This window comes from Pseudophryne corroboree, chromosome 10 (assembly GCF_028390025.1).
Source record: "Pseudophryne corroboree isolate aPseCor3 chromosome 10, aPseCor3.hap2, whole genome shotgun sequence".
NCBI lineage: Eukaryota > Metazoa > Chordata > Amphibia > Anura > Myobatrachidae > Pseudophryne > Pseudophryne corroboree.
The window spans coordinates 48,821,807-48,893,895 of record NC_086453.1 but is presented as its reverse complement, the minus strand read 5'-3'; the positions used below and the strand labels follow the sequence as shown (position 1 = coordinate 48,893,895).

At 46.2% G+C, this 72,089-nt stretch overlaps 1 protein-coding gene across 2 annotated transcripts; it reads right to left on the bottom strand.

The window, feature by feature from the left end:
• Positions 1–12,734: 12,734 nt before the first annotated feature.
• Positions 12,735–60,890, bottom strand: ERF (ETS2 repressor factor). Of its 2 annotated transcripts, none has more exons than XM_063942350.1 (4): positions 60,679–60,890; positions 16,199–16,433; positions 14,608–14,723; positions 12,735–14,158 (listed from the first exon to the last, which is right to left on the bottom strand). In XM_063942350.1, the coding sequence occupies exons 1-4, from the start codon at positions 60,698–60,700 to the stop codon at positions 13,017–13,019; spliced, it is 1,515 nt and encodes a 504-aa protein (XP_063798420.1). In that variant the 5' UTR covers positions 60,701–60,890; the 3' UTR covers positions 12,735–13,016. The 2 variants fall into 2 exon arrangements, with proteins under 2 accessions (XP_063798420.1, XP_063798421.1); XM_063942351.1 differs by having other exon boundaries at positions 14,617–14,723; positions 60,679–60,889.
• Positions 60,891–72,089: the final 11,199 nt, after the last annotated feature.

Genomic DNA, 72,089 nt, shown 5'->3' with positions numbered 1-72,089 from the left:
GTCTGGAGGAGGGGCATAGAGAGGAGCCAGTGCACACCAGATAGTACTAAATCTTTCTTTAGAGTGCCCAGTCTCCTGCGGAGCCCGCTATTCCCATGGTCCTTACGGAGTCCCCAGCATCCACTAGGACGTTAGAGGAAAAAATGAACTGGTTTGTTGCTCAGTGGTCCAAAGTCCTCTTTCATGATGAGAGCAAATTTTGCATCTCATTTGGAAATCAAGGTTCCAGAGTATGGAGGAAGAATGGAGAGGCACACAATCCAAGATGCGTGAAGTCCAATGTGAAGTTTCCACAGTCTGTGTTGATTTAGGGAGCCATGTCATCTGCTGGTGTTTGTACACTGTGCTTTATTAAGTCCAGAGTCAATGCAGCCGTCTACCAGGACATTTTAGAGCACTACATGCTTCCTTTAGCAGACAAGCTTTATGGAGATGTTGACTTCATTTTCCAGCAGGACTTGGCACCTGCCCACACTACCAAAAGAACCAAAACCTGGTTCAATGACCGTAGGGGATTACTGTGCTGGATTGGCCACCTAACTCGCCTGACCTGAACCCCATAGAGCAGGCATGTCCAAACTGTGGCCCTCCAGCTGCTGTGAAACTACATATCCCAGCATGCCCTGACAGTTTTGCTGTCAGAGAATGCTAAAGCTGTGTCAGGGCATGCTGGGATGTGTAGTTTCACAACAGCTGGAGGGCCGCAGTTTGGACATGCCTGTCATTGAGAAAGATGAGAGACATGAGACCGAACAATGCAGAAGAGCTGAAGGCCGCTATTGAAGCATCCGGGTCTTCCATCACACCTCAGCAGTGCCACAGGCTGATAGAATACATGCTACGCCGCATTGAGGCAGTAATTCATGCAAAAGGGGCCCAAACCAAGCACTGAGTACATATGCATGATTATAATTTTCAGAGGGCCGACATGTCTATTTAAAACCCGTTATTATTGATTTTATGTAATATTCTAATTTTCTGAGATTTTGGATTTGGGGTTATCTTAAACTGTAAACCACAATCATCAAAATTATAACAATTAAAGGCTTGAAATATCTCACTTTCCATGTAATAAATCTATATATTGGTTTCACCTTAGAAGTTGAATTACTGAAATACATGAACTTTTGCATGATATTCTAATTTTCTGAGTTTTACCTGTACATGTGGTAGGGAAAATAGATTGTAAGCTCCGCTGGGGCAGGGACTGACGTGAATGGGCGAATATTCTCTGTAAAGCACCTGCGGAATGTGTGTGCACTATATAAATAAATGGTAATAAAAAATATATTTATATATTTTCAAGCCACATCACTATTCCAAGGAGTACTCATTGACAGTACAATAAAGAGAATGAGAAGCCAGTGGTCAGACTTCTGCCGGACGTTACGGTACGGATTGTGTATCAGGACAAATTACAGCTAGACCAATCAAAAGACACATAGGACAGTTCAGATGTGCTCATCATTTGACTGAAGTTGATGGAACCTCACTAAGAATTAGGAGCAAATCTTTGCACCTTGGCAAGCCCATACATCAATCTGTAAAACCCAGCATAAAAATAAAGCTACACAGTACACATGCAGCCAATATTTTCCCGGCATGCAAAAATAAGATTTTACTTACCGGTAAAACTATTTCTCGTAGTCCGTAGTGGATGCTGGGGACTCCGTAAGGACCATGGGGAATAGACTGGCTCCGCAGGAGACAGGGCACTTTAAGAAAGAAATTGGATACTGGTGTACTCTGGCTCCTCCCTCTATATCCCTCCTCCAGACCTCAGTTAGAGAAACTGTGCCCGGAAGAGCTGACAGTACAAGAAAAGGATTTTGGAATCCAGGGCAAGACTCATACCAGCCACACCAATCACACTGTATAACTCGTGATAAACTTACCCAGTTAACAGTATGAACAACAATAGCGCATCAGATCAACCCGATGCAACTATAACATAACCCTTATGTAAGCATTAACTATATACAAACATTGCAGAAAAAAGTCCGCACTTGGGACGGGCGCCCAGCATCCACTACGGACTACGAGAAATAGATTTACCGGTAAGTAAAATCTTATTTTCTCTAACGTCCTAGTGGATGCTGGGGACTCCGTAAGGACCATGGGGATTATACCAAAGCTCCCAAACGGGCGGGAGAGTGCGGATGACTCTGCAGCACCGAATGAGAGAACTCAAGGTCCTCCTCAGCCAGGGTATCAAACTTGTAGAACTTTGCAAAAGTGTTTGAACCCGACCAAGTAGCTGCTCGGCAAAGCTGTAATGCCGAGACCCCTCGGGCAGCCGCCCAAGAAGAGCCCACCTTCCTTGTGGAATGGGCTTTTACAGATTTTGGCTGCGGCAATCCTGCCGCAGAATGAGCCTGCTGAATCGTGTTACAGATCCAGCGAGCAATAGTTTGCTTTGAAGCAGGAGCACCCAGCTTGTTGGGTGCATACAGGATAAACATTGACTCAGTTTTCCCGACTCTAGCCGTTCTGGCTACATAAACCTTCAAAGCCCTGACCACATCTAGTAACTTGGAATCCTCCAAGTCACGAGTAGCCACAGGCACCACGATAGGTTGGTTCATATGAAAAGATGACACCACTTTTGGCAGAAATTGCGGACGGGTCCGTAATTCCGCTCTGTCCATATGGAAAACCAGATAAAAACCCCTATGTGACAAAGCCGATAATTCTGACACACGCCTAGCTGAAGCTAAGGCTAATAGCATGACCACTTTTCACGTGAGAAATTTTAACTCCACGTTTTTTAGTGGCTCAAACCAGTGTGACTTCAGGAAACAACACCACGTTAAGATCCCAAGGTGCCACTGGAGGCACAAAAGGGGGCTGAATATGCAGCACTCCCTTCACAAACGTCTGGATTTCAGGAAGAGAAGCCAGTTCTTTTTGAAAGAAAATGAATAGGGCCGAAATCTGGACCTTAATGGAACCCAATTTTAGGCCCAAAGTCACTCCCGACTGTAGGAAGTGAAGGAAACGGCCCAGCTGGAATTCCTCCGTAGGGGCATTCCTGGCGCCTCACCAAGCAACATATTTTCGCCATATACGGTGATGTTTAGCCGTCACGTCCTTCCTAGCCTTTATCAGCGTATGAATGACCTCATCCAGAATGCCTTTTTCTGCTAGGATCCGGCGTTCAACCGCCATGCCGTCAAACGCAGCAGCGTTAAGTCTTGGAACAGACAGGGCCCCTGTTGCAACAAGTCCTGTCTTAGAGGCAGAGGCCATGGGTCCTCTGTGAGCAGTTCTTGCAACTCTGGATACCAAGTCCTGCTTGGCCAATCCGGAACAATGAGTATTGTTCTCACTCCTCTTCTTCTTATGATTCTCAGCACCTTGGGTATGAGAGGAAGAGGAGGAAATACATAGACCGACTGGAACACCCACGGTGTCACTAGAGCGTCTACAGCTATCGCCTGAGGGTCTCTAGACCTGGCGCAATATCTCTGTAGCTTTTTGTTGAGGCGGGATGCCATCATGTCTACTTGTGGCAGTTCCCACCGACTTGCAATCTGCGTGAAGACTTCTTGATGAAGTCCCCACTCTCCCGGGTGGAGGTCGTGCCTGCTGAGTAAGTCTGCTTCCCAGTTGTCCACTCCCGGAATGAACACTGCTGACAGTGCGCTTACGTGATTCTCCGCCCAGCGAAGAATTCTGGTAGCTTCCGCCATCGCCACCCTGCGCCTTGGCGGTTTACATGAGCCACTGCGGTGATGTTGTCCGACTGAATCAGCACCGGTCGGTCGCGAAGCAGGGTCTCCGCTTGTCGTAGGGAGTTGTATATTGCCCTTAATTCCAGGATGTTGATGTGAAGACAAGTCTCCTGACTTGACCACAGACCTTGGAAATTTCTTCCCTGTGTGACTGCTCACGACCCTCGGAGGCTTGCGTCCGTGGTCACCAGGACCCAGTCCTGAATGCCGAATCTGCGGCCCTCGAGTAGGTGAGCACTCTGCAGCCACCACAGGAGAGACACCCTGGCCCTGGGGGACAGGGTGATCAGCCGATGCATCAGTAGATGTGATCCGGACCACTTGTCCAACAGATCCCACTGAAAGGTCCTCGCATGGAACCTGTTGAAGGGAATGGCCTCGTATGAGGCCACCATCTTTCCCAGGACTCGCGTACAGTGATGCACCGACACCTGTTTTGGTTTTAATAGGTCTCTGACCAATGTCATGAGCTCCTGAGCCTTCTCCATCGGGAGATAAACCCTCTTCTGGTCTGTGTCCAGAATCATGCCCAGGAAGGGCAGACGAGTCGTAGGAATCAACTGCGACTTCGGAATATTCAGAATCCAGCCGTGCTGTTGTAATACTTCCCGAGAGCGTGCTACGCTGATCAGCAACTGCTCTCTGGACCTCGCCTTTATGAGGAGATCGTCCAAATATGGGATAATTGTGACTCCTTGCCGTCGCAGGAGCACCATCATTTCCGCCATTACCTTGGTAAATATTCTCGGTGCCGTGGAGAGACCAAACGGCAACGTCTGGAATTGGTAATGACAATCCTGTACCACAAATCTGAGGTACTCCTGATGAGGTGGATAAATGGGGACATGAAGGTAAGCATCCTTTATGTCCAGAGACACCATAAAATCCCCCTCCTCCAGGCTTGCGATGACCGCTCTGAGCGATTCCATCTTGAACTTGAACCCTTTCAGGTATATGTTCAGGGCTTTTAAATTCAATATGGGTCTGACCGAACCGTCCGGTTTCGGTACCACAAACATGGTCAAATAGTAACCCCTTCCCTGTTGAAGGAGGGGAACCTTTACCACCACCTGCTGAAGATACAATTTGTGAATTGCAGCTAACACTATTTCCCTCTCTAAGGGGGAAGCTGGCAGGGCCGATTTGAGGTAACGGTGAGGGGGCATCTCTTCGAATTCCAGCTTGTATCCCTGAGACACAATCTCTATAGCCCAGGGATCCACCTGGGAGTGAACCCACTTGTGGCTGAAATTTTGGAGACGCGCCCCCACCGGGCCTAGCTCCGCCTGTGGAGCCCCAGCGTCATGCGGTGGATTTAGTGGAGGCCGGGGAGGACTGCTGTTCCTGGGAACTAGCTGTATTATGCAGCTTTTTCCCTCTACCCCTGCCTCTGGCAAGAAAGGACGCACCTCGTACTTTCTTGCCTCTTTGTGATCGAAAGGACTGCATTTGGTAATATGGTGCTCTCTTAGGTTGTGAGGGAATATATGGCAAAAAATTTGACTTTCCAGCAGTAGCTGTGGAGACCAGGTCCGAGAGACCGTCCCCAAACAATTCCTCACCCTTGTAAGGAAAACCTCCATGTGCCTTTTTGAGTCGGCATCACCTGTCCATTGCCGAGTCCACAGGACCCTTCTGGCAGAAATCGACATTGCATTTATTCTAGAGCCCAGTAGGCTAATGTCTCTTTGGGCATCTCTCATATATAGGACAGCGTCTTTTATATGCCCCAGGGTCAGTACTATAGTATCCTTGTCCAAGGTATCAAGTTCCTCAGATAAGGTATCTGTCCATGCTGCTACAGCACTACAAATCCAGGCCGACGCAATCGCCGGCCTTAGTAGGGTACCTGAAGGTGTATAAATGGACTTCAGTATACCCTCCTGCTTTCTATCAGCAGCATCTTTTAGGGTGGCCGTATCCTGTGACGGCAGGGCTACCCTCTTGGATAAGCGTGTTAAAGCTTTGTCTACCCTAGGGGAGGATTCCCAGCGTAACCTGTCCGTTGGCGGGAAAGGAAATCTGCAGTTTTCTATCTGGAGATTCCCAAGCCTTTTCACATAACTCATTTAACTCATGTGATGGGGGAAAGGTCACCTCTTGCCTTTTTTCCCCATACATATAAACCCTAGTCAGGGACTGGGGTTTCCTCTGTGATGTGCAACACACCCTTCATTGCTAAAATCATGTAACGGATGGCTTTAGCCATTTTAGGCTGTAACTTTGCATCATCGCCATCGACACTGGAGTCAGAATCAGTGTCGACATCTGTGTCAACAATTTGGGATAGTGGGCGCTTCTGAGACCCTGACGGCCTCTGCGACATAGGATCAGGCATGGGCTGAGACCCCGGCTGTCCCAAGGCTTCAGCTTTATCCAACCTTTTATGCAAGGAAGTAACATTATCATCATTTAAAACCTTCCACATATCCATCCAATCGGGTGTCGGCGCCGACCCCACATTCATTTGCTCCCGCTCTGTTTCCACATAGCCTTTCTCGTCAAACATGCCGACACAAACGTACCGACACCACTCACACAGGGGAAGCTCTTTTTGAAGACAGTTCCCCCACAAGGCCCTTTGGAGAGACAGAGAGAGTATGCCAGCACACACCCCAGCGCTATATATCCCAGGAGTCACACAGTAACTTAGTGTTAACCCAGTAGCTGCTGTATATAGTTTTTGCGCCAAATTTATGTGCCCCCCCCTCTCTTTTTACCCTCTTCTACCGTGATTCTGCAGGGGAGAGCCTGGGGAGCTTCCGCTCAGCGGAGCGGTGGAGAGAAAATGGCGCTGGTGAGTGCTGAGTAAGAAGCCCCGCCCCCTCAGCGGCGGGCTTCTGTCCCGCGTTTGTGTAAAAAATATGGTGGGGGCCCATGCATATATACAGTGCCCAACTGTATATATGCCCACTTTTGCCAAGAGGTCTCTAATTGCTGCCCAGGGCGCCCCCCCCTGCGCCCTACAGTGACCGGAGTGTGTGGGTTTAGTGTGGGAGCAATGGCGCACAGCTGCAGTGCGCTACCTCATATGAAGACTGGAGTCTTCTGCCGCTGATTTCGAAGTCTTCTTGCTTCTGACGCCGGCTTCTGTCTTCTGGCTCTGCGAGGGGGACGGCGGCGCGGATCCGGGATCGGACGACCAAGGGTGCGATCCTGTGTACGATCCCTCTGGAGCTAATGGTGTCCAGTAGCCTAAGAAGCAGGACCTATCTTCAGTGAGTAGGGCTGCTTCTCTCCCCTCAGTCCCACGTAGCAGAGAGTCTGTTGCCAGCAGATCTCTCTGAAAATAAAAAAACCTAACAAAATACTCAGGAGAGCTCACTAAGTAGCACCCAGCTCGTCCGGGCACAGATTCAAACGGAGGTCTGGAGGAGGGACATAGAGGGAGGAGCCAGAGCACACCAGTATCCAAATTCTTTCTTAAAGTGGCCTGTCTCCTGCGGAGCCCGTCTATTCCCCATGGTCCTTACGGAGTCACCAGCATCCACTAGGACGTTAGAGAAACCATACTGCATTTCCACCCCTAACACTGCAGCATAGTTCGGCCGTAGTTCTGCACCCTGGGGCTGTAAAGTCCATCAATTCTATGCACATATATTCAGAGATACATTACTATACAACAGGGAAACCGTAACACAGCAATACTTTTATTTATAAATAATATTTCAGTTACTCCACTTAACTAGACTAGAGATGTAGCGCTGGGTGCAGGGATATTACTAGTTTAAAAAAAAAAAAAAAAAAAAGTAATTGGAGGAATCAGTTCTGTTATGTTACACAGTTATACTATTAAGTATTAATGCTTTGTTTTTACATTGCTCCATGGGAGAGAGGTGAACTTTCACATAAATATGGCAACACAACATTTCAATTAAATAAAAAAATAAAAAAATAAAAAACACAAAAAACAACTCACAGGTGTTCTGACATGCCAGGAGACATTATCTACAATGCTTGACAATTATTGATAAATATGTTTTATATGAAACGTATTACTTAAAGGTGGCATCCTGTAAGATGTATTGTACAATGCATGCTATAGGTCATCATGCAGGCCGTTATTAAAACAGGATTGCTTAGAGCCCTTCTGACCATAAATACAGCAGGCACTGAACAATTTTCCCCATACGAGGGATCAGATTGCACAGAGGGACAGTTCTGTAAAACACCAGTTACTCATCCATTTGCAGACTCAGCCAGTGAACAGGTTAATGGAGGCTGGCACCGTACTTGCTGCCCCCTACCTCCTTTGTTGTGATAGTAAGAACTTAGTCTTGCCCCCCAGAGACACTGCTGATAGCAGTACATGCTGTAATTGTTGCATAAGCCCCTTGGCTCATGGGAAAGGCAGTTGTGGGATTTGGAGCAGTCTCTGCGGGGAGAGGGCTGGGTTACGAGAGGTCGGTGGGGATCGAATCCATGCTGCAAATACACACAGTAAAGTGGATTCAGTCAGGGCTGGGCTTTTATATAACGGGAGGTGACCTCCTCTCAGTGTACGGTGACCCAATTCCAGCCCAGCTCAGACAGTACACTGGGATACAAGCTGCTAGATCCTGACTTGTCTGCAAAGAGAGCTTACCCTCAAGTAGCTGGAGCCCAGAATAAAAACCTACAGAGCTTCGGTAGAACTTAAAATCCCAGCATTACATAACTCCACCGCAGCGAGAGTTAGGTGGTCCATCATGCTGGGATATAAAATCATGCTTTCAGAGGACTTTACAGAGCACTCAGCTGTATTCCTTAACCTTTATGTTCCATTATGGATTTTTAAATGACAGATTTCCTTTGGGATTTGTAAAGAAGAGACAAGTCAGTTAAGACAGCAGATAATAGTGCACAGCCCCCAGTAAAATAAGTTCTATTCAAATGCATCAAACCTGCTGTAGGTTTGCAAATGCACCTGCACTGACTAGCTCCACTGCAGCTAGAAAGTCACAAAAGTTTGTCCGCACCGTGACATTTGTTAGCTAAACTGTGTTCCCTATTGGCTTTATTAGCACCCAATCAGAAGCATGTTTTCGTTGTGTTAAAAGAACTAGAAAATAGTGATTGCTGCGATGTTTTAATTTTTTCACTTTACATATGGACAATTATTTTTGTTTTTTTTTCTAAAAAATGCACCACAATCACCGCAATGTTAGAATCATTGCTTGCCTTTAGCAATATATTTTATACATGTTCCTATACTGGAGTGTCATTTCTGTTTAACACAGGCTTTAATGGTATTTTATTAACCAAACATTTAACTCAAGAATTGACTATCGGGGTTATTCAGAGTGGTTAGCAAACAAAAACAAAACACACTAATGGGCAAAACCATGTGCAGTGCAGGGGGGGCAGATGTAACATGTGCAGAGAGAGTTGGATTTGGGTGGGGTGTGTTCACACTGAAATCTAAATTGCAGTGTAAAAATAAAGCAGCCAGTATTTACCCTGCACAGAAACAATATAACCCACCCAAATCTAACTCTCTCTGCACATGTTACATCTGCGCCGCCTGCAGTGCAGCACGATTTTGCCCAATTGCTAAAACGGAATAATCCCCTCTTTCCGTCACATGTGAAAAATTAAAATTCTGAAATAAAAACCTCAACTCACAAGAAGGGCACTTACACGCCAGTGAGTAAACTCTTAAAGACCCCATATCCACAAGCACCTGCGGAGGATTGTTTGCACTGTCCTGCATTAAACTCCTCCATCCCACCTTGCAATGTCTCGTTACACTAAGGGGGTATGTACTAAGCAGTGATAAAAGTGGAGAAGTGGGCCAGTGGAAAAATTTCCCATGACAACCAATCAGCTGCTCCGTACAATTGTATAATGTGCAAATTAGAAATGTTAAGTCAATGCTGATTGGTTGCCATGGGCAACTTCTCCACTGTTACCACTGCTTAGTACATGTCCCCCCTAAAACAAAACTGCATTTGTCATGAGACGTCACTGCCATTTAACGCAACACCAGTTCCTAAATGTGTGTTACCGATTCCCACAACTTTTTAATGTCTAAACCACAAAAAAAAAAAAAACAACACATCAATGTCTGAAATGCAAGACCACCACCAGACAGTATGGCGGACCATACGATTATTGTGACGTTATGGTGAAGGTGTTTCAATGAAAAGAAAAACTTGCGGCTCACAGATTAAATTTCAACTTTTTTATTCTTTTAAGATATACATTCTTAAGTGTGAACAGACTTCTGCTAAATATATTTACAATCTGTGTATACAGGGGAACCATTTTATTTTTTATTTTATTTGTTTTCTTTAACATACATATTGAGGTTAAACCTGACAAGGCTACCTGTCCCAGAGCAAGTCCTACACCACCCTGCTCGTGTGCCACCCACACTGCCGATTGGTTAAGAACTGCACCTTTACCCCTCCAGTCAGCCACTGGACAGCTCAACACCGGGGGGTATTGCTAGATATAAACCTAGCAGTGAAAGTGTTAAAGCCCCTCCCCACACACACAAAAAAGGCTAATGAAGGGGGCATAGTCCTGAGGATTACCGGAGCTGGTGTAAGAGGCTCTTGGCAGGAATAGAGTTAATCAAGTCTTTGCTGCATCAAGAATACAAATATCATGAAATGTTCTTTACGTGTGAAAGGATTCCTGTAAGAGGATCAATTGTATTAATGGCAAACCAACTGAATGCGTGTAATATATCCATAATATATATATATATATACATACACATATATATATATATATAATATATATATATATATATATATATATATATATATATATATATATATTTATTACACACACACACACACACACACACACACACACAGGTTGAGTATCCCTTATCCAAAATGCTTGGGACCAGAAGTATTTTGAATATCGGATTTTTCCGTATTTTGGAATAATTGCATACCATAATGAGATATCCTGGCGATGGGACCTAAGTCTAAGCACAGAATGTATTTATGTTTCATATACACACACAACCTGAAGGTCATTTAGCTAATATTTTTAATAACTTTGTGCATTAAACAAAGTGTGTGTACATTCACACAATTCATTTATGTTTCATATACACCCAGCCTAAAGGTCATTTAAAACAATATTTTTAATAACTGTTTAATACACAAAGTTATTAAAAATATTGTTTTAAATGACCTTCAGGCTGGGTGTATAAGGTGTATATGAAACATAAATGAATTGTGTGAATGTACACACACTTTGTTTAATGCACAAAAAGTTTGTGTACATTGAGCCACCAGAAAACAAAGGTTTCACTATCTCACTCAAAAAAATTCTGTATTTTGGAATATTTGGATACTCAACACATGTATGTATGTATGTATGTATGTATGTATGTATGTATGTATGTATGTATGTATGTATGTATGCACACATATATACATACACAGACAGATAGATATATAACGTTTCCCAACTGAACATGAACTATGGGCCCTTTAAAGTTTTAATAAGTTGAGTCATGTGACAGCAACAGCCCACAAGATGAGCAACCGTCACATAACAAAACTTTGATATTTAAAAGTGTTTTGGAGGAAATGGTACATTGCCTGTATTTTATTTTACCCTTGCAAATCAAATTTCATTTATAAAGTTGATGAGGTTACATTAAGTCTTATAAAAACATGGACCTGAACCATTCACACAGACTCTATATTATCCTGTGCACTCCTAGAACTAGTGGGCAAAAAAGGGGAGGAGCTACCCATGACAACCAATCCAATTCGAGTTCTAACTTATCTAGGACACTGTAGAAAATAGTAGCTAGAATATGATGGGTTGCTAGGGAAGATTTAGTAAATTTACTCCCAGATAGATGAAAAATAAGGAAGTTGGTTAACCCCTCACTGCCAGAAGCTTCATAACCTCCTCAGAAGGCTCAGTTGACCGGAAAAAAAAATACATCAGAGACTGTCCCTACCAACTGGAAAAAAAAACAAAAAAAAAAGGAAACAAAAAACAAAACCACAATCCATGGTAAGTGGTATAGTCTCTAATATTTCTGCATAGGGCTATGATTTGGGGCAGATGTGTAATTAAGACTATTAGTGATGCAGCCCACAGGTCATCTCAATAAGGCACATTTGTGTAGATTTGATTGTAACTCCAAGGCGTACAAACATTACAGAAGCTAGAGTACCACACCTTAAATGCCAAAAGTCCCCCCCACCACAAAAAAAAAAAAAAAAAAAAAAAAAGATGGAGGAGAGAATCCAAATTATAAACATACATTGTTCGTGGATGCAGTACATGACTCTTACAGCAAAAGAGTAGGGGGCTGCAATAGGCCACATCTTATTTATAAAGGCCAACATTCTGCAGAAGCAGCCATGGAAAAGACATGTATATTATATGTGTACATATATTCTTTTTACTTTAAAGGGAGAAGATACATAAACTTGAAAAAAAAATAAAAAAAAATTGAAAGTCTCTATCTTTAAAAAAAAAAAAACTGAACTAGGATACACCACCAGAATTCAGCCCAACACAAGCATAAGAATAGAGAGAGAGAGAGAGAGAGAGAGAGAGAGAGAGAGAGAGAGGAGGGAGGAGAAGAAGGTAATATTATTTATTTTTACATTTCATCATATAAGCCCCAAAACTGGTAAGGCAGCAACAAATGGATATTAGATTTCCCATTAATGGTCTCGCAACGGGACAGGACATTTCAAGGCAGTAAAGGTCCTACGTGAAATGGTTAAATTCAATCATCCAAGTAGAAAGGTGCGAAAGCGAATATTCTGGTTAGCACATATGCCCAGGGTAAGATGAGGGGGTGTTCATCCCCTAAACCTGAGAATGCACCAGTCTTAGGCTGGCAAGGGTATGGCCTGGGCAAGAGGGGGATGATAAAATGGTTTCCTTTGGACTCTCACTTGCCAAAATAAAATAATTTGGATATTCTCGATGGCATGTACAAATGTCCCAACTACATGCCAAGAGGAGCAGGAAGTCAATATTTACATAGGTATGAAACAGAGAAAGGTTAAAATGGCCACCTAATAAGTGAAATCATTTAAAGCAATTTAATTCTGTTACAGATAAAAGCCTTTCTACAGCAAACCAGGTAATTTGTTTTGTTTTTTTTCCTTTTAAAGTCTCCCCGAAGAAATGATAAAATTAAGGAAAATACGGGATTGAAAAAATGTTTTTCATTTTAAGGAATCTAAAATGATCTTTTTTGGGTTGTGGAGGAATAAATTCCGCTGGAACATGATCCCACAAAGGGAATCGATCTGCATATTGTGGACTCGGCCGTGATTGGTGGGCCCAGTGAGTCTTCCATTAGGAATCCCTGCTTTCCAGTGAGAGTTCCTCTGTTGCTCTCTGCAGGTCGGTACTCACCCTTCTGCAGGGAGCACCGCCAGGATGTGGGGGAAGCTTTGGCTCCTCCTGGTTACTCCGCACCTTTTTGTCAGCCTCCTCTCCGCCTCCCTCTGCCTCCAGGCGTTGGTCCTCACTCCAGCGGCGCTTGAAGCGCAACTTAAGAGGTATACAGCGGCCGCTTTCGCTGCCCAAGTTGCCAGCTTCTTCTTCCCTGGTAGGTAACACAGGCAGGGGAGCTTTTTGCTCTGGTGCTGTGGGTGCTTTGAACACCTCCTCGTCTTCTTCCTCCTCGTCTTCACTTATATCTGTCACCTCCACCATCAGATCCTCCTCATCATCAGAGATGGGTTCCACTTTAATTTGCGGAACCCCAGAAGAGGATGAGGTAGAGGAACCAGGTGGCAAGGGTCGTTCCCGCTGCTTTTTTCCAAGTGGAGGAGGCTGGAGTTTAAATTTGAAGGAAGGCTCATCAGGAGGCAAATGTAGAGGCTTTTCCGGACGCTGAGGTTGAGGCACCACAATACTGGGGTAGTGCAGGAATGCCCGCGGGCTGAGGTGGTAATTATATACACTCTGCGTGTGTGCCTGAAGGTATCGCTTCATGTCTTCAGGGTTGAATGAAAAATGACTACCACCTGGGTACATGGGGCTCAAAGTGGGTGATGGGGTGTAGTTCATATGATTGGGAGTCATAGGTAAGGCAGGAGAAAGCTGTGGAGGCAGAAGGCCAGTGTGGGCACCCATGGGCGACACTGGGAACGGGCTAAGAGGTTCTGGCACCCGTGGACGTGGGTAGACCCTAAAAATGCCCTCATGGGAGAGTCGTGGTAGGGGCGGCCCCCTGAATGCTGGGATGTCAGGCCCAGGGCCTCTTCTGTGCTGCTCCTCGCTCAAGCTTTCCTCTACTTCAGAGTTGGCTGAAGTTCCATCACTGCAGTCACTGACTGAACCACGTGCTAGACGTCGTGCCACGGATGAGAAGAGAGTTGGAGAACGTAGTTCCTCAGTGGGAGACAAGACATCGGATGGGGTGCAGGGTGGAAAACGGAAGTGTGTACCACCTGATGGGACTGGCGGAGCACTCTGAGGTACAGGCCCCCCTAGAAAAGTGGAAGAGAAGAAGGTGGAGATGGGAGGAAGACGACAAAAAACCTTGTTAGTGACATAAAATTACACTCTGTAAACTGTACATTGCGAGCAAAACATTAGAAGTTAATGTCAGATGGCCTGTAGATCATTATGAAAAAGAAGGGTTTACGGGAATTAATAAGCAACATAACTGCCGGCGTTGATGAGATATATATAAATGCTAGGTTAGGGTCACATTTCTACCAACCCAAATGACTAGCAATTGAGTTTATGGGATCGTCCATTTCCAACTAAATAGGCTTTTGGATTGTTGCTGTTTGGACTCCGTAATCTATTACTACATATTTCCACTTACATTGCCCCCTAAAGGTAAACGAGAAACAGAAGCTGGGAAGAAAAATAAATCTGCACTCTTTCATAAAATGTAAGCCACTCCACCTTTACATAATACACCGTTTACCTGACATACCCATGTCGATGAATGGATAGTTCACCAACACTAGCTTGTTGAAGTTAAACTTGTAGGTAAAGCGTTTGCCTTTGGTTTTGTGAAGAATCCGCTTGTTGTAGTAATACCTGATATGGGGGAGAAGAGAAGGAAATTGAAATAAATACATGTTTAACTGTAGTTCGCTCAAATCCTCCAGAAAAGCATCTGCATAACCATGAATTCTCATCTCATCGGTATACATTCTTGTAGTCTCTAACCGGGAAATAAATATTTGGTGCTGCCTCCCGAAATCTAGCATACATTATTAAGGCCACATACTGTGGCATTTTGGAATGGGTTTGCGGGGTAATTTACTAACGGGAACTCACGTCTGGCCTTCACCTGGTCTTATTTCTGTAACATTATTGAATAGAACCTCCACGTTTTTTTTCTTTTCAAAAGGAAAGCATTAATAAACCATTGTTAAATCCTTTCCAAATTCTTGCTTTCTGGGTAGTAATTGCCTGTTTTAATTTCCATCCACCAAAAGTTTCCTCAGATTTCCAACCCTGTTATTTTGCACGGGGTATACTTTGCTAACTGTAACCCAGTAATTACCCCTCTGCTAAACAACTTGTCTTTTCCAAAACCCCAGGTGCATCGTAGACGCCAGAATCATATAATTAAATTCAGGCTCCCCGCCTCCTTTGTTGCTCCCACCACATGTATGAGAAAAAGATAGATGGAGGTGCCACTGATTAAGGCCAATCGCCTGGTAACTCCTTTTAAGGCAATAGAATGAAACAGGTGCTAAAAAGTCACCTTAATGGGTGTCTTCAGAATGACAGATAACTTTAAAAGTGAACCATGCATAGTCATACTTTTATATGGGTATGTGGCGTTAGGGCGACACTGGCGTTAGGGCGACACTGGCGTTAGGGCGACACTGGCGTTAGGGCGACACTGGCGTTAGGGCGACACTGGCGTTAGGGCGACACTGGCGTTAGGGCGACACTGGCGTTAGGGCGACACGTTTTTTTTTTACTGTTTTGGTGTCATTTTCTCCGTAAAGTGACGGGGAACCCAAATTAGTGCACCGTGCCCCCTTGCATGGCTCGCCATGCTTTGGCCAAGGTGCCTCGCTTCGCTCGCCACAGGTTACCGTTCCAATCATAGTCCACGTGGATTGTTAAGTATGAAAAAAAATCCTAAAAAAATTAAAAAAATTAAACTCATGTCGGCCTAACGGCCATGTCGACCTTCAGTGCTCGACCTTATGAGTGTAGACCTAAGTTGGGTCGACCCAACGATCCATACCCATATAAAAGGTATGACTACGCATGGTTCCGTATCCCTTTCATATATTATAACAATCATTGCAGGGGCATTCAAGTGCCAGCAATGTTTGGCAAATGTCATTACAAGGGCCGTAGTGCCGACACTTAAACAAAAAAACACGCCACAAAGTTTCCTTTGCACCACATAAAGGTGTGCAGGAAGGTTGGTGATGCTAGGGTAACGCCTTCTACCAAAATGTGCCTAGCCGAACATGGCGGATGATAAAATATCCCGTTTGACTGAAATCGCAGAAAAATGGTTTCCAAACATAATGCAGTCTCACCTGAGTGCCCTGCTCAGCTTGTCATAGTTCATTTGGGGCTTGCACTTCCTCACACCCCACAAACGTGCCACCTCATCTGGGTCCTTGATGACAAACTCTCCGTAGTCCCCCTGCCAGGCGATGACATCGTGATATTCCTCTTTTCTCAGCAGCTCTAGAATGAAATGCCAGAGTTGAATCTGTCTGGAGCCCGGGCTGGATTCTGGCTTATAGGCCCAGTCAGGGAAGGCAAACCCTGAAATCAGAGGGGAGACAAAGTATGAGGAGGAATGAATGGAGAGAATGGGAAGGAAACGATCTTACTAATACGAAAGAAGCACAACAGATGGGAAGGCCAGAGAAGGTGGGAACCCTAATGAACTTCGGCAACTGTACGATTGCAAACGTTAAATAATAATTACCATGACAAAAAGATAATACAATACCAGTAACAAAAATAGATAAGTTTTGCAGGTATTGTTCCAAATTGTTAACTCACTATCTGGTCAGCACTGACAGGAAACATTGGTCAGGTGACTACCGCAATGGTAAATGTGGTTATATGAAAACATAGCACATGGGCCTGCTCCATTTTTGGAGGCAGCAGCGTTGTGTAAAGATGCTTATGCCGCAGGAGGTTTCTGTAGGATAAAGATTTGCTGTACAAGTGCAATGTATAGTTTATGATGAAGCAGAATATAGGCAGAATCTCCAACATCTGAAAAGCCAATATACAGTTTTTTGAGCCTGACTGAGATAGTGACACCTTTGCTTTGTGATGGCTCAATGTACAAACTTTATTTCGTGCACAAAAATATTGTATAAAAATGACCTTCAGTCTGTGTGCATAAGCTGTATATGAAAAATGCATTTTGGGTTTAGACTTGGGTCCCATCCCCAAGATCTCTCATTATGGTTACTGCTGGTCCCAGCATTTTGATTATGGAAGACTCAGCCTGAATATGAATGTTATATTTCTGGATGGACATGCCCTGTGATGTGAAGACCTGACTGGGTGGCAGTGAAGACACAGACTGAACTTCCCGTAGAGAACAGGTCACAGCCCGTCCTGTTACGCTGTGATGTAGAGCGCAGCCTGCCAGCTCCCTCCATCCTAAACACACAGCAAATAGCTCCCAACTGAGGTCACGTCATCCCACACAAAGGCCCTTTTCTTATAAGGGCAGGGAGAGCAGCCGTCTCCTGCGCATTCCTTCCAAGAGTACAGGAGTAAGAGGGGTGGGGGGCACTATCCGATCTCCTCCTCCCACAGGGGACCACAAAGCAGCAAGCTCCTACTCCTGGTCCCAACTAGAGAGCAGATGCAAAGTGGAAGTCCAGAGAACAAATCATTGTGACTAAAATATATCTAGAACATTGTAAAGGAAGTACAATTATCCTAAATCCATTTTGGAAGGGGTGGGGGATTCAGTATTTTTTTTTTTTTTTTTTTTTAAGGAGTCCAACAGAACTTGTGCCAAATCCGGTGCGAGTGCATATATATATCTGCTCGCACTCTGAGGAGGATGCGGCCAGGTGCCCAGTGATCAGGCTCCTGGCAGTGGCATCCCAATGAACAGAATCCCGACAGTAAGAAACGGTGTTAGGGTAAGGCTGCGGGAGGGATGGGTTAGGGTTAAAACACTTACCCAGATCAGTGGAGATTCTGAACGTCGGGATGCCGATGTCAGCATTCTGATATAAAACCTTTTAGTTCACCCCCCTAAGGAGGGATTGTAAGTACGGCTTTTGAATGCCCAAACTGCATGTTCAGCAATATTTCCAAGAGTTTAGCCGCTAAATACGGAGGAGTTTGGGTGTTACATGTGCAAAAAATAATGGGCGCCCAGTTACTTACACCCTATCAGCAAAACCACCAAGTATCGTCCTGTCACTTAAGATGGGAGGTCGGGTACGCAAAGACAGCTGAATTCCCCCCTCAGTGCATATACTGTTAAAGATGGAAAGGAGTTACTTGAATTACACAGGTATAAAGGGAACGCAGGAACCTCGGTGCACAGGCTTCCAGGGGCTGCGCGCATACAACCTGTAAGGTGCGGCCCACCTCCCAGGCTTCCATTAGATGGTAGCTATTTCCTAAAACAATGTGGACATTACACACTTGCAGAACACTAGTGCATAACGGCTTCTAGTAAGATGGTACCGTGACAGACAAGTCCACTTTCACGTCCCTCCACCTTGGCACCCACCTCTGATACACACACACACACACTTATTAGAGGACACCAAAGAGTTAGTACAAGTGTTTGAAGGATAATGACGCTTCTAAGGCAGCAGTCGCCTTGTTTCCCTCATCCTTCCTGTTCTCGTCTTCACTGAACGAGATAGATCTATTGACCCGCAGGAAGACGGCACAGAATGTAAAAAAAACAAAACAAAACCCCAGCATCCACCACTTGGCAGATCTCTTTCTCAGAGGAAAATAAACAAAATCCTTCCTGACTCCAGTAAATCGCCTTCCCCCCACCTCCCTCCCAATCAAATCAATAACTATGCACACCAGTAACTTCTAGAGCGGAGAGCCAGCAATCTACCGTACATCATACGGTCACGTACCCTCTGTATCTGGCAGAGTGCAGCACTGGAAACGAGAGGTTGAAATGATGCGGATCAAAGAGTTCACGCAAATTCTAACAGACAATAGTTATGGCTTAACCAAAACAAAAGTTCGCCATAGACCAATACTAGAAGACGCAGCTCCATTGCGGTATTACAGAAAACATTTAATTGGCAAATAACTAAATCACTTTTGTCTCAAGTATTCGTGTGAAGCAGTTTAAGAGCACCTCAGCGACATCGAGAGCACCCTAGTCCACGCAGCGATCATCCAGATATTACAGGACAGCTGTAGGTACAAGGACAAAGTCTATGTACAAAGCCTTGTGTTTAAATTAATTTGGGCACCCTGTGCTTGACTAATTAACGGTTGCTATGATCAGTCGTACATACCGCTGGCGCCCAATATTTCTGATTGCAATCTCCTGAGGGAGTGAGCAAAAATTCTGTTTTTTCATTACCAATACTAAAGACGTGTTTAGCCGCTTTGGGTATGAAAAACAATAGGTGTTCAGCGAGGGAACAAACATTTGCATTCCTGCCTATCTAAAGTGATGGGCAATATGTTGTGATGGGGCACAGTCAAACATCTGAAGGCCAAACCTTCACTTAATACTATGATTGACCTCTTTCCCCAACCCATTGTTCTGAATCTTAGGGGTCAATTCTATTCGGCAACTAAAGAATAGCGCCGGGAATTAGCTCCCGACGCTATTCAATTCTGCTACTAGTTGCCCGCAATTGTCAGGAATTCTTCTCTCATCCCCGGGGGATGAGAGAATAAACCCGACAAAAGTGCTGCCTCGCGGCCGGCGCGAGGCTGATTCTGTCGGGAATCAGCCTCGCGCCGGGTAGTTAAGTCGGAGAATGCCCGTTCTCCCGACAATACTACCTGTTAAGTCGGCGAGAACGGGACATCGCCGACTTAACTTTAGCTGAATTGAATAGCGTCTGGAGCTAATTCCCGGCGCTATTCTTTAGTTGCCGAATAGAATTGACCCCTTAGTGTCTTTACAGCCAAACTCCAAGTGATGCCATCTTTCCAGTCATTCCTATATTATAGCATTTTGCTACTTTTTGCTTAACTATGAATTAAGTTCTATGAGGTTTTTGTTATAGTCTAATATATGACCAACCTTACTTTGGTGCAATTGTACACATTAACTATTCTGTTACCGAAAACTTCCCATAAGTTTCCTTAAAAAAACAACAACCCTGACATTTAAATCAATTAATACAGTGCGTGCACCCCTATAATTGCCACGTTAAGAAACACAAACAATGCATGAACACACAAAGGGGTCGATTCAGTTCAGTGACAGTTGAATAGCGCTGGGAATTAGCTCCCGACGCTATTCAATTCAGCTAAAGTTAAGTCGGAGAATGCCCGTTCTCACGGACTTAACAGGTTGTTTTGTCGGGAGAACGGGCATTCTCCGACTTAAACTACCCATGGCGATGCTGATTCCCGCCAGAATCAGCCATGCGCCGGCCGCCCTTTTGTCGGTTTTCTTCTCTCACCCCCCGAGGGTGAGAGAAGAAATCCCGACAATTGAGGGTAACTAGTCGCTGTATTGAATAGCGCCGGGAGCTAATTCCCAGTGCTATTCAACTGTTGCTGAATTGAATCAACCCCATAGAAGCAGGGAGATGACGGGAAAAAAAAAAAAGCTAAGAGAATAGAAGAATTCACATAAACGCATTTATTAGGTTGTTCGGCCTCCACATGCATCCTGTAGGCACCGTGGCATTTACTTTACCAATACCCGAACTGAGCTGGGAGGGATACAACACTATTCATCAACAAAAGAAAACCAGCCTAGCGACTACTGTCAGACAAGAGTGGAATATGCTGTTTTAGACTTTTTTTCTAGACTATACCAGAGATGCTCAACCGGGTGTAGATCTGGTGACTGAAGTCCATGACATACGGTAACATCCAGGTCAATCTCAACAGCCACTGCGAGGCCACAAGTGCTCTGTGCACAGAGGCTATGCCATCCGGGGGTGAAGAGGATCACTTTGTACCATGAAGCGGCGCTCACCATACATCCAATAAGGAACAGACTGCTAAACTAGACCACAGAAATGTGCCCGATGGATTACAGAACCACCAAAACCTTTCACTGTTGGAAGCAAGCACTCTGAACTGTAGAGTTGTTTTAAGTGTGATCCACTTGTCTTACTACACTCTCTTCTTCCCTTTACTCATAATTGCCTGCACTCTTTACATTACAGATCACATAGACGTGCATGACTAGGTGTGATGAGTGCGGAAAAGATCTGCTGAAACTGGCAATGCGTGCTACGGGTCAGGGGTAACGCGCCTGTTATTCCTTCCACTTCTAAATACAGCACTATTATTGCAATCCTAGTGCATGCACCTCCGCTCACTGTTGCCCTTTGAGGATTCAATTATCCCACAAAGGGGGAGATGTATCAAGCAGAGTAAAGACTGGAGAAACTGCCCATAGCAACCAATCAGCTGCTACCACTTTATAAAATATACTTGAAAAATGCCATCCCAAAGCAGACTAGTCGCTATGGGCAACTTTTAATCATCCTTACCACCAGAAAATAAGCAAATAGGACAGTAGGACAATGTAGTAAGGCTGTTATTGGCTATAAACAAAGAACTGAAAGCGGATCAATGGTGTCAAAGTGGTTGATGCTTGAAATTTTTTTAAATGATAACCAGCAACAGAATTTCAGCAAATAAGTGTCTACAGTATTTCCGGTTACATTAATATGTCTCTATTGTGATTTTTAAGTGTTTATATGAGACTTTGTAAATGGTTTACAAAAAAATAAAATAAAAAGTTGGAAAAAAAACCCTTGTAGCTCCCATCTGCAAGTTCATAAACCCTACGTCCATCAATACTGTACCACAGCAGAGAGGTTCCCTAACTCCGACATTACAGTCCACGTAAGTCACACGTACTCAAGTATAGATATCCATAAAGCATGGACTTCAATGACAGAGTTTGGGAACCTCTGGTCTAGTTGTCCAGATTTCACCATTTAAAAACATCTTAATAAATCATCGTGCATTGGAAGGGGTATATCCGAACTACTGTACTTGCCATATTTGTATAATAAAAGAAGGATTTTCTATCTGCTTTTCACCTTGCCCCGAAGTGTAAAACAAAATCCCATTAACTCCCACTGAAATCCATGTTAACTTATCACAAGGTTCAAACTGAATAGCAAGAAGTTGTGTCCCTGGTTTACAAAGACACGACACCGAGTTCTCCGCTAATTGCATTTAAGCCCAAAGTCTCCAGCTGATGAACTTGGAATTTTTTTTTCTTCCCCCCAATAGATTACAAAAAAAAAAAAAAAAAAAAAGCTATCCATAGCTCATGACTATACAGCAGGGCTTTATATGCACAGATCACGTGAGTGCAGTCACACAACCTAGCACGAGGTGTGCATTGATACAACACACAAAGGAGCCTTTTCTTCTCAAACAGAACTTTTACTTGACGACGTCTGATGGAAGTTCAGCTGATGTATGCAGAAAAGACAGCACTAAGTAACATTATCACTTGTGTGAAAGCTGCACTAACTGTAATAACATTTTACAGATGGAGGGTAAAAAAACAGCAGCTGAAACAGACGAACTGGAAAATGACATCCGTGACTGGAAATCCAAAAGTCCACTTGGCTAAACGCAGACTAGAGGAACCACGCTCCAGTACTGCGCAGATTAAACATCAACCGGACCCTTCAATGCCCTCACTATGAATGGCAAAAAGAAAGCCGACAAATGCACAGTCAGCTTCCATGCTCTTCATCAGTTCCCAGAGCTCAGGAGAGGTGACCAGACAATCTAGATAATTAACAGAGGTACCAGAATAATCAACCAGGGCTAGGCAGACAGTAAAAATCAAATTCTGAAACTAGAAAAGCACATGAGAAATACGTATTAATGTGAGGTTCCATCCGACTGCTGACCAATTTGACAATATTGATATAGGCCTGTCCGCTAACTAGAGCAGCCAGACGAAAATATATTCAAAAAAAATAAAAAAGTTACATTAAATTGCTAAAATATAGAAAATTTTACATGGAATAAAAAATAAATTTAAAAAAAAAAGGAAAAAGAATAATAATAATAATAATAATAATAATACATAGATGCATTGGTACGACTACAATTACTTCAAAGCACTTGCCGTATTTGCGGCAGAAAATTCTTACAGTATTGTTACATTAAAATGGTTTAAACAAATTTATCATTGGAACTTCATAAAAAAAATAAAACATTTAAAAAAAAAAAGAAAAAAAAAAAGAGAAGACAACGTCATCACTGTATCAGCCAATAAATGAGCTGCAGGCGCTGCATTATGGGACCACACACCAGCTACAACAGGTGTAGCTGTAAAGACCTAACACTGCTTATATACATATGAAAGGTGGAAGAACTATTTTTTGTTGCTCAAGTCTTAGTCTGGAAACTGCCATAAAATACACACTGGAGCCGTGTGTACCCGGACCATATGGCGGCCAACATATTATTACCACAGTACACACTATAACGATGTAATGAAGGATGGAACAATCACTTATTTCGCCCTCCAGTACTCAGCACGGCAAGCATGCGATATAGACCGGCTGGCCATGGAGCACGGCCGACCAACGATAACGCATGCGACCGAAGGAGCGCACAGATTGGCTGTACACACGGAGACTCTGGCCAATAGGTCGTATAGATTTGTCCGGAAAAGTCACATCAGGCCGATAATGCTCCGGTGTGTATCTAACTTTAGTTGTATATGTAACAAGCCTTGGCGGGGTTTGAAAAATGACAGCAGCTGACCGGTTGGTACTTTGTCTCTCCAAGGTGGGAGTTGTTGGAGCGACTCTTTCCAAGGTACGTATAAAGACGCTTTTTAGAAAGAAAGATCGCACCAAAAAAAATAGTAAGAATATAAAAATAAAATAAAGCGTATGGCTGATAAAAACCAGCAGCTCACTGATCTTGGTCCAGCTCCTGCCGCACCAAACAAAAAACTGATTTGCCTGTGCCAGGAGGCAGGGATATATGGACGGACCCGTTGCATGCTGGGAGGCCGAAAGCTATGACCGTTTGGTGTAAATTCGCTGTTGCGTCATCCTATCCCAATGTTATCATGTGGATAACCTGTAGACCCTGCCTGAGAAAGGAAAAATAAGATTTTACACACCGGTAATTCTATTTCTCGTAGTCCGTAGTGGATGCTGGGGACTCCGTAAGGAGCATGGGGAATAGACGGGCTCCGCAGGAGACGGGGCACTCTAAAAGAAAGATTAGGTACTATCTGGTGTGCACTGGCTCCTCCCTCTATGTCCCTCCTCCAGACCTCAGTTAGGGAAACTGTGCCCAGAAGAACTGACACTACAAGGAAAGGATTTTGGAATCCAGGGTAAGACTCATACCAGCCACACCAATCACACCGTACAACTTGTGATAACTATACCCAGTTAACAGTATGAATAACAACTGAGCCTCAATCAACAGATGGCTCATAACAATAACCCTTTAGTAAATTCTTATTTTCTCTGACGTCCTAGTGGATGCTGGGGACTCCGTAAGGACCATGGGGATTATACCAAAGCTCCCAAACGAGCGGGAGAGTGCGGATGACTCTGCAGCACCGAATGAGCAAACTCAAGGTCCTCCTCAGCCAGGGTATCAAACTTGTAGAACTTCGCAAATGTGTTTGAACCCGACCAAGTAGCAGCTCGGCAAAGCTGTAAAGCCAAGACCCCTCGGGCAGCCGCCCAAGAAGAGCGCACCTTCCTTGTGGAATGGGCTTTTACCGATTTTGGATGCGGCAATCCAGCCGCAGAGTGAGCCAGCTGAATCGTGCTACAGATCCAGCGAGCAATAGTCTGCTTCGAAGCAGGAGCGCCAAACTTGTTGGCTGCATACAGAATAAACAGCGAGTCAGACTTTCTGACTCCCGCCGTTCTGGAAACATAAATTTTCAAAGCCCGGACTACGTCCAGCAACTTGGAATCCTCCAAGTCCCTAGTAGCCGCAGGCACCACAATAGGTTGGTTCAAATGAAACGATGATACCACCTTAGGGAGAAATTGGGAACGAGTCCTCAATTCTGCCCTGTCCATATGGAAGATCAGATAGGGGCTTTTACATGACAAAGCCGCCAATTCTGACACACGCCTAGCCGAAGCTAAGGCCAATAGCATGACCACTTTCCACGTGAGATATTTTAGCTCCACGGTCTTAAGTGGCTCAAACCAGTGGGATTTCAGGAAATCCAACACAACGTTAAGATAGGCCCGAGATCTGAACCTTTATGGACCCTAATTTGAGGCCCATAGTCACACCTGACTGTAGGAAATGCAGTAAACGACCCAACTGGAAGTCCTCTGTAGGGGCCTTCCTGGCCTCACACCAAGCAACATATTTCCGCCATATGCGGTGATAATGCTTTGCTGTCACATCCTTCCTAGCTCTTATCAGCGTAGGAATAACTTCATCCGGTATACCCTTTTCCGCTAGGATCCGGCGTTCAACCGCCATGCCGTCAAACGCAGCCGCGGTAAGTCTTGGAACAGACAGGGCCCCTGCTGCAACAGGTCCTGTCTGAGAGGCAGAGGCCATGGGTCCTCTGTGACCATCTCTTGAAGTTCTGGGTACCAAGTCCTTCTTGGCCAATCCTGGACAATGAGTATCGTTCTCACTCCTCTTTTTCTTACTATTCTCAGTACCTTGTGTATGAGAGGAAGAGGAGGAAACACATATACCGACTGGAACACCCACGGAGTTACCAGTGTGTCCACAGCTATCGCCTGAGGGTCCCTTGACCTGGCGCAATATTTTTTTAGCTTTTTGTTTAGGCGGGACGCCATCATGTCCACCTGTGGCCGTTCCCACCGATTTGCAATCTGCTCGAAGACTTCTTGATGAAGTCCCCACTCTCCCGGGTGGAGGTCGTGCCTGCTGAGGAAGTCTGCTTCCCAGTTGTCCACTCCCGAAATGAACACTGCTGACAGTGCTTGTACGCGATTCTCCGCCCAACGAAGAATCCTTGTGGCTTCCGCCATCGCCACCCTGCTTCTTGTGCCGCCCTGTCGGTTTACATGGGCGACTGCCGTGATGTTGCCTGACTGAATCAGCACTGGTTGGTCTCGAAGCAGGGGCTCCGCTTGACTCAGGGCGTTGTATATGGCCCTTAATTCCAGTATGTTTATGTGCAGACGAGTCTCCTGACTTGACCACAGCCCCTGGAAGTTCCTTCCCTGACTGACTGCCTGCCCCCCATCCGCGGAGGCTTGCATCCGTGGTCACCAGGACCCAGTCCTGTATGCCGAACCTGCGGCCCTCGAGAAGATGAGCACTCTGCAGCCACCACAGAAGAGACACCCTGGCCCTCGTGGACAGGGCGATCAGCCGATGCATCTGAAGATGCGATCCGGACCACTTGTCCAACAGATCCCACTGAAAGATCCTGGCATGGAACCTGCCGAAAGGAATGGCTTCGTATGACGCTACCATCTTTCCCAGGACTCGCGTGCAGTGATGCACCGACACCTGCTTTGGTTTCAGGAGATCCCTGACCATGGTCACTAACTCCTGAGCCTTCTCCTCCGGGAGAAATACCTTCTTCTGTTCTGTGTCCAAAATCATGCCCAGGAAGGGCAGACGCGTCGTAGGAATCAGCTGCGACTTTGGAATATTCAGAATCCAGCCGTGCCGTAGCAACACTTCCTGAGAGTGCGCTACGCTGACCAACAACTGCTCTCTGGACCTCGCCTTTATGAGGAGATCGTCCAAGTACGGGATAACTGTAACTCCTTGCTTCCGGAGGAGTACCATCATCTCCGCCATTACCTTGGTAAAGACTCTCGGTGCCGTGGATAGACCAAACGGCAACGTCTGGAATTGGTAATGACAGTCCTGTACCACAAACCTGAGGTACTCCTGGTGAGGCGGATAAATGGGGACATGCAAGTACGCATCCTTGATGTCCAGAGATACCATAAAATCCCCCTCTTCCAGGCTGGCAAAGACCGCTCTGAGCGATTCCATTTTGAACTTGAACTTTTTCATGTAAATGTTCAAGGATTTTAAATTTAGAATGGGTCTTACCGAACCGTCCGGTTTCGGTACCACAAACAGTGTGGAATAGTAACCCCTTCCCTGCTGAAGGGGGGGCACCATTATTATCACTTGCTGGAGGTACAGCTTGTGAATAGCCGTCAGGACTATCTCCCTCCCCGTGGGAGAAGCTGGCAAGGCGGATTTTAGGTAACGGTGAGGGGGCGTCACTTCGAATTCCAGCTTGTATCCCTGAGATACAATTTGTATAGCCCAAGGATCCACTTGTGAGCGAATCCACTGGTTGCAGAAATTTCAGAGACGCGCCCCCCACCGCTCCTGGCTCCGCCTGTGGAGCCCCAGCGTCATGCGGTGGACTTAGTGGAAGCAGGGGAGGACTTTTGTTCCTGAGAACTGGCTGCATGGTGCAGCTTCTTTCCTCTACCCCTGCCTCTGGCAAGAAAGGATGCACCTCTGACTCTCTTGCTTTTTTGAGAACGAAAGGACTGCATTTGGTAATACGGTGCTTTCTTAGGCTGTGAGGAAACATGTGGCAAGAAAGTCGACTTTCCAGCTGTCGCTGTGGATACAAGGTCCGAGAGACCGTCCCCAAACAATTCCTCACCCTTATAAGGCAAAACCTCCATGTGTTTTTTAGAGTCGGCATCCCCTGTCCATTGCCGAGTCCATAAGACCCTCCTGGCAGAAATGGACATTGCATTTATTCGAGAGCCCAGCAGGCAAATGTCCGTCTGGGCATCCCGCATATATAAGACGACGTCTTTAATATGGCTAAGTGTTAGCAATACGGTATCCCTGTCCAGGGTATCCAACCCCTCTGACAGAGTAATCTGTCCATGCTGCAACAGCACTGCACATCCAAGCTGAAGCAATAGCCGGTCTCAGTAGAGTACCAGAGTGTGTATACACAGACTTCAAGATACCTTCCTGCTTCCTATCCGCAGGTTCCTTTAGGGCGGCCGTATCCTGAGACGGCAGGGCCACTCTTTTAGATAAGCGCATCAGGGCCTTGTCAACCCTAGGGGAGGATTCCCAGCGTAACCTATCCGTTGGCGGGAAAGGGTACGCCATTAGTATTCTCTTGGGAATCACCACTTTCTTATCAGGGGAAGACCACGCTTCTTCACATAACTCATTTAATTCATGTGACGGGGGAAAAGTCACTGGCTGCTTTTTCTCCCCAAACATATTTACCCTCTTGTCAGGGACAGGGTCAGCCTCTGAAATGTGTAATACATTTTCATTGCAATAATCATGTATCGGATGGCCTTAGTCATTTTGGGCTGTAATAGTGCCTCATCCTCGTCGACGCTGGAGTCGGACTCCGTGTCGACATCTGTGTCAACCAACTGAGATAGTGGGCGTTTTTGAGACGTTGACGGCGCCTGGGCAGGCCCGGGTTGAGAGCCCGGCTGTCCCCCGGCAGCAACATAATCAAATCTCTTATGTAATGAGTTTACATTGTCATTTAAGACCTTCCACATATCCATCCAATCAGGTGTCGGCACCGACACCACATTTATCTGCACTTGCTCCGCCTCCACGTAACCCTCCTCATCAAACATGTCGACACAGCCGTACCGACACACAGCACACACACAGGGAATGCTCTGACTGAGGACAGGACCCCACAAGGTCTATGGGGAGACAGAGAAAGAGTATGCCAGCACACACCACAGCGCTATATACACAGGGATACACACTACCAGAAGTGAATTTTTCCCAATAGCTGCTGTATCAATACACCTTTTGCCTAAATTGATGTGCCCCCCCCTCTCTTTTTACCCTCTTAGTGCCAGGAGACTGCAGGGGAGAGCCTGGGGAGCGTCCTTCCAGCGGAGCTGTGAAGAGAAATGGCGCTGGTGTGCTGAGGAAGAAGGCCCCGCCCCCTCAGCGGCGGGCTTCTGTCCCGCTGTTTGACTAAAAAATGGCGGGGGTTTTACACATATACAGTCACAGACTGTATTATGTGTCTTTTTTATTCCAAAGGTATTCTTATTGCTGCCCATATTTGCCTGCACTTCAATGGAGCCGCGTGACGGGGGGAGTGAAGAAACTTCACTGCCCCACCCCCGCCGCCAGGTCGCCCGTATCCGCCGTCGGGCAGCTCGGCGGCGGATCTTTAAATGTGTAGGGCCCATTACTCTGCAATTGCTCACGCAGCTAGCACACAAAAGCAGAATATACCACATCTGTCAGTGAGACCACCTTTACACAATCAGGGAGAGAGAAAAAAGAAAGTGAGGAAGCACAAGAGCATAAAGTTGCATGACAGCAGTATTAAACAAAGCTGCTTCATAAGTCATCCTGTACGCAGATTAGTGCATCAGTCATATATACAGAACAGGAAATAGAGCACTAACGCAAGCACTTCACATGGAGTGGAGAAGTGACTAAGACACAAAATATGATGTCACATACGATTAAGTCGGGATAAATATGTGGAGATGGCATCTGATGCGGCAGTGCAGAGTCAGGCGACAACATGGGAACCAGTTCTGTGAATGCATCTGCACCCCCAATATGTGTGCTGCCGTATCCAGTAACAATGGCTATGCATGCCAAAGCAACCGTCTTGAAATAACTTCCCAGCCAAAAGGCTGTCAGGGCATGCTGACACTTCTAGTTCCACAACAGGTAGAGAGCTGCAGCTTGTCTATCTGATATAAAGGTATTAAAAGGAGAAAGACAAATACAACCACCAATAAACAGATTTGGGCAACTTGTTGAATATGCATTTCAGTGCACTAGTACAACGCCTGGCACCTAACGTAATCATTCCCTGGAATGCGTCGTTACCACCCCCTCCCATTTCACACATGGACTTCGTACAGCTTTGTGACACAGACAAGACGACGTGCAAGCGAGATTTAGCTGATGGCCTAGAACTTCGATACAGCCCCGGCAGCAGAGCAGCACGCACAGGCAGTTCTAGTCAAGTTATTTTATTAACCTGTGTAAAGGCCAAAAGTTGTTAGGATTTTCTTTTCTTTACTTCCAACACAAACTTGAAATAGTAGAAACCTTTATTAAATGGTCCCGTCATTAAAAAAAAAAAAAAAAGAAAAGAAAAGGAAGCAACCAAAAACACTATAATCTTGTATAGATTATCCCAAACGTGCGTACGGCATGTGTGTAATAAAAAAAAATTATAATATATATATATATATATATATATATATATATATATATATATATATATATATATATATATATATATATATATATATATATATATATATATATATATATATATATATATATATACACACACACACACACACACATACACACAACCTGACCTGTACCGGTAGTTACAGAAAAACACATTAGCGGTGACCCCTTCTCCCCTCGACCGCTGCTTCCATCTGCCGCTGAGACGTGCGGTACTCCGTCCCTGCTGAGCGCCCCGTCGCGGATGGCCTAAGCAAACACCACGGACCCACAAGCTCCCCCCGCCTCCTAACCGGCGGCTCTCTCCCCAGACCGGGACCGGGGCCTAGAGGAAAAGAGGATTCCGCTCTGAAGTCCCGGAGCCGCACACACGGATCCACCTCTCGCGATCAGTGGGATCAGGGAGGGGGGATAGCGGGACCTTGCCTCGGCCCAACAGCAGCCCGTACCGGCGCCCGGGGCTCCATACAGTCATAGACAGCAGCAGCGCGAGTGCGGCCGCCACCTTACCACGGCCTGACCAGGAGAGGAGGACGGAAGGTTCAGATCCCCGCCGGCGCCTCATCACATTATACCCGGCGCCCCCTCAGTGGCAGCTGGGACTGCCGCTTGTCAAGATCTCTACTGGCGGATCACAGGTGAGCTGTGAGAGAGGGGCTGACTGCTTATATCAGGCCCTGCAGAACTTTCATGTGCTGGCATTCATATTGCAGCACTCGGCCACAAAGTAACTCACCCTTATAATATAATACATCAGCGGCACCTGCCTCTCTCCCTACTCCTACTTACTGCAGTGAGGGCGCAGAAGGTAAAGAATACCCTCCCCTCGGCAGGGGGGTAACTTGAGAGAGACGTGACTGGTCCCTATAGCGGCCTGCTGACGGGCCCATTATCTTACAACTGCTGTTGACACAGACCCCGGGGCACTGAAGGGCCTCGCTCCTCCGCACAGTGCAGCTCAACTGACGTCTGCCCGGGCTCTCTAAAGCGCCCCATGGCGTCCATGATGTCGGCCCGACCCTAGCCTATCCGGCGGTCAGCTAGCGCATGAGGGTCAGCTAATACCTTAGCCCAGGTCTTACATAATTACTTTTTACCAACATTGAAGCTCCCACCCGCGAATTGAATACCTTGAATACCTAATTTCCCGACTCACTATGTCGCAAAAAAATCGTAAATCAAACGCTGCTAATAAACCCAGCATCCTGCGCGCATGGGAGAAAGCGGGAGCTACTTCTCGTAACTCATCAAATGCAGAACGCATGTCCGACTCGGAGGATGCTTCATCACCAAGAGCTTCCCTCACCACCCAGGATGTCGTCGCTATTGTGACTAAAACTATTCAAACCGAAATGAGATCGGCGCTGGCTGAATTCAGAAAAGATCTGACCGATTTAGGCACTCGTACGGATGCGTTGGAACGCAAGGTGGACGAAGTATGCCAGTACCAGGCCGTGCTTGAACAGGAGATGCTTGACCTCCGCACCGATGTTGACGTGCATGAAGAACACCTAGAGGATTTAGACAATCGGAACAGGAGAAATAATATCAGAATCCGTAACATCCCTGAGAGCGTTGCATTGGACGCCCTCCCGGGTTTTTTGGAAGGCCTGTTCCTGAATCTACTCCCCGATACTCCGAAAGACCTGTTCCTTCTGGATAGAGCGCACAGAGCGCTCCGCCCACGGCCTCCACCCTCCCAACCACCCCGAGACGTCATCCTCCGATTCCACTATTATAAATCTAAGGAAAAAGTGATGTCGGCCGCGCGGGAACTCCAATCAGTGGATTATTTAGGCACCCAACTTCAAATTTATCAAGACCTGGCTCCTTCTACACTCAAGAAACGCCGAGACCTTGCGGAGATTACTAGAGCCCTTCGTTCTAACTCTATTAAATACAAGTGGGGATTCCCTTTCCAACTCCACGTGACCAAGGACGGGTCCCATCACTCCATTAGAACCCCTGCTCAGGGTTACGACCTCCTCAAGACTCTTGGCATTTTTGACTCTTTACCTAGCGACCTCAGAAATCAACTCGATTCTACATCTTCACCTAGACCTGTGGCACCGACTCCAGATTGGTCTACGAAATAACGTGACACTTTGAGGATTGCAGACACGTAACTATAACTCACTGATTGCGGGACACTTGCCCCTCCCCCCCCTGTACTCATATTACTCTACGGACTGTTAGATTTATCGATCATACGGGTGTTGGTCGTGCCTAAGCCCAGGGGTGACAAAAATGTGCTAACTGTGCCTTGAAGTGATAAGGATAAGGCTAAGATTGATCTCACTAACCCGGGCCTGGCACTGGCTATATACACGTACCTATCATCACCCCCTAAGGTGCTTCCCGTTCTCATCTAACACAGTTATTTACTAAATGTTATCATATGACCCTATTTGCTTCCCACTTTCTCCCTCCTCCCCTCCCCCCCCCCCCCCCCGCTCCGCAATTAGATGTTGCTGCTGTGGTCATTTAGTTATGTGTTTGCATAGATAAGCTGTGAAGTTAATTTGCTCTCTTTAGCTCATGACCTGTTTATTTTACACCCTCGCGCTTGACCGCGGGATGTCTTAGTTTGTTTTGTTCACATTCTTGTTCTCTAATTATTGTTTCTTATAACTGTCATTGCCCCCCACATTGAAGGGGCTGCCTGTATGGCACTACCCCTTCCTCTTGCAGGCCCAACCTGCTCATAAGACATGGGCCTGCACTTAGAGTTTCGTTCTGCTCTTCTTCTCACTCTTTCTTCACTGTCCCTTTCTCTGCTCTGCGGATGGCCGCATCAGTGGTCGCCCACTATGTTCCGCATGGGTGATTACTACCCACCATGACACTGAAACTACTTTCTATGAATGTCAATGGCCTCAATTCTCCGACAAAGCGCTCCATGGCGTTTCATTTTTTTGCCAGGCACAAGCCAGATATAATATTTCTCCAAGAGACACACTTCAAGTCCCCCCATCCTTCCTTAAACAGTAAAAAATACCCCCACTCTTTTCACTCTACTATGTCAGCCAAACGCAGGGGAACTGCTATACTGCTCCACAAAGACCTTCCTATAGTCATACATGACTTATCACGACGATAAGGGTAGATTTGTAATTCTCTCAGGCACCCTCAATCAGCAATCTATTACCCTGGCGTCCATATATGCCCCGGGCATGCAGCATGGTTCCTTTTATGGGTCTCTCTGACCAGCTTGCTAAATTCCCGAACTCCAAAATTATAATTGCAGGGGATTGTAATGCAACCCTTGACCCACGTTTTGATAGGTCCCGCCCGGTGGTAGGGACATCATCACACATGAGATTGTCTAAGCCCCTGCGAAATTGTATCTCCTCTCACAACTTGTATGATAGCTGGAGGACCTTATATCCCTCTGCCAGAGGCTTCACACACTACTCACCTCCACACGACCTTTACACCCGCATAGATTACATCTTTGTAGACCGTGATTCCACTCAGAATCTCCACGGGGCACAAGTAATCCCCACTACTTGGTCAGACCATTACGCCCTTCTTTTGGACGTTACTGTCCCTTATATCTTATCGTCCCCTCGGACATGGTGTCTACAAGAGTCCCTTTTCCTTAAACCCTCTAACATTATTGACATCACCGCCATGATTCAGACTTACTGTGCTGAAAATAGATCTCCGGATATATCTCCTGCAGTGTTATGGGAGGCCCATAAGGCCACGCTTCGTGGCCAACTTATCAATCTGGCTTCAACACATAAGAAGATAGAGACTAAACGTATCCATGATTTGGAAACGGAACTAACTTCTCTAACCCTTCTTCACCAGCGCTTCCCGAAAAAGCGTCTTTACACCAAAATTCTCTCACTTAAGGGACAGCTATCACAAATTCTCACGAAGAAAACGGTTAAATCTCTTCTATGGATCCGCCAGAAATTTTATGAAAAATCTGACAGAGCTGACACTCTACTGGCTCGCCGCCTCCGAGCTAAAAGGACCCAGAACCGCATACTTGCTTTGAAATGCTCTGACGGAACCGTGACCTGTGACCCCAAAATTATGGCCTCGCAATTTCATGATTACTATGAATCACTCTATAACTTACCCCCACCCACTCCCAATGACTCATCTCACACTTCCAATATCCAACATTACCTCACCACATGTCACTTGCCAAAACTTACGACCACAGACTTGGAGACGCTTAACGCCCCTATCTCCAACGAGGAAATACTGGTCACAATATCTCAATTGCGCCGTTCCTCGGCCCCGGGTCCCGATGGCTATACGGCCATCTATTACAAAAAATTTGCGCACTCACTCCTCCCGATGCTTCACTTATTATTCAACTCTTTACTAGAACTAGGCTCCCTGGACGCAGCAACCACCAGGGCTAACATTATTGTTATACCCAAACCTGACCGCGACCCGCTTGAAATGACAAATTATAGGCCCATCTCATTATTAAATACAGACCTTAAACTATTCGCCAAAATTCTTGCGAACAGATTAGCCCCATTCCTACCGACCCTAATACATCCAGACCAAGTCGGCTTTATACCTAACCGACAGGCGGCGGACAATACTCGCCGGCTTATCAACCTTATACATCTCTCACACCGCGAGTCCCTTCCGACCCTGGTGGTGGCTTTGGATGCAGAAAAAGCCTTTGATAGGGTGGCATGGCCCTTTATCCGTCAAACCTTACAGAACATGGGCTTGCACGGAGCCTTTTATAATGCCGTTACCTCACTTTACTATAACCCCTCAGCTTCCATCCTCGTCAACGGCCTGGCTTCCCCATCACTCTCAATTAGAAATGGCACCCGGCAGGGCTGCCCACTCTCTCCATTGCTATTTGCCCTGGTGATGGAACCATTGGCGGCCAAAATCAGATTGAATACCAACATCTCGGGCGTCAAGGTGGGAACTCATGACTTCAAAATAGCATTGTATGCGGATGACGTTATTCTTACCTTGACTGACCCGCACGTGTCTCTGCAACACCTGTTTGAGGAGATTCAATCCTATAGCTTGCTATCTAATTACAAACTTAATGCTAGCAAAACAGAAATTTTAGATATACATGTGACTCCTCGGGACCTACGCCTCCTTCAATCTTCCTACCCATTTAAGTGGCAACACACCAAAATTAAGTATCTAGGAATTTATCTAACAAAGTCTCACACATCATTATACACGGCAAACTTTCCGCGTCTATTCGCTTCCATACGTACGGACCTGGGGGGCTGGAATAAATTTTTTATCTCTTGGCTTGGGCGTATAGCTGCTATTAAAATGAATATACTCCCACGCTTGCTATATCTTTGGCAGACCCTCCCTATCCATATCCCGACCAAAATATTGAAGAATCTGCAAAGAGATCTTTCAAATTTCATTTGGGCTGGAAAGAAACCCAGAGTTAAGATGCGAATAATCCAGCAGCATAGAGACTCAGGGGGCCTAGGTATGCCGGACCTGATTAATTACTATCGCGCCACACATTTGGCCTCCTGTGCATTATGGCACTCACCCCCTGAACAGAGATTATGGACTCTCTTGGAAGCTCAAGTGATAAATGTATACTCTCCTTCAACTCTGCTATGGTGCGAGCCCCGCTGCCGCCCGGCTCCGTCTCTTCTGCTGCCGACAATGCGCTTTGCTCTATTGATCTGGGATCAATGCACCCGCTATTATCGCCTTCGTTCCTATAACCCGTTGCTGACTCCCCTATGGAACAATTCCAAGTTCCCCCCTGGCACCAACCACCTTGCTTTTAAACACTGGACTTCACACAATGTCCTTTTCTTGTTCGATCTGGCCCCCCTTTCTTCATTCCCCATGTTTGCGGACCTGCAATCGCGATTCGCTCTCCCCCAATCAGCCTTCTATCAATTCCTACAAATTCGTCATCTTTACTCTACTTTAAGACACAATGCCCACCCTTCACCTAAAACGGCATTTGAATCTTTATGCTGTGGGCAACGTTCCACAAAAGGTTTGCTGTCTGCTATTTATCAAATTTTGCTATCACACAACTCCCCTGCCAAAGAATCTCATGAAATAGCATGGGAAAGAGATATGGGAGAGGCATTGACATTAGAGGAGTGGGTTGACATCAGACAAGAAATCGCTAAGAGCTCCTTATCGGTTCGTATTAAAGAAAATTCTTACAAAATTTACTATCGATGGTACCTAGTGCCATCTAGACTCCAGGCCATAAACCCGTCTTGCTCTGACAGATGTTGGAGACATTGTGGACAGAGGGGAACCATGCTGCATGTCTGGTGGTCCTGTGGGATCGTCCGACGCTACTGGCGACAAATTCATAAACTAATATTAGAAATTACTGAAGTGGTTGTTCCAGCCTCCCCTCCTTACTCTCTACTTTCACGTCCAATCCCAGACACACCTAGCCATCTACTAAAACTAATCAAACACATTTTAAACACGGCCAAATGCCAAATCGCAGCGAATTGGAAGTCCATCTCACCACCTACTCTTCCCGCCACTGTTAATGCTATATGGACCACATATAAACTAGAACGCATTACAGCTGCCCTACATGACACTTCCGTGACTTTCATACGCACCTGGACGCCCTGGACAACTCACTTTGAAGCTGAATTGCCATTGACAACCATTTGAATCACCTTAAATACGGATGATAGGAACCGATCTAGTGACCAGCCCTGTGCGGCCGACCTCCACCCCCCAACCCCCCCCTACCCCTCTTTATCTTTTCTTCCTCTTTTTCTTTCTTCTAACGCTTTGTTCTCTCTTCCGTAACTGTATTGAAGTTTCCACTTATGCTCTTTGCTACTCGACAAAGTGGATCACCACGCCCAATGCTGTTAGAAAGTGTGCATACCAACTTTTTTATCTTCTATAATGCCACAAAATGTTACACATTCTGTAATGATCCAAAAAGAAAATGTTGTATAACGTTTATACCTTTGTGATTCTTTATGCATAAATCAATAAAACTTATTTAAAAAAAAAAGAAAAACAAAAAAAAAGAAAAACACATTAGCGACCCGAGCACCACTCTGATCATGTCTTACACTATGACTATTCACAACATGCCCGGACAGGATAAACATCTATTGTTATCCACAATCTGGAGAGAAGACAGCGCGCCTGCAAAGAGGGGTTGAAAACAATCCAGGGAGGCAAGAATACAGGTTTATCATAAGCAGGACATTTTAGAGGTCAGTGCATGTCTGCGGTCAGTATTAAAATTAATTTGTCCACAGGATACACCCCCCGCCACCCCTCCCACCATTTTTAACTTTCAGCATCTCCTGTCATTTCCTGAGATGCTTCCCATCTGTAAATATCAGAGGGGGGAGGAGCAGTTCTGTGGTTCTGCCATTTCCCCAAACCCCAAACAAATCAGGAGGCATCAATAATTTAACGTCCCTGTAATGGACGCCAGGGAACAAGACAGGAGAGAAGCCAAGGACGCAGGGAAAGGCATTAAAAGGGTGAGGTCATTCGCTGGCAAGGAGGGGGCGAGAGGCAGCTCTCCCTGTCACACCTCAAACTAGAAAGACAACCGGCCACACAAATAACATACAAGTGTGGGGAGGGGGGGGGGGGGGGGGGGGGGGGAGTGATGCCAATTAGTATAAAATATGTCAGTGTAATCTGTATACGTTCTGACACCACTGTCTGTAATGCGTCACACTGGTGTGTTCATTTGGAGATCTTGTATATTATGAAGGGGAATTCAATTCCTGGTGATGCTTGTATTCGCAATTCTGCCCAACGACGCAAGTTACAGTAGCCTGCACACCACAAGGTTTATTAAGCACCTTTATGAGGAGAGGCAAAACTAGTGATGTAAACTGCATGTCGATCTCTTACAACTGAATTGTCCCCTCTAGGTGTAAACACACTGCAACTGATTTGCACACGTTACAAGTGCCGACGGAATTAGCTCCCGGCGCTATTCAATTCAGCGCTTTGCTAAGTCAGAGTATGCCCGTTCTCCCGGAATAAACAGGGTGTTTTGTTGGGAAAACGGGCATTCTCCGACTTAAGTGCCCGGCGTGATGCTGTCTTTGCCACACAAAGGGTAGAAATCAGCATAACGGCTCCACTTTTGTCGGATTAATGCTCAGAAATCCCTTTGTTAAGTGTCACATGGCGCTGAATTGAATAGTGCCAGGAGATAATTTCCGACGCTATTCAACGGTCACTGAATTGAATCATGCCCACAGTAACATGTATAAAACCACTGTGCTTTTAACTGAGAACTTCTGAATGCTAATATTACAAGTCACAGTATGGGGCATATGCAATAGCGCCTGGGTTTGCCAGTGTGGGATGCCGGATGATCTCAGACCGTTTTTATTAAAGTGGCAATCATTTAGGCATGGTTTTGTCTTGTAAATGACTGCCGCTTTAAAGAAATCCAAGATTGGCCGGCATCCCACACCTCTGGCAAACTCGGACGCTATTACCTATGCCCCTATAATTGAGGTATTCTGAGGATTACAATAAATAAGTGTAGTGTGTAGGAGTTCATGGGCAAACTTAGAAACCTATTCAATTGTTTTGCACGCCCGATCTCCCATCTAAAGTGATGAGATGTCACGTGGCGAAATTAAAAATTGGTTTTTTCCACGCTGATCGTGCCCATAGAGGTCAGGTTTAGCTGCCCAAAATGGGTCGTGAAAAGTGCCCAAATGGGTCACTTTTTGTGCATTTCAGTTCGCCACCCCCAGGGGGGTGTGAGCTAAAATGCAGACGCCAGCAGCCATCAAGCCCGAATGGAGCAACAATTGAATTGCTTTGTTGGGCGCCACCTAGTGCCACAATTGAATATTGCCTACATAATTTAGCAGCAGATAAGAACCGCTTGACCCATCTAGTGTGCCACTTTACAGGATAGGCAAAATCACTGCACCCTTATCTTGTTCTAATGCACATGACTAGATCAAATCAGTTTTTAGGCCTAGTTTTGAAATGCAAGATTAAGAAAATTGTGAAAAAAAAGGTTTAGAAGGCCACGCCCACTGCGCAACTGATGGCAGACAATCAAATGAAGGGCACATTTGGTAAAATGGACTAGGTGGTAAAACACAACTCTAACTCACAGTGGCACCTTACTTCAACGTGCCACCTCCAGCATTGAAATGGTGCAAAATAAATGTAAATGGGAGGCGGCAGCCATCAGAACGGGGAGGAAAGAGAAACGAGTGCCGGTCTCCAAGCAACGGGAAATACAGAGAAAGAGAGTGAAAGCCAAAGCTAAAAATAAACTACTTCAAGAATAAGGAGCAGCGAAATACATCCAGATCTATAACTGAACAAATATACAGCACAGACCCACAAATTAACCCCCTCAAAGCCCGGCGCCAGAAGAGGGTAGCCTCCTTTTCCGTGGTGCTCTGCCCGCCTAATCTATAGAGCCATCTGACCAATAAGACGTACACAAAATAAAATTCACAAAACCAATATAATGTATGTAAGAGTATGAGCAAGACCTTTACAAGTCGACACTTGTACGCAAAATAATTGTTGTCTTGTGTCATTACTACTACTGGCCTAATACTAACTCAACCACCAAAAAAAAAAAAAATATACTTTTTTTTTTTTTTTTAATATATAAAACTAACCCATATTTTGGAGGTCAGAACAAAATACAACACATGCACCCGCTACACTCTTCTAGCTATAGTTTATATGGAGCAGTCGGCACTACCTGGGACAGGGCGAGAGGCAATGCCATCATCCCTTTGTGTACTCATTTAAGCCAATCAGGCAAGTCTTTTTTTTTTTTTTTTCTAGACTAGCCAAAGTTTGCTGAATACTAACCCACCCCACGGGCGCAGGGCACTCACGAACAGCTGCCGCAATCACCATCCACAGTAAAGCACATTGTCGTCAACTTATTATAAGCACAGAGACAACATAAAAGACTGGTCCCAAAACTTCAGCCATCACTTGCACCATGTGATGTACAAGATGCTTCGTTCTATACGGTCTGAGACATGAGGCGATGCAGCGCTATACACATGCATGGCGGTGCTACAAGACGCAGTAGAATAATCTTCTCTCATGATCACAGTCTATAAAGTCTCCTTTACACAGATTTAACCAGAAGCAATGTTTCCCTTACACCTGAGAAGAACATATCTGTGTGCATAACGAGTCCCCTTTTACAGACGTTCTACCCACGAGACACCCAGATGCATCTCTCTGTATATTGTTCTCTGCCCCCAGCTTTTTCCATTTTGACTTGATAAATTGTAAACGGATCAGCAGAACACTCTCCCATCTTTTCCATTTTATAGAACATTCAACAGACTCCCTTTATGTTTACAGGAGACTTCCAGCTCGACGGTGCCTCGGAGCCCAGAAGGGTTAAGCAGCCGGGCGCCCTCTCGCATGTTTGGCTCCGTGCCCAGGTGAAAACTCTTAGTGTCTGACCTTTTCATCTCTTTCCTCTTTAGGTTTCCTGTACGCGCTTGGCCGGACAGGTGCCAAGACCCCCACTACGCCCCATCCGCTGCAGGACTTTATCCCTGACTGCCCTGTGGGCCAAAGGTCTGTTCCAGGCTTCACCTTTTGCGCCAACGTTATTCACAAAGACAAATAAATGAAAAATAATTCTGCAGGGAATCCTAACACTTAAATAGTCTCTAATAAAGTCTGCTAGCTGAGTTTTATGCGGGCATGGGAGTACTTCTGTATTGTTCTGCAAACTACCCCCCCCCCCCCCATCCCATTACCATTCACCAACACCTCACCGTGCCAAGGTGAGCATATGCCCCCGTCTGCGGAAGGCAGCTTACATATTTCTGCGCTGGGCATGCACCGGAACAGACATGCGCAAGAGGGTGCGGGCCTCGGGTCTGGTCGCATAAAACAATTGAATAGCTCCCATGCACTTCAGACAAAAGCGGGAGACAATTGAATCGTCCCCTAACTCGCATGGACCAACAGACCATCTACAATCCTCTGGAGATCAGCCAAAGCCAAGGTTGACAACCTGAGCCTAGTGCTAGAAGCAGATAAGGACTGCTGGGTCTTGTAGTTCTACAGCTGGAGACATAGGTTGTGTTTCCTTTTACTATTCTACTGTGTACTGCTCAGGTGCCAATCTCCTCCTAACCCATTGAGACTTGTCCACAGTGAGCGTGTGAGTCCAGCTTGGGGAGAGCGCGCAGCTCACGGGGAATGAGGCGGTGGATGGAGGGAAAGGGAGGAGGGGAGGGGTCACAAGGATACAATGGCAGCATTGATAGAAGGGCTGGCTTGGACCACTCCACTGGGGCATTTAACTCCTGGACACCAGTATGCCTTCCCAGCAATTCTTTATACAGACACAAATTATACAGGAATAATGGATGGGCAAAGCTACAATGCACTACTGTCATCCAAATGCACAGCGTCCGCTCTCTCTTCTGATAAACGACGGTGTTAAATGTAGCATTGTGCCCCACCTGGTACAGATTGGGTTAAGTGCACGGGTGGGCCACGTGTTTCGTATCTGCCATGCCTGTGCGTGGCAGGCATCCAGAAGTGAGCCCCCACATCTCTTGGTGAATCACTGCAATCCACAGCTCACGTCGCCCCCCCACAATCCCAAACAACCCCTCCCTCCCCCCTTAGTCTGACTCAGGCACAGAGTCCAGCCTGTTCTCTCTAATTATAGGGGAAAAGTTACCATCGTCTGACATCACAGTCTGAATGCATCCTAAGAGCCGACTTCAATGGGGGCTCTGTGTGCAACATGAAGCTGCGGCACGGCACCCACGAGCGAGGGGTGGGCACGCAGTTGCACAATGAACTAATTACTAAGTTTGCAGAGATGGAAAGAGGGGGGAAGGGGGCATCCCTACACTGACCACACCTTACACCCATCGCTGCTCCCAGGGATACAGCAGATCAAACAGAACAACAAGTAACTGTAAAGATACTGGCAGTGCCGGGATGCCCAGAGGGATGGCATGTTACACTCAATTGCTGGCAGTCACCACCAAGCATCACATGAGCCCTGACACAAACATTAGATAAGAGTCCAGACACTGTGCAGTGCAAATAAACAGGCCTAACATGATCCTCAGCTCATCTACTGCACAATCCATGGGAAACACTTTGTCCGCACTTTGTTACTGCGAATGCGCAGCCACAAACATACAAAAGTTATGACTATCAGTACTGAATACATGAGAGATGTACGCTCTCACGAGCAGGGCCCTCTTCCCTCCACTTACTTAAACCATCTTCTACGCCATAGTCCCTTCAAAGGGAACTAAATCCCACAGTTTACTGCCACCCTGATACTTATGTCAGTGTCATCTGCTGATGCAGCTCTGTTAATATACCCTGTACTTGTCCTATATTGTCTTGAACAGTAAGTCACTGTGTTCTTGCTGCGCTTATATGTTTATGTACTCGGTAACTGGGCGCTGCGGATCCCTTGTGGCGCCATATAAAGCGTAATAATTACAGGCAAGCAGATTTGTGTGTGTGAACATGGGCATTTGAAAGACCCAAAGTGAGCACACGTACCAGGCTAATTTTCCCATCTAAACAATTTACATATAGGGCATGCCGCGCCCAAACAGACAGGGTTTAACTGTACAAAACGGCTAAACCCGGCCAAAATCCTGCTTTGAGCAGACCAACTCCTGTTTGTCCGCCGAAAGTGTCGACTTAGCGCACATTTCTTCTCGCACCTCAGGAGGCTGCGGGAAGAGGTTACCCCTGCGGCCATCGGACGTCTAAACGGAGCAACAATTGAATTGCTCCGTTTTGTGCAGGTAAAAACAACTGAATAGGCCCCAAAGTGATCCGTTATGAGGCCAGTTAGTCCCTAGGGAACTCCAAAAAACAGTCACACAAACAAATACTCATCTCTGCTGCAATTCACACTGCTCCAATAGGGTCATACACCAAGTTGACCTTTGCAGCTTTCACTGACATCACAATGGTTCTAATGATTGTTAACCTAGTAATTTATATTGAAGAAAATGAAAGCTGAATGGAGAGCCACAGAACGTAAACAACTAAAGGTGATAAGACTCATGAAAATAATAATAAAAATAAACAGATATATATATATATATCAGTCATAGGAAAATATTGCACGCCATGGTATCTAGTGCGTCCAATCATGTTAGTAGAATTTCTGTCATAACAAAGTGCGTGTGTATGTAAGTGAAAGTTTCCCAAGCAAATTTTAAAATATATACATGCTTGCACATAAGGTGACTTAACTAGTACCACAGTCAATTTAATTTAGTTATCTGGATATCCTTAAAACCTGGGCTGTAATGACGGCGTTAGGGAAAACTGTAGTGCAAGTCATTGTTAATATGAGCCAAATCCCTGTCAACCATGTATTAGGCTTATCTAGTATTCCGTCTGAAAGCTCACATAGCACCAAAGACATTGGGTGCCTTGGCTGTGCACTGCTGACTGCTGCACCTAGAATGGACAGAATACAGCCACACTACGTATTCTGATACAGCAGTGCGGTTGAGGACACCACACAAGATACAGCATTGCTGTTGAGGACACCACACAAAAGACCGTATATATTTGAGAGACCTGAACAGACTGCCATTTGGATAATACAAAATAACCCTTCCATTCTTTTATTAATGAGGTCTTTCATACAGGGAAGTGCCCAAAACCCGTACCCCATATTCAAGTTGTGACCTACCCAGTGACCTATGCATGGTAATATAAGGTTTATACATCATATGCATTAATCCCTTCTATATATCCCAGGATTTATTGACTACTATTCAGGAATACTACTGGGTGGAAAGTTAATTCCTTTTACATAACTATGCCAGTTCTCCATGAGGCTTCTCCAGCTGGAAGCGCAGGACGGTGATTACTCGCCTGTAGAGGAGATATTGGTTTTCCGCACCTCAAGGTCGTAGCAAAAACCCTAAATTGGAGCACAACGGTAGCCCCCGGAGGAGAAGTGCAGACACACACAAACCACACTGCGCCACTGATACCTGGCAGTGCCCTATAATCACCCACCACAAGGACAGGGGGATAGAGTTACCGATCAATACACAATGTCTTTCTGAAAACGTGAAACCAAATGTGAGCACTATGACCTCACCAGCCAGCGAGGGGTGGGGGGGCCCGAGTGTCTGCGGGCAACAAGGCAGAGGAGAGGCATCCAGGCATGTTTCTCATCTTTAAGCTCTCTCCTAAGTAACCAGATTTTTCTAATGCAAGAAATATTTCAGCAAGAAATGTATCTCCCATAAACAGGGGCACTAAGGAGAAACAAATAAGTTTGTGTGGGGACAAATGGTGTATAACCAACCAAAATATTTTACCAGGCAGATTAAGCGGAACGTTTGTTAGTGGGCATTAGAGCAGTCTCTCTGACAGGTCTGGACAGTTAAAGATTCATGTCAGACGTGGCGGGTGGAGGTGATTCCAAATCTCCCAGCTTCCCACTGAAGGATTACACATACATGTTACTGCAGCGTTCCGTCCCCCCTCCACCCTGGAAAATGCGACCAATGTCTTAGTTGTGTGCAAAGCGATCACCCAGCTAACATGGATAGCCAGGCTACGGTCAAATAACTAAAATTTGGAGAATTCAGAAAGAAAAAAAAAAACAAAAAAAAAACAAAACAAACAAACCAAAAAAAAAAAAAAACTTTGGCAGATACCAAAACCCATTCATACCAACCCCCCGGGTCACTGAACACAGTATCTAAGCAGAGTTTGAAATCCGTTCACACCACAGACTGCAACCGTGTTAGTGGCGGGTCCTCCCTCTGCCGGAGCTTGGAGTTGACAAGCACCCCAACCGCCGGTTACCCGAATCCAACCCAATAAAACCTTAAATAGCTATGACTTTAGTAGACACCCAAGGGGAGATTTATCAAATATGGGGGGTGGGGGTTCCACTAGTGGATTTCTCCATGCATCCTTCTGAGGTCACCGCAATTAAGCCCTGGGTATTGGCTGCGGTAAGCTGCATCTCCCATCTTAAGTGCCAGGCGTGATGCAGACAATTGAATAACTCGTGTGCAATTTAATTATTCCCAAAGGGGACTATGAACTGAGAGAGAGAGAGAGAGAGAGAGAGAGAGAGAGAGAGAGAGAGAGAGAGAGAGAGAGAGAGAGAGAGAGAGAGAGAGAGAGAGAGAGAGAGAGAGAGAGAGAGAGAGAACCAGCCAATCTGCTCCTAACTGCCATGGTAATTTAGCTCTCGCCAAGATTTGGTGGGACTATAACCTCAAATGTACTCTTATATGATGTGGGCACAGGGAGGCATGTGAGAATGCCTGTTATGGTCTATGTATCCAGACATTTACTGTATGTGGCAAGGCAGAGGAACCAGCCATAAGTGATTATTTATCTTCACTCCCTCCTGTCTTGCTATTATGCAAAGGATAGCTCACCGGAAAAAAAATATATAGATGACATCACCTATTGGGTACAAGCTCCGGCGCTGCAGTTTTCGGAGTTCTGATAGCATTTTGCTGTTAGTACATACCGCCCATGTGTGTGTGTGTACTGTGAAAATATGCTTTATAAACTGTATAGTGTCCCTTTAAAAACATCTGGTAAGCATTGTCACAGAACAAGGGCACCATGCGGCCCATGGTCAAATAGTGTCAACCTTACTTTTTTTCTGCACGTGTTACTTCTCGTCTGTGGTCAAATCCCTGAAATGAATGGGATCATGGAGGAGAACAGCCCAGACAGGAAAACAGACTATTACACCTCATGTCTACAGGGAGAGCGGGGGAGGGGTCAGGGGCACACAGAAACTTTTCAGAAGTTAAAATCTAAAGCGTAGCGGACTCTGAATGTACATAAATAGCAGATCAGCTGAACTTCAGCCGTAAACATGCGTATGTATGAAGTAACGAGCCCGAACATGCGTGTTCCTGTACCCCATGCTTTTCGTATCATGCACGTTAGATCTTTGGTCATTAGCCTTCAGATTGGCCTCTTTACAACCATGCCTTTACTAATTACTGGGCAGATGGGAGAGGCGTGCATGTTAGGATATGTGTTTAAAGGTTGTCATTCCTTGAAAACAGATGTCAACCACCTGCAGGCACGCTGACTGAAACAACAGCCGCCACCGACTCGCAACAGGGTTTAAGTATACATGTCAAGGATAGTTGTGGCATTAAATACATTAAAAAAAAAAAAAAAAAACATGATGGAGACCTTCGGTTTTCAAAGGATGCTTGGATATTTACAAACCGACTGGATAACATTAACAATCGCAACATACAGGGAATAAAAATAAATCCAAAACCACTACAATAACAAGACAAAAAATAAAATAAACAGGAGAGCAATAATACACCTTAAACACAGTAACACTTCCCAGACATTCTCCACCCTTGTTTTGGACCCCAAACATATGCTGCTTTGTTAAGGACCACGTCACCTTAAAGCTGCTCCACCAAACCCCCCCCCCCCCAATCCTTTTTCTGGCTGCCTGCCCCAAAACCCACCCCAGGGTGTGACAATCCTTAAACAAAGCTCAGCTTGTCATCCCTGGTTAACTTTTTAGGAGGCAGGAGCTGGCTGCCGGAGGCTTGTGTGTGGGTGTAATACCTGTAATGGGACATTAACCCTCCCTCTGCCAGCAAGGTAAGCTCAGCGGCTTATGGGTTTCGCCCAGTGTGGCGTCCTTTTGGATGAAAACAAATGTTAACAGCCATCAACCTGAACAGCACATCTATTTCAGTCAGGGATTCCCAGAAGGCTGCTCCTGCACTCCAGGGGGAAAACCCAAAGCAAGTGCGTGCAGGAGTTGTGGTTACAAAAGGTCTTCGCACCCTGGTACACAACGGGTTAAGGTGTGTAGGCCTCGCTGACTGCATGCAAACTTGATCAAGAACCGTTTGGAGGAACACGTAAACATACCTGACTGAACCCAAGTGGGCAGAGGTATGAGGTAATTAGGGAGCAGCATGGCATGCACAGGCAGGCATGGGCAGTCATTTTGTGTATCTGAGGATCAAAACAAAAGGCAAAACGTCCAGAGACACACAAAACAACTTTTACAGATATAGGAGTCTTATTTTAATCCCATGTCCCTTTTCTGTAAGACCATGAAAACCATTATGCCAACTGTCTATCAAGCTTGTGGCATAAGAAGAAAAAATAAGAATTTACTTACCGATAATTCTATTTCTCGGAGTCCGTAGTGGATGCTGGGGTTCCTGAAAGGACCATGGGGAATAGCGGCTCCGCAGGAGACAGGGCACAAAAGTAAAGCTTTTACAGGTCAGGTGGTGTGTACTGGCTCCTCCCCCTATGACCCTCCTCCAGACTCCAGTTAGGTACTGTGCCCGGACGAGCGTACACAATAAGGGAGGATTTTGAATCCCGGGTAAGACTCATACCAGCCACACCAATCACACCGTACAACTTGTGATCTAAACCCAGTTAACAGTATGATAACAGAGGAGCCTCTGAAAGATGGCTTCCTAAACAATAACCCGAATTAGTTAACAATAACTATGTACAAGTATTGCAGATAATCCGCACTTGGGATGGGCGCCCAGCATCCACTACGGACTCCGAGAAATAGAATTATCGGTAAGTAAATTCTTATTTTCTCTATCGTCCTAAGTGGATGCTGGGGTTCCTGAAAGGACCATGGGGATTATACCAAAGCTCCCAAACGGGCGGGAGAGTGCGGATGACTCTGCAGCACCGAATGAGAGAACTCCAGGTCCTCTTTTGCCAGGGTATCAAATTTGTAAAAATTTACAAACGTGTTCTCCCCTGACCACGTAGCTGCTCGGCAGAGTTGTAATGCCGAGACCCCTCGGGCAGCCGCCCAAGATGAGCCCACCTTCCTTGCGGAATGGGCCTTAACAGATTTAGGCTGTGGCAGGCCTGCCACAGAATGTACAAGTTGAATTTTGTTACAAATCCAACGAGCAATCGACTGCTTAGAAGCAGGTGCACCCAACTTGTTGGGTGCATACAGTATAAACAGCGAGTCAGATTTTCTGACTCCAGCCGTCCTTTAAATGTATATTTTTAAGGCTCTGACAACGTCCAACAACTTGGAGTCCTTCAAGTCGTCTGTAGCCGCAGGCACTACAATAGGCTGGTTCAGGTGAAACGCTGATACCACCTTAGGGAGAAAATGCGGACGCGTCCGCAGCTCTGCCCTATGTCGAATGGAAAATTAAATAAGGGCTTTTATAAGACAAAGCCGCCAGTTCAGATACTCTCCCGGCCGAAGCCAGGGCCAGTAACATAGTCACTTTCCATGTGAGATATTTCAAATCCACATTCTTTAGTGGTTCAAACCAATTGGATTTGAGGAAATCTAAAACTACATTTAGATCCCACGGTGCCACCTTAGGCACCACAGGAGGCTGTATATGCAGTACTCCTTTGATAAAAATCTGGACCTCAGGGACTGAGGCCAATTCTTTTTGGAAGAATATTGATAGGGCCGAAATTTGAACCTTAATAGATCCCAATTTGAGACCCATAGACAATCCTGATTGCAGGAAATGTAGGAAAACGACCCAGTTGAAATTCCTCCATCGGAGCACTCCGCTGCTCGCACCACGCAACATGTTTTCGCCAAATACGGCGATAATGCTTCGCGGTGACTTCCTTTCTTGCCTTTATCAAGGTAGGAATGACTTCTTCTGGAATGCCTTTTCCTTTTAGGATCTGGCATTCAAACGCCATGCCGTCAAACGCAGCCGCGGTAAGTCTTGAAAAAGACAAGGACCCTGCTGAAGCAGGTCCCTTCTCAGAAGTAGAGGCCACGGATCGTCCGTGACCATCTCTTGAAGTTCCGGGTACCAAGTCCTTCTTGGCCAATCCGGAGCCACTAGTCTTACTCCTCTTTGCCGTATAATCCTCAATACCTTTGGTATGAGAGGCAGAGGAGGAAACACCTATACCGACTGGTACACCCAATGTGTTACCAGCGCGTCCACAGCTATTGCCTGCGGATCTCTTGACCTGGCGCAATACCTGTCCAGTGTTTTGTTGAGGCGAGACGCCATCATGTCCACCATTGGTTTTACCCAACGGTTTAATAGCATGTGGAAAACTTCTGGATGAAGTCCCCACTCTCCCGGGTGAAGGTCGTGTCTGCTGAGGAAGTCTGCTTCCCAGTTGTACACGCCCGGGATGAATACTGCTGACAGTGCTATCACGTGATTCTCCGCCCAGCGAAGGATCCTGGCAGCTTCTGCCATTGCCCTCCTGCTTCTTGTGCCGCCCTGTCTGTTTACATGGGCGACTGCCGTGATGTTGTCCGACTGGATCAACACCGGTCTTCCTTGAAGCAGAGGTTTCGCCTGGCTTAGAGCATTGTAGATTGCTCTTAGTTCCAGAATGCTTATGTGAAGAGACTTTTTCAGGCTCGACCACACTCCCTGGAAATTTCTTCCCTGTGTGACTGCTCCCCAGCCTCTCAGGCTGGCATCCGTGGTCACCAGGATCCAATCCTGCATGCCGAATCTGCGGCCCTCCAATAGATGAGCCTCCTGCAACCACCACAGAAGGGATACCCTTGTCCTCGGCGACAGGGTTATCCGCAGGTGCATCTGAAGATGCGACCCTGACCATTTGTCCAACAGATCCCTTTGCATGGAATCTGCCGAAAGGGATTGCTTCGTAAGAAGCTACCATTTTTTCCCAGGACTCTTGTGCATTGATGTACATACACCTTTCCTGGTTTTAGGAGGTTCCTGACCAGGTCAGATAACTCCTTGGCTTTTTCTTCGGGAAGAAAAACCTTTTTCTGAACTGTGTCCAGAATCCTCCCCAGGAACAGCAGACGAGTTGTCGGCATTAATTGGGATTTTGGAATATTCAGAATCCATCCGTGCTGCTTTAGCACCTCTTGAGATAGTGCTAAACCCATCTCTAGCTGTTCTCTGGACCTTGCCCTTATTAGGAGATCGTCCAATTATGGGATAATTAATACGCCTTTTCTTCGAAGAAGAAATATTATCTCGGCCATTACCTTTGTAAAGACCCGAGATGCCGTGGACAAACCAAACGGCAGCGTCTGAAACTGATAGTGACAGTTTTGTACAACGAACCTGAGGTACCCCTGGTGTGAGGGGTAATTGGAACGTGGAGATACGCATCCTTGATGTCCAAGGATACCATAAAGTCCCCTTCTTCCAGGTTCGCTATCACTGCTCTGAGTGACTCCATCTTGAACTTGAACTTCTTTATGTACAGGTTCAAGGACTTCAGATTTAGAATAGGCCTTACCGAGCCATCCGGCTTCGGTACCACAAAAAGAGTGGAATAATACCCCTTCCCTTGTTGTAGAAGAGGTACCTTGACTATCACCTGCTGAGAATACAGCTTGTGAATGGCTTCCAAAACCGTCTCCCTTTCTGAGGGGGACGTTGGTAAAGCAGACTTCAGGAAACGGCGAGGTGGCTCTGTCTCTAATTTCAACCTGTACCCCTGAGATATTATCTGCAGGATCCAGGGATTTACCTGCGAGTGAGCCCACTGCGCGCTGTAATTCTTGAGACGACCGCCTACCGCCCCCGAGTCCGCTTGCGAAGCCCCAGCGTCATGCTGAGGCTTTTGTAGAAGCCGGGGAGGGCTTCTGTTCCTGGGAAGGAGCTGCCTGTTGCTGTCTCTTCCCTCGTCCTCTGCCTCGTGGCAGATATGAATAGCCCTTTGCTCTCTTATTTTTAAAGGAACGAAAGGGCTGCGGTTGAAAGGTCGGTGCCTTTTTCTGTTGGGGAGTGACTTGAGGTAGAAAGGTGGACTTCCCGGCCGTAGCCGTGGCCACCAAATCCGATAGACCGACCCCAAATAACTCCTCTACGCATCGCCTGTCCACTGTCGTGTCCATAAAGCTCTTCTGGCCGAAATGGACATAGCACTTACCCGTGATGCCAGTGTGCAGATATCTCTCTGTGCATCACGCATATAAAGAAATGCATCCTTTATTTGTTCTAACGACAGTAAAATATTGTCCCTGTCCAGGGTATCAATATTTTCGATCAGGGACTCTGACCAAACTACCCCAGCACTGCACATCCAGGCAGTCGCAATAGCTGGTCGTAGTATAACACCTGCATGTGTGTATATACCTTTTTGGATATTTTCCATCCTCCTATCTGATGGATCTTTAAGTGCGGCCGTCTCAGGAGAGGGTAACGCCACTTGTTTTGATAAGCGTGTTAGCGCTTTGTCCACCCTAGGAGGTGTTTCCCAGCGCTCCCTAACCTCTGGCGGGAAAGGGTATAAAGCCAATAACTTCTTTGAAATTATCAGCTTTTTATCAGGGGCACCCCACGCTTCATCACACACGTCATTTAATTCTTCTGATTCGGTAAAAACTACTGGTAGTTTTTTCACACCCCACATAATACCCTGTTTAGTGGTACCTGTAGTATCAGCTAAATGTAACATCTCCTTTATTGCCAAAATCATATAACGTGTGGCCCTACTGGAAAATACGGTTAATTCGTCACCTTCACCACCGGAATCAGTGCCTGTGTCTGGGTCTGTGTCGACCGACTGAGGCAAGGGGCGTTTTACAGCCCCTGACGGTGTTTGAGGCGCCTGGACAGGCACTAATTGAGTGTCCGGCCGCCTCATGTCGGCAAACGACTGCTTAAGCGAGTTGACGCTATCCCGTAATTCCACAAATAAAGGCATCCATTCTGGTGTCGACCCCCTAGGAGGTGACATCCTCATATTTGGCAATTGCTCCGCCTCCACACCAATAACGTCCTCATACATGTCGACACACACGTACCGACACACAGCAGACACACAGGGAATGCTCTATACGAAGACAGGACCCACTAGCCCTTTGGGGAGACAGAGGGAGAGTCTGCCAGCACACACCAAAAAGCGCTATATATGACAGGGATAGCCTTATGATTAAGTGCTCCCTTATAGCTGCTTTTATATTAATATATTGCCATTTATTTTGCCCCCCCTCTCTGTTATACCCTGTTTCTGTAGTGCAGTGCAGGGGAGAGACCTGGGAGCCTTCCTGACCAGCGGAGCTGTGACAGAAAATGGCGCCGTGTGCTGAGGAGATAGGCCCCGCCCCTTTTTCGGCGGGCTCGTCTCCCGCTATTTAGTACATTTAGGCAGGGGTAAATATCTCCATATAGCCTCTGGGGCTATATGTGAGGTATTTTTAGCCTTTTTAAAGGTTTTCATTTGCCTCCCAGGGCGCCCCCCCCCCCAGCGCCCTGCACCCTCAGTGACTGCCGTGTGAAGTGTGCTGAGAGGAAAATGGCGCACAGCTGCAGTGCTGTGCGCTACCTTAAGAAGACTGCAGGAGTCTTCAGCCGCCGATTCTGGACCTCTTCTTGCTTCAGCATCTGTGAGGGGGCCGGCGGCGTGGCTCCGGTGACCATCCAGGCTGTACCTGTGATCGTCCCTCTGGAGCTTCATGTCCAGTAGCCAAGAAGCCAATCCATCCTGCACGCAGGTGAGTTCACTTCTTCTCCCCTCTGTCCCTCGTTGCAGTGATCCTGTTGCCAGCAGGAATCACTGTAAAATAAAAAACCTAAGCTAAACTCTCTAAGCAGCTCTTTATGAGAGCCACCTAGAATTGCACCCTTCTCGGCCGGGCACAAAAATCTAACTAGAGTCTGGAGGAGGGTCATAGGGGGAGGAGCCAGTACACACCACCTGACCTGTAAAAGCTTTACTTTTGTGCCCTGTCTCCTGCGGAGCCGCTATTCCCCCATGGTCCTTTCAGGAACCCCAGCATCCACTTAGGACGATAGAGAAACAGTAATAATCCAGATTCTGGCTACGAATGGTAGAAATAGAAACCTAAACCAAAGAGCTTGCCATCTGCACAGAAACCGTATTAGGCTTCTCTACAGAGATTTCTAGCAGTGGATGTCAACAGCACCGAAATAATGCATGCACTTATTATGACGGGTCCCAGTGGGAGTGGTATGATGTGAAGTCGCCCGATTTATTTCATGCTGGGGAGGCGTGATACGAAGTCGCCCCATTTGCCTCATGCTGGGAAGGCGTGCGAAGAACAGCATGCAACAATATAAACAGGAAAACAACTCGTCAAAGTAATAATCCTCCCAGGTCACTGCCCCGCAGAGAGAGACGTAGTCACTAGAACATGTACACCGTAAGGTCTGCACTGTAGAGCCATCATTCCCGTCTGGGAAGAGCCATTTTCAACACAGCTACAACAAGAACGGTGTACACCCCTGTGCACTTAAAACTGCATTTTAAAACCAAATTAAGGGAAAAATTTGAGGTGGTAGATGACGTGTACCATCTATGCATTGCGGTGGCAGCCATTTTATTGTGAGCTGGAGTAACAAAGCCAATCATTTTTACAAAACCACGTAACAGCAACAAGGCCTAAAAGTGTCACCAATTGCTACACAAACGTCAGTCATGAGAACGTAGTCTATTTGTTTAGCTCTCAAAATGACAGCCTCACAAGTGCATTAACCAAAGGGAAACTTACACACAAAGAAAAAAAAAAAAAACACATGATATAACAGCGAAGACTTGTCTATAAAAGTGGTAATGCTGAACGGAATCCGCATCCTTGTAGTGCCCAAACAAGAGGCACCTTAAAGAGGAGCAAGCACTCAAATTTGACTAACTTTTCATCTGCCCAAGCTGGAGTCCTGGATGGTTTCATGATTTTTCTAACCTCTCTGGCCATCTACCACAGCCGTTAGGGGGAATTAAATTCAGCAAGATGTGCTGCCATGCATCCATCTGCACATATCGGCCAATTAAGGAAGCTCTAGTTTTCCTGCACACTTCTATGGATGTAGACAGACGCACTGAGCTGAAATCCCCCGTATGAGTGACGGGGGAGGATTGTTGCTCCTTCAGCAGTTTTTAAATTAAAACTTTTTTATTGGATTACTTGGGTCTTCTTTTTTCTTTTCATCTGCGCTACATTGTGCCCCAGGTCTAGTCTCCGGACACTACCTGAACAGCCCCAGATACATCACCTGGGAGATAAAGCTGAGCACTTTAAATTCACCCCAAAAATGTATTTGCATGCACAGATGTTGTCACCACTGTTAAGGGGGCCACACACACGATACAATTTTGACGCATCAGAACAATAACTCGTTTTAAAAAAATGTGAAGTTCCCACAAACTGTAACGATACGCGGTCCCGCGGGTCGTTGGTCGTTTCTCCAGATCTTCCCTACTGCAGGGAAGCTCGGTCAATTTCGTTAGCAACAGATCAGCATTGACATATATATCGTTGGGTCGTTTGTCAAAGAACACTTTTTGCACAATGTCGTTTGTCCAGTACTGCTGGGGGGGGGGGGGCTCAAGGGAAATAGTTAACGACATTGCAACGTTTGCGAGTTGTCTCGTGTGTGGCCATCTTTAGACTTTCTGCCACAAAACAATAGTGGAAAAGAAGTAACTAGCCTGTGACCGATGAACTACAAAACATTGCCCTGCCAACATCTCCCCCTAAACAGCCAACATTTAAACCCAAAAACGTTGTGTGCCGTGTGAGTACTGGGTGACTTCATAGGGCGATAATCAATGGTTTATCCTTACCGATCTCTCGTCTAAAGTGACAGGAGATTGTTCTGTTTAATCAGCCCCTGTACAATTTACAAACCACAATAATCTGATACAGTACTATTTGCAAGGTGTTAAATCGCAACCAAATGGAAATAGGCCTAACTATGTGCAGACAACCTTTACAAAACACTATTTAAAATGCACCATTCTGTGGGTTGTATCACGATGAAATACAACCTATTGATTTACTAGTCACTAATATAACAAATTGACAGACCCCATATTGGTTCAGGCCACAAACTGGCTGGGTGTGATAACAATGCACTTTAAATTGGACCTGTTACTGTGGCATGGCAGAGACGGCCATTTTGAACACTTACCCTACAAAAACACAACCTATAAATTCACTGGCAAGCAGTTCCTCAGCTTGGTCATGGGTTCCTTTGTTGCACTGTCATGGATACAGACTTGACTAACAAAATGGCTACCTATATGAATATCTTTTAATGCAGAGGTTCCCAAACTCGGTCCTAAGTGCCCCCTAACAATCCGTGTTTTAAGGATATCCTGGCTTGAGCAGAGGTGACTTAATTAGTACCTCAGACAATTTGAGTTAACCATCTGTGCTCAGCAATGGATATACCCTGGACTGTTCAGGTACCTTGAGTACCGATTTTGGGACCACTGCTTTAATGTTTTGTCTTTTCATAAGGATGTAGACTGAGTGGGCAGGGAGTTAACTGGCCCTGACACATTTCCTTAACACCAACAATTATAGACAGGCCTGTTATATTCCATGTGGGGTAAAAACACTTCAGGCCTGCTGCCTGAATTTGATTTAATTACCATTGTATAAATAGGATTTCAGCAACCGTAATTAGCTGCATGTTCCACGAGTCAACACAAGAATGTCCAACTATAAACTTGGACTCGCCATGACTGGGAATGCAGTACATTAGACGTGCCCAGAACCTGTTTTCAGGACCCTGTCAGCTATACATTGTGTTACCAACTGCCTCTTCTGGTGTTCCAGGACAATAGCTCACTGACAAGGGGTCACAGGACAGTGACACGCTGACAAGGGGTCACAGGACAATGGCACACTGCTGGTAAATAAAAAGTTAATCACTACAGCACAACACACGGACAAACATCAATTAACATGTTTCCCACTGAATTTCGCATTGGTGGAATTATATAGGTCAATGTTTAGGGCAAAGGTCAGGCAATTGCCACAGCAGTATTATGGTTTTATGAAGTTTAATGTGTGATAAAGAGTCCTCAACACTAGTATGTTGATTGGCACTTTACAGGTAAATAAAAGTACTGCGACTATATATTTAAATTAAAAAAACACACCACACAAAACTCATCTAAAAATGAAAATGGTGCAACACTCTTACCATAAAAACATGTGTAGCAATTCCATGAAAACTAGTTATCCAAGAATTCCACATTTGAAATACATACAGGGCCTATGTTTTACACAATACAGACAAAAAACCTCCATTAATGTTCGATCCTACCAATCATATCTTGCCTAGATTTGATTGGGCCAATTTGGTGATCTGACGATTTCATCTACAACTGCGCATGGGTCATATAACAGCCTCCTCACATCCAAAACACATTTTTACCACTGGGACTGCTGTGTTTTCAATTGTAGTGACCATTTTCAAAAAATATCAAGCAAACTAATGAATATAGGTGATGGGGAAACAGTACAAACACAGACCCCAATCGTACCCATCAAACCTCCAATTATTACCAAAAAAAAAACAAGAAAAGTTCTTTACTGACCCAAACCCAATGGCTTAAATGGATTTATTGACTTGACTAAGATCACACTAATTTCACTGAACTACAACATACCAGAATACGGGGCAGTACAGAAAATGACAACACTATATACTACAGAGGATACAGCTGGAGGTGGGACCACCATCATACAGGTCACGTATTTCAGACATACAAAGAGCATATAAAAAAAAGTTAAAAACATTTTTTTATTTTTTTTAAATGAATGTGTATTATCCAATAAAGGAAGGAGCATTCGTACAATTCAGTTACCTGGATCTTATAGCCATTATGAACCACACGATAACAAACACAAAGGAATACAATAACTAGGTGTTGGCAGCAAATGTATTTATTTTAGGTGCTCTAGCTACCTACATTAGGGTTTAACAAAACAAATCTCTTAGGGGTCGATTCTATTCGGCAACTTAAAAATAGCGCCGGGAATTAGCTCCCGACGCTATTCAATTCAGCTGCTAGTGACCCGCAATTGTCGGGAATTCTTCTCTCATCCCCGGGGGATGAGAGAAGAAACCAGACAAAAGTGCTGCCTCGCGGCCGGCGCGAGGCTGATTTTGTCGGGAATCAGCATCGCCGCGGGTAGTTAAGTCGGAGAATGCCCGTTCTCCCGACAAAACTACCTGTTAAGTCGGCGAGAACGGGACATCGCCGACTTAACTGGAGCTGAATTGAGTAGCGTCGGGAGCTAATTCCCGGCGCTATTCTTAAGTTGCCGAATAGAATCGACCCCATATACTGTACAACGGAATACAAAAAACTCAATGACTTATCTAGGAAGTATCCTATAGCAACATTAAAAGGCAAAATGAAGTTCCTTATAGAACTGGTTCACATCAAGTTGTGTGTCGGAAAATCAGTCAGCAATGTTTGGCATATGTGGAATCATCCTACCCAGTGACACAAAAGACACATCCTTGTGCATATGGAAACCTGCTGCACAGAATAACACATCCTTACTGCCCCTCTCCTAGTGATGAGCCAACACGTGGACTTCACATCGTCTGAGCAGGATTCTCCCCTCCCACACAAGATCACCCACTCCACATCACAGCCTGAGCTGTGGGGGCACGCAATATGGATCCCACGCGGCTCTCCTCCACACTGAGCGTGACTGCCACCGGAGCCCATGCTCCACAATCCAAGCATAACGGTCACCTGGGCAGATTTAACCCGTACCTCAACAATGCCAAGCCCCGCACTAAACCTTGCTAAGTCTGTCTGCACCATTCTACTCGTTCATAGACTATTGCTGACGGGGCAAGGTGCGCCGACTGCAAGCTCTGTGGGCATCGGATACAGCAAGCACCCATCAAAAATGAGGACAAGGATAAAAACGGAAAAAAAACCCTGAAGTGTCATTACTGTAATAAAACAAGCTACAAATGTCCCCCTAGTTTTACTGTATTTTATCTATAAGAAAAAAGGCATCCGCGATGGCAGAGCCAATATTAGATGAGCTTTAAACCATGCACACTATTTCTCAGTGGCTTATCTTGCATAGAGCGCAGCCTCCAGTCTACACAATCACACAGATCGGCAAGTCATGCAACTGATAAGCTGCAAACAGGACTTCCAAGACAATCATCCACTTCCACTTTCTGGCCAGAGGGATTTCTGCAAAAACTTATTCTGAAGCGATCCAAAGAACACGGACTGCGGAATTGTTAACAAAGACTATTAATATTGTACGTTTTCCAATTGTGCTTTCAACTTACTCCAACAATTACTGTTGCTTTGTAATGCTTGGGACTAATAGCCACCTAATGTTCCCGGATTTTACTTTGAGATCGCCTCTGTAGAAATGCAAATAACTGTATACACTCCTATCCATACACAATAGCTCTGCTTCCCCTAGTCTAGGGTTCCTCAACCTCTAGAATGTCCCATCACGTGATGATATGAGATCACAAAAAGTATACCCGTGAGAAGTAAACAATCACTTACTGTACATTTAATTGTTTCACTTTTGTACGCGATCTTCCCTTAACTAATAAAATTAATGAAATGTACTATAGAGTACACATATACCACAAGCACACCTTTTTAAGTTTATACACAGGGGAAGAGATGTTGGTTATAAAAAGGAACATTACAAAAAAAAAAAAAAAAAAAAAAAAAAGGAGAAATTACAATTTTAAAAGCCCTCTTCACCTTCTGTACAATCTGCATATCTAAAGCACACAAAAAGGTCCTGGAGTCCATATATTGCCTTTTGTCTTCTCCAGTCTGACAGGCACCACACATCCCCCCCCCCCTTTCCCTTTAACATTGTCTCCTATATCCAACAATAACACAACTCTTTAATTTAAGATTGTCCAAACAAGGAAGGAAAGTGCTGATTAGAGGTAAATGAAGAAAAAAAAAAAAAAAAAAAATCAAAAAACACAAGTTACCACTGTTCCTGCACACAACATTTGTGGCGCTGTCTCTTTAAATGCACCAATTCCCCCCTCCCTCTTCCCCATCCCAAACCACACCACCCTCTCTCTAATCCCTTGAGCCAAAAGCTAAAAGGCTGGAATTCAATCTCTGTTTCAAAAAACCAACATTACATCACTCCCGATTCCAGGACAGCATTAAAGACACAGACTGCAAGAACAGCACACACACTCACATTTATACAGTGGAAAGTTTACAAGGAATTTCCATCTGTCTGGGCCTGCGAGTTAACACAAGGTCTTAACTCTTTCAGCACCAACGAAAACAGCAGGTAGCCATGCAGGAAAAAAAATAAAAATAAAGACTGAAAAAAATACATATTTTGAAAAATCATTAACTCAAATTTGAATTGCAAAAAACAAGTTGCAAATTAAAATTACTTAACGCAAAACCAGACTTATGTTTACACTGGGATACATATAGATATTTCTCAATATAAGACATAGTCCTATAATATATTATAAATACACACATACCCATCCCATACAAATACATCCAGTAAAATTGTTTTTATTTTTAATAGACTCCGAGACTACAAATTAACGCTGCCCAGGAAAGCAAAGTGTTAAAACTATTATTTTACACTAGTTTTAAAGAGTCTGGGAGTTCTGTAATTGTATTACTAATATGGCCTTGGCTCTGGTTTAAACAGACATACAAATCAAAAAGATGTGAACTGTTTGGGAGCCTCAATTAGGGACAAGTCTTAACAGAAGCAGAATAGAGTTTAGGAAGAGGAGAGGGGAGGGTGAAGAAGAGGAGGGGGGAAAGCTTCAAATTCCAAAAGACAGACAATCAGACTACCCAGGGAGGTGGGGTGGGTTTAAGGTGGCGCCAAATAAAAGGGAGAGGGGGGGGGATACACAAAACAATATTACAAAGAAAAGGAGGGAGACTGGACACCAAAATGACAGCTTATATCCCAAGAAGGGAGGCACCTGGATAGAGTTTGTTTAGGTGGAAACGGAACGTGACGTGGAGAGATCAATGCAAAGTGAATGAGTATATTAAATAATACTGTGATAAACCAACAGATGCAAAGTAAATTGATAATGAGCAATAACAATATGTAATAATACCCATGTCTACATTGTTGTAAAAAATATATATTATGAAAAATAAAATGAAGGAGCTCCAGGTGCAACATAATAAAGTCATATGTTCCAAAAGTTCAAAATGACCGGACAAGCAATGTCTTTCACACACAAAACCCTGACAAGCAGCCATCCCAGACACTGCACATGGGCCTCCTTACATTAGGAAGCAGAGACACACTCCACACAATCACACCCAACCAACACAAGTGAATGTGCTCCCCTGCGGCATCACCAGCCCGGCTTCCTGGCACAGGGCGGTGGGGGTAACCCTGGCAGGGCTGAGCTCATGGAAAGTGTAAAGGGGCCATTTCCCGTATGCTGGGCAGAAGTTTGGCACCGTTAACCCCTTCCCTCCCGGACCGGCCGGGCCACCTTAACAAACACGTTGTGAGTCGGAAACATAAAAAAAAAAAAGAAGTAAAGTTCCATTTGGAACGTGGAACTCGGATACACTGTATCCGCCCAGGAGACGGGGAGGGCTAGAAACCGGCAGACAGTCCCGGTGTTCAGGACCCCCCCTCTCTATAAGCAGTGCAACAGACACCCCCAAAGTAGAGATAATGGGGTGCTGAGCCGTCTCAGCAGCGGCAAGTCCCGGTAACCCCCCCAGGCAGTGACAGCAGCAGTTAAGGGGGCAGATAGTTTGTATCACCCACACCCCTCCAGGGGCAATAGAGCAGCGTGCCCCCAGCGCTGTGCCAGTGCCACACATGCTGCAGCCGGGACAGTAACTTTGCACCCCGCGGACGGGACACGCTGCAGCCGCCGCACAATCACAGCAACAAGTGCTGAGCGCGGAGTGTGCGGGCGCCATGTGGCCGGAGTTGCGGGACTGTTACCTGGCTCGGCCGGGGTCTTCATGGCTGTGTCCCGCTCTCTCTCTCTCGGCTGCTGCTGCTGTGCTCTCCGCTCGGTGCCTAGCTCCGGTGTGAGGATCGTCTCCACCTCCCGCTCGGGGCCCCGGGCTCTCCTCCCCCCCAGCTCACATTACACCCGCGGGACGCCCACGCCGCGGGGAGCCGCCCCCTCATGACGTCACCCAGCACACGGAGTCGCCATGGAGACTCCCCCCCACGCGCGACGCGGCGCCGACGTCACGGGAGAGATACGGGGGCAGCGTGGTCGGTGTGTGACTGTGTAAATAGTGAGGAGAGGGGCAGTATGGTGTGTGTAATACAGGGATGGCAGTGTGAGGGGTAATAGTGAGGAGAGGGGCAGTGTGAGGGGTAATAGTGAGGGCAGTATGATGTGTAATACAGGGCTGGCAGTGTGAGGGGTAATAGTGAGGAAAGGGGCAGTATGGTGTGTATAAGACAGGGATGGCAGTGTCAGGGGTAATAGGAGAGGGACAGTATGATGTGTGTAATACAGGGATGGCAGTGTGAGGGGTAATAGTGAGGAGAGGGGCAGAGTATGATGTGTGTAATACAGGGCTGGTAGTGTCAGGGGTAATAGTGAGGAGAGGGGCAGTATGGTGTGTGTAATACAGGGATGGCAGTGTGAGGGGTAATAGTGAGGAGAGGGGCAGTGTGAGGGGTAATAGTGAGGAGAGGGCAGAGTATGATGTGTGTAAGACAGGAATGGCAGTGTCAGGGGTAATAGGAGATGGGCAGTATGGTGTGTGTAATACAGGGATGGCAGTGTCAGAGGTAATAGTGAGGAAAGGGGCAGTATGGTGTGTGTAATACAGGGATGGCAGTGTCAGAGGTAATAGTGAGGAGAGGGGCAGTATGGTGTGTAATACAGGGATGGCAGTGTGAGGGGTAATAGTGAGGAGAGGGGCAGTATGGTGTGTGTAATACAGGGATGGCAGTGTGGTGTGAGAGGTAATAGTGAGGAGAGGGGCAGAGTATGATGTCTAATACAGGGCTGGTAGTGTCAGGGGTAATAGTGAGGAGAGGGGCAGAGTATGGTGTGTGTATATACAGGGATGGCAGTGTCAGAGGTAATAGTGAGGAGAGGGGCAGTATGGTGTGTGTAATACAGGAATGGCAGTGTCAGAGGTAATAGTGAGGAGAGGGGCAGTATGGTGTGTGTAATACAGGAATGGCAGTGTGAGGGGTAATAGTGAGGAGAGGGGCAGTATGGTGTGTGTAATACAGGGATGGCAGTGTCAGAGGTAATAGTGAGGAAAGGGGCAGTATGGTGTGTGTAATACAGGGATGGCAGTGTCAGAGGTAATAGTGAGGAGAGGGGCAGTATGGTGTGTGTAATACAGGGATGGCAGTGTGAGGGGTAATAGTGAGGAGATGGGCAGTATGGTGTGTGTAATACAGGGATGGCAGTGTCAGAGGTAATAGTGAGGAAAGGGGCAGTATGGTGTGTGTAATACAGGGATGGCAGTGTCAGAGGTAATAGTGAGGAGAGGGGCAGTATGGTGTGTGTAATACAGGGATGGCAGTGTGAGGGGTAATAGTGAGGAGAGGGGCAGTATGGTGTGTGTAATACATGGATGGCAGTGTGGTGTGAGAGGTAATAGTGAGGAGAGGGGCAGAGTATGATGTCTAATACAGGGCTGGTAGTGTCAGGGGTAATAGTGAGGAGAGGGGCAGAGTATGGTGTGTGTATATACAGGGATGGCAGTGTGAGGGGTAATAGTGAGGAGAGGGGCAGAGTATGATGTGTGTAATACAGGGATGGCAGTGTGAGAGGTAATAGTGAGGAGAGGTGCAGTATGGTGTGTGTAATACAGGAATGGCAGTGTGAGAGGTAATAGTGAGGAGAGGGGCAGTGTTGTGTGTGTAATACAGGGCTGGTAGTGTCAGGTGTAATAGTGAGGAGAGGGGCAGTATGGTGTGTGTAATACAGGGATGGCAGTGCGAGAGGTAATAGTGAGGAGAGGGGCAGTATGGTGTGTGTAATACTTGGCTGGCATTGGGAGGGGTATAGTGAGGAGAGGGGCAGTGTGGTGTGAGAGGTAATAGTGAGGAGAGGGGCAGTGTGGTGTGAGGTAATAGTGAGAAGGGGGCAGTGTGGTGTGAGGTAATACTTGGCTGGCATTGTGAGGGGTATAGTGAGGAGAGGGGCAGTGTGGTGTGAGAGGTAATAGTGAGGAGAGGGGCAGTGTGAGGGGTAATAGTGAGGAGAGGGGCAGTATGGTGTGTGTAATACAGGGATGGCAGTGTGAGGGGTAATAGTGAGGAGAGGGGCAGTATGGTGTGTGTAATACAGGGATGGCAGTGTGAGGGGTAATAGTGAGGAGAGGGGCAGTGTGAGGGGTAATGGTGAGGAGAGGGGCAGTGTGAGGGGTAATAGTGAGGAGAGGGGCAGTATGATGTGTAATACAGGGCTGACAGTGTGAGGGGTAATAGTGAAGAGAGGGGCAGTATGGTGTGTGTGTAAGACAGGGATGGCAGTGTCGGGTAATAGTGAGGAGAGGGGCAGTATGATGTGTAATACAGGGATGGCAGTGTCAGAGGTAATAGTGAGGAGAGGGGCAGTATGGTGTGTGTAATACAGGGATGGCAGTGTGAGAGGTAATGGTGAGGAAAGGGGCAGTATGGTGTGTGTAATACAGGGATGGCAGTGTGAGGGGTAATAGTGAGGAGAGGGGCAGTATGGTGTGTGTAATACAGGGATGGTAGTGTGGTGTGAGAGGTAATAGTGAGGAGAGGGGCAGAGTATGATGTGTAATACAGGGCTGGTAGTGTCAGGGGTAATAGTGAGGAGAGGGGCAGAGTATGGTGTGTGTATATACAGGGATGGCAGTGTGAGGGGTAATAGTGAGGAGAGGGGCAGAGTATGATGTGTGTAATACAGGGCTGGTAGTGTCAGGTGTAATAGTGAGGAGAGGGGCAGTATGGTGTGTGTAATACAGGGATGGCAGTGTGAGAGGTAATAGTGAGGAGAGGGGCAGTATGGTGTGTGTAATACTTGGCTGGCATTGGGAGGGGTATAGTGAGGAGAGGGGCAGTGTGGTGTGAGAGGTAATAGTGAGGAGAGGGGCAGTGTGGTGTGAGGTAATAGTGAGAAGGGGGCAGTGTGGTGTGAGGTAATACTTGGCTGGCATTGTGAGGGGTATAGTGAGGAGAGGGGCAGTGTGGTGTGAGGTAATACTTGGCTGGCATTGTGAGGGGTAATAGTGAGGAGAGGGGCAGTATGGTGTGTGTAATACAGGGATGGCAGTGTGAGGGGTAATAGTGAGGAGAGGGGCAGTATGGTGTGTGTAATACAGGGATGGCAGTGTGAGGGGTAATAGTGAGGAGAGGGGCAGTGTGAGGGGTAATAGTGAGGAGAGGGGCAGTGTGAGGGGTAATAGTGAGGAGAGGGGCAGTATGATGTGTAATACAGGGCTGGCAGTGTGAGGGGTAATAGTGAAGAGAGGGGCAGTATGGTGTGTGTAAGACAGGGATGGCAGTGTCGGGTAATAGTGAGGAGAGGGGCAGTATGATGTGTAATACAGGGATGGCAGTGTCAGAGGTAATAGTGAGGAGAGGGGCAGTATGGTGTGTGTAATACAGGGATGGCAGTGTGAGGGGTAATAGTGAGGAGAGGGGCAGTATGGTGTGTGTAATACAGGGATGGCAGTGTGAGGGGTAATAGTGAGGAGAGGGGCAGTATGGTGTGTGTAATACAGGGATGGCAGTGTGAGGGGTAATAGTGAGGAGAGGGGCAGTATGGTGTGTGTAATACAGGGATGGCAGTGTGGTGTGAGAGGTAATAGTGAGGAGAGGGGCAGAGTATGATGTGTAATACAGGGCTGGTAGTGTCAGGGGTAATAGTGAGGAGAGGGGCAGAGTATGGTGTGTGTATATAAAGGGATGGCAGTGTGAGGGGTAATAGTGAGGAGAGGGGCAGAGTATGATGTGTGTAATACAGGGATGGCAGTGTGAGAGGTAATAGTGAGGAGAGGGGCAGTATGGTGTGTGTAATACAGGAATGGCAGTGTGAGAGGTAATAGTGAGGAGAGGGGCAGTGTTGTGTGTGTGATACAGGGCTGGTAGTGTCAGGTGTAATAGTGAGGAGAGGGGCAGTATGGTGTGTGTAATACAGGGATGGCAGTGTGAGAGGTAATAGTGAGGAGAGGGGCAGTATGGTGTGTGTAATACTTGGCTGGCATTGGGAGGGGTATAGTGATGAGAGGGGCAGTGTGGTGTGAGAGGTAATAGTGAGGAGAGGGGCAGTGTGGTGTGAGGTAATAGTGAGAAGGGGGCAGTGTGGTGTGAGGTAATACTTGGCTGGCATTGTGAGGGGTATAGTGAGGAAAGGGGCAGTGTGGTGTGAGAGGTAATAGTGAGGAGAGGGGCAGTGTGGTGTGAGGTTATAGTGAGAAGGGGGCAGTGTGGTGTGTGTAATACTTGGCTGGCATTGTGAGGGGTATAGTGAGGAGAGGGGCAGTGTGGTGTGAGAGGTAATAGTGAGGAGAGGGGCAGAGTATGATGTGTGTAATACAGGGCTGGTAGTGTCAGGGGTAATAGTGAGGAGAGGGGCAGTATGATGTGTGTAATACAGGGCTGGCAGTGTGAGGGGTAATAGTGAGGAGAAGGGCAGTATGGTGCGTATGTATAGTATAAGGCTGATAGTATGCGGGTAATAGTAAGGAGAGGCGCAGTATGGTGTGTGTGTGTGTGTGTGTGTGTATAGTATATGGCTGATAGTATGAGGGTAAAAGTAAGAAGAAGGGCAGTATGGTGCGTATGTATAGTATAAGGCTGATAGTATGCGGGTAATAGTAAGGAGAGGCGCAGTATGGTGTGTGTGTGTGTGTGTGTGTGTGTGTGTGTGTGTATAGTATATGGCTGATAGTATGAGGGTAAAAGTAAGAAGAAGGGCAGTATGGTGTGTGTATAGATTAGAGCTGATAGTATGGGGACCATAGTGAGGTGAGGGGCAGTATGGTGCGTATGTATAGTATATGGCTGATAGTATGCGGGTAATAGTAAGGAGAAGGGCAGTATGGTGTGTGTATAGATTAGAGCTGATAGTATGGGGACAATAGTGAGGTGAGGGGCAGTATGGTGTAAGTGTGTGTATAGTATAGGTCTGATAGCGAGGAGAGGGGCAGTATGGTGTGTGTGTGTGTGTGTGTGTGTGTGTGTGTGTGTGTAGTATAGGGCTGATAGTATGGGGATAAAGGGAGAAGAGGGGCAGTATGGTGTGCATATATATATATATGTATAGTATAGGTCTGATAGTGAGATGGGCAGTATGGTGTGTGTAGTATAAGGCTGATAGTATGTGGGTGATAGTAAGGTAGATAGGGGCAGTATTGTGTGTGTGTGTGTGTGTGTGTGTGTGTGTGTGTGTGTGTGTGTGTGTGTGTGTGTGTGTGTGTGTGTGTAGTATAGAGCTGATAGGAGAGGGGCAGTGTGTGTATAGTATAGAACTGATAGTATGAGGGTTATAGTGAGGAGAGGGGCAGTATGGTGTGTGTATAGTATAGGACTGATAGTATGAGTGTAATAGTGAGATGAGGGGTAGTATGGTGTGTGTATAGGGCTGATAGCATAAGGGTAATAGTGAGGAGAGGGGCAGTATGGTGCGTGTGTGTGTAGGGCTGGTAGTATGAGGGTAATAGTGATGAGAGGGACAGAGTGTGTGTGTGTGTGTGTGTGTGTGTGTGTGTGTGTGTGTGTATATATATATATATATATTTATTAGTATAGGGCTGATAGTATGAGGGTAATAGGAGAGGGGCAGTATGGTGTGTATAGTATAGGGCTGATAGTATGAGGGTAATAGGACAGGGGCAGTATGGTGTGTATAGCATAGGGCTGATAGTATGAGGGTAATAGGAGAGGGGCAGTATGGTTTGTATAGTATGAGGGTAATAGGAGAGGAGCAGTATGGTGTGTATACTATAGGGCTGATAGTATGAGGGTAATAGGAGAGGGGCAGTATGGTGTGTATAATATAGAGCTGGTAGTATGAGGGTAATAGGAGAGGGGCAATATGGTGTGTGCAGTATAGGGCTGATAGTATGAGGGTAATAGGAGAGGGGCAGTAGGGTGTGTATAGTTTAGGGCTGATAGTATGAGCAGCACCTGCCCTAACCAATATAATGCCTTAGGCAAGATTTGGCTGGTGCCCCCTTGCACAGACGCTAGTTTTGCCTCTGACCCTGCACCCCTTTCCCAGCACCATCACCCCTCACGGCAGTCCTCATTTTGGTGGTCCTATCCCCTATATTTTAACTAAGAACAGTGAGCACATTCGGTGTGCAGCCCTAAACGGGGTGTGTTCTTGCTGGGAAGGGGCATGGTCACACAATAATACCCCCAGTTGAAATTATGCCACACAGTACTTCAACTTTATTCACATTATATCATGCAGTAGTGTCTCTTATTCACGTTACACCACACAGTAGTACCACGTTACTCCTCACAGTAGTGCCCCTTATTCTCAATACACCACACCATATTGCTCTTTATTCACATTAGACCACACAGTAGTGCCCCTTATTCACAATACACCACACCATATTGCTCTTTATTCACATTAGACCACACAGTAGTGCCCTTTCTATATGTTACTCCACAAAGTACAGTAGCACATTTTATACACATAATGCCGCACATTAGTTATGCATTTCGTATGCAGATAGAGCCACAGTCATACACAGAATATAGGGGGTCATACCGAGTCGATCGCTCGCTAGCAGTTTTAGCAGACGTGCAAACTCATAGTCGCCGCCCACGGGGGAGTGTATTTTCGCTTTGCAGGAGTGCGAACGCCTGTGCAGCAGAGCGCCTGCAAACACATTATGTGCAGAACAAGACCAGCCCTGTAGTTACTTATTCTCTGTGATGATTGCTGCGACGAGTGACACGGTAATGACGTCAGATACCCGCCCAGCAAACACCCGGCCACGCCTGCGTTTTTCCAAACACTCCCAGAAAACGGTCAGTTGCCACCATAAACGCCCTCTTCCTGTCAATCTCCTTGCGTTCGGCTGTGAAATTGGAATCGTCGCTAGAACCAGTGCAAAACCACAAAGGACTTCGTACCCGTACGACGCGCGTGCGCATTGCGGTGCATACGCATGCGCAGATTAGCCGTTTTTTCTCTGACGTCCTAGTGGATGCTGGGTACTCCGTAAGGACCATGGGGAATAGACGGGCTCCGCAGGAGACTGGGCACTCTTTAAAGAAAGATTAGGTACTATATCTGGTGTGCACTGGCTCCTCCCTCTATGCCCCTCCTCCAGACCTCAGTTAGTTAGAATCTGTGCCCGGCCAGAGCTGGATGCACTTAGTGGGCTCTCCTGAGCTCACTAGAAAAGAAAATATTTGTTAGGTTTTTTATTTTCAGTGAGATTTGCTGGCAACAGACTCACTGCTACGTGGGACTTAGGGGAGAGAAGCAAACCTACCTGCTTGCAGCTAGCTTGTGCTTCTAAGGCTACTGGACACCATTAGCTCCAGAGGGATCGAACACAGGGCCTGACCTCGATCGTCCGTTCCCGGAGCCGCGCCGCAGTCCCCCTTGCAGAGCCAGAAGACGGAAGATTCCAGAGAAAATCGGCGGCTGAAGACTCCGGTCTTCAATAAGGTAGCGCACAGCACTGCAGCTGTGCGCCATTGCTCCCACAGCACACCACACGCTCCGGTCACTGGTGGGTGCAGGGCGCTGGGGGGGGGGGGCGCCCTGGGCTGCAATTTGTATACCTTACTTGGCAAAATGCACATAATACAGTTCTAAACTGTATATGTGCCTAATCCCCCGCCATAAATATTATTAAAAAAGCGGGAGAAGCCCACCGCTGAAGGGGCGGGGCTATCTTCCTCAGCACAGCCAGCGCCATTTTCTCTTCACAGCTCCGCTGGAAGGAAGCTCCCCAGGCTCTCCCCTGCAGTATACACTACGGAAAGGGTAAAAAAGAGAGGGGGGGCACATAAATTTAGGCGCAATTGTGATAATAAGCAGCTATTGGGGGGAAAATTCACTTTGTATTAGTGTAAATCCCTCTGTTATATAGCGCTCTGGTGTGTGCTGGCATACTCTCTCTCTGTCTACCCAAAGGACTTTGTGGGGTCCTGTCCTCAGTCAGAGCATTCCCTGTGTGTGTGTGTGCGGTGTGTCGGTACGGCTGTGTCGACATGTTTGATGAGGACGCTTACGTGGAGGCGGAGCAGGAGCCGATAAGTGTGATGTCGCCCCCTGCGGGGCCGACACCAGAGTGGATGGATATGTGGAAGGTATTAACCGACAGTGTCAACTCCTTGCATAAAAGGTTCGATGACGTAACAGCATTGGGACAGCCGGCATCTCAGCCCGCGCCTGCCCAAGCGTCTCAGAGGCCATCAGGGGCTCAAAAACGCCCGCTACCTCAGATGGCAGACACAGATGTCGACACGGAGTCTGACTCCAGTGTCGACGAGGATGAGACAAATGTACAATCCACAAGGGCCATTCGATGCATGATTACGGCAATGAAAAATGTGTTGCACATTTCTGACATTAACCCGGTTACCACAAAAAAGGGTATTATGTTTGGGGAGAAAAAGCAGCCAGTGACTTTTCCCCCATCTGATGAGTTAAATGAATTGTGTGAAGAAGCGTGGGGTTCCCCAGATAAGAAACTAGTGATTTCTAAGCGGTTACTAATGGCGTATCCTTTCCCGCCAACGGATAGGTTACGCTGGGAGACATCCCCTAGGGTGGACAAGGCGCTCACATGCTTATCAAAAAAGGTGGCACTGCCGTCTCAGGATACGGCCGCCTTAAAGGAGCCTGCAGATAGAAAGCCGGAGGCTATCCTGAAGTCTGTGTATACACACTCAGGTACTATACTGAGACCTGCTATTGCTTCAGCATGGATGTGTAGTGCTGCAGCAGCATGGTCTGATTCCCTGTCAGATAACATTGATTCCCTTGACAGGGATACTATTTTGCTAACCATAGAGCATATTAAAGACGTAGTCTTATATATGAGGGATGCACAGAGGGACATTTGCCGGCTGGCATCTAGAATTAATGCAATGTGCATTTCTGCCAGAAGAGTATTATGGACTTGGCAGTGGACAGGTAATGCTGATTCTAAAAGGAACATGGAAGTTTTGCCTTATAAGGGTGAGGAATTGTTTGGGGACGGTCTCTCGGACCTCGTGTCCACAGCAACAGCTGGGAAGTCGACTTTTTTACCTCAGGTTCCCTCACAGCCTAAGAAAGCACCGTATTATCAAGTACAGTCCTTTCGGCCCCAGAAAGGTAAGCGGGTCAGAGGCGCGTCCTTTCTGCCCAGAGGCAGGGGTAGAGGGAAAAAGCTGCACCAGACAGCCAGTTCCCAGGAACAAAAATCCTCCCCTGCTTCCACTGATAAAGCTAACTATTTATCGTGTATATAACCCTTTATGAGGTCTAAGAACACTGTACGCTATCTACGTGAGAAGTACCGTAAGGGTACGCAAGTTGCGTATCGATCGCTTAGCCGTGATCGAGACGCTCAGGCGTCACGTTCACTCACGGCCAAGTGATCGCAGGCAGGCAGACTATTGGCAGTTGACTTATCGTAATGATTCGCTATAGCGTAGCGGCGCTCGGGACCACGAGGAGATCACCAGCGATGCAGACGCTCACAACGTTAAACCTTTATATCTATACCCTTAACAATGAAATACACAGTATACCTTAGTGTAGAGACAAAGTGTAAGTGCAACCTTGTGTAACCTGATTAACTACAAAGCTGTTTGAGCGTAACAGACGCTCAGAGAATACTTAATACTATAAAGAATACACAGATACCTGGGCTTAGGGTCCGAAACCTATTATGTGTATTATGACTATTATTCTTGCAAAAGGAATCACAGTACAAATGATACACTACAATATAACATAAACCAACTAACCAGATAAACTACACAGGAAATACAATACAATACAATTAAAGGAAAATACGAGAGAAAGAGTAGAGAGAGAGAGGGAGAGAGAGAGAAATGGCTCACAGTAAGACAATATGATTACGGAGAGAACTTACGCACAAGGGGAACGATCGCATGCGCCTCGATATCCAGCTCCCGATTATCAGCAATGAGAACCGTTGAAGAGAGTGAAGTTGGATATGGTCGGCCTGCTATTTATGCCCCACACACAATACAATTCAATGGTCCCTACAATCTCATTGTTCATTGGACACAGAAATTCGGCTTCGCATTATAACAAAAGGTCATAGGTTGATTCATACAGGTGGGCTGTGACTATTTCCAACTGCTCAGGTGGGAGGGAAACTGGGTTTCCCGCCGCATGGGTAATAAAGTGCAAATAAAGTAAATGTTCATAAACTTCTTATGTCCATAACTATTCGCACGAGCGATTGATCTGCTTCAAACCAACACCGGAATATTGCTAATTAAATACTCTTCCGATGGATACTAAACACCACTGTATTACTCCTATCTGACCCTTCGTATCAAACAAAGAGGGATTCCTCTGTTCATGAACATTCTATATTAACCAAACTTTCAGAATCTATCAAAGGGACCATGATCTACAAAATACATTATTAGTGAAAATATGTAACGAAAGAGTCGCCCGCTAGACGCATACAATCTCTACCGTAAATGCGCATACCGTGCGCCTGCGGGTGCCCGCAACAGCGAGTATGCGCACGCACGGGAGAGCGCGCGCATGCGCAGCAGGGACACATATGAGGTGCAAATATGGTAGTGTGCATAGAGATATTTTTCTGACTTTGACAGTCCACCCTTTGGCAGTCAATAATAACTGCCACTTCCTGAAAACATTTCAAAAGGAGAAAAATATATGTCAGGGGTTAATTCATTTCCATGGTTGGGTGAGGGAGGAGAGAGGAGTAGGTGTGAAGAGGGTATGACCTAGTGTGATAGCAGAAGCATGTGTGTATGAGTCCATGTTTGGGGGGTCATGTATCATCGTGCCGTACGTGTTGTAAATCAAGCTTCGAGGTATTGCGAAGTATACATTTGAATTCCTTCTTATCCTGTGGTACAGGTCTGTGGATGGGCTGTCAAACTTTACCGAGCTCTTTTCGGATTTTGAACAAAATGGGGAGCACATTTTAGTTGATGATACATGAATGGGGGAATATGTGATTGCTGATATCTGTGCCTGTATTCCCTATACTATGTGTGTCATTACCTGAGGGTTGTAGAAATGAAGAAAAGACATAATTACGGTAAATGCGGTGGTATTCTATGTCAGGTTAATGTACATCTGTCAGTTGAAGTTTTGTTCGGTATCAGTTGAAAGTCGTCTTCTTTGCGCTGTTTTGCTCATTAAGCGTGAGCAATAAGCTTTGTCAGTGCCATTAGATTTACAAAAAAAATGTTGGGCT

Bases quoted from the DNA above. Each gene is read 5' to 3' on its own strand.
- ERF (XM_063942350.1), bottom strand. From the start codon at position 60,700: ATGAAGACCCCGGCCGAGCCAG. The intron at 16,434-60,678 runs GTAACAGTCCCG...CTCTGATTTCAG, and splicing joins GAAGACCCCGGCCGAGCCAG to GGTTTGCCTTCCCTGACTGG. The intron at 14,724-16,198 runs GTGAGACTGCAT...CCCCCATATCAG, and splicing joins AAGCTGAGCAGGGCACTCAG to GTATTACTACAACAAGCGGA.